At 40.7% G+C, this 72089-nt stretch overlaps 1 pseudogene; it reads left to right on the top strand.

The window, feature by feature from the left end:
* Positions 1 to 35094: 35094 nt before the first annotated feature.
* LOC128590039 (protein LLP homolog) lies at positions 35095 to 35476 on the top strand (annotated as a pseudogene).
* Positions 35477 to 72089: the final 36613 nt, after the last annotated feature.

The following is a 72089-nucleotide window of genomic DNA, read 5'->3' as shown; positions in this document are numbered from 1 at the left end:
AACAGAAATTAAACAAAGATACAAGAGATTTAAATGAGACCCTAGAACAACTATTCTTGATAGACATATATAGAACACTCCACCCCAAAGATAAAGAATATACATTCTTCTCATCACCCCATGGAACATTCTCCAAAATTGATCATATCCTGGGACACAAAACAAATATCAACAGAATCAAAAGAATTGAAATTTTACCTTGTATCTTTTCAGACCATAAGGCACTAAAGGTGGAACTCAACTCTAACAAAAATGCTCCACCCCACCCAAAGGCATGGAAATTAAACAATCTTCTGTTGAATAACAGATGGGTGCAGGAAGAAATCAAACAGGAAATCGTTAACTTCCTTGAGCATAACAACAATGAAGACACAAGCTACCAAAACCTGTGGGATACTGCAAAAGCAGTTTTGAGAGGAAAATTCATCGCTTTAGATGCCTACATTCGAAAAACAGACAGAGAGCACATCAACAATCTCACAAGAGACCTTACGGAATTGGAAAAAGAGGAACAATGTAAGCCCAAACTCAGTAGAAGAAAAGAAATCTCCAAAATCAAATCAGAGATCAATGAAATTGAAAACAAAAGAATCATTCAGAAAATTAATGAAACAAGGAGTTGGTTTTTTGAAAAAATAAATAAAATAGATAAACCATTGGCCAGACTAACTAGAAATAGAAAAGTAAAATCTCCAGTAACCTCAATCAGAAACGATAAAGGGGAAATAACAACTGATCCCACAGAGATACAAGAGATCATCTCTGAATACTACCAGAAACTGTATGCCCAGAAATTTGACAATGTGAAGGAAATGGATCAATATTTGGAATCACACCCTCTCCCTAGACTTAGCCAGGAAGAAATAGACCTCCTAAACAGACCAATTTCAAGCACTGAGATCAAAGAAACAATAAAAAAGCTTCCAACTAAAAAATGCCCTGGTCCAGATGGCTTCACTCCAGAATTCTATCAAACCTTCAAGGAAGAGCTTATTCCTGTACTGCAGAAATTATTCCAAAAAAACTGAGGAAGAAGGAATCTTCCCCAACACATTCTATGAAGCAAACATCACCCTGATACCAAAACCAGGAAAAGACCCAAACAAAAAGGAGAATTTCAGACCAATCTCACTCATGAATATAGATGGAAAAATTCTCAACAAAATCCTAGCCAATAGATTACAGCTTATCATCAAAAAAGTCATTCATCATGATCAAGTAGGCTTCATCCCAGGGATGCAAGGCTGGTTTAACATACGCAAGTCCATAAACGTTATCCACCATATTAACAGAGGCAAAAATCAAGATCACATGATCCTCTCAATAGATGCAGAAAAAGCATTTGATAAAATCCAGCATCCTTTTCTAATTAGAACACTGAAGAGTATAGGCATAGGTGGCACATTTCTAAAACTGATTGAAGCTATCTATGACAAACCCACAGCCAATATTTTACTGAATGGAGTAAAACTCAAAGCTTTTCCTCTTAGAACTGGAACCAGACAAGGTTGTCCTCTGTCACCTTTACTGTTCAACATAGTGCTGGAAGTTCTAGCCAATACAATTAGGCAAGACAAGGAAATAAAGGGAATCCAAATGGGAGCAGAGGAGGTCAAACTCTCCCTCTTTGCTGACGACATGATCTTATACTTAGAGAACCCCAAAGACTCAACCACAAGATTCCTAGAAGTCATCAAAAAATACAGTAATGTTTCAGGATATAAAATCAATGTCCACAAGTCAGTAGCCTTTGTATACACCAATAACAGTCAAGATGAGAAGCTAATTAAGGACACAACTCCCTTCACCATAGTTTCAAAGAAAATTAAATACCTAGGAATATACCTAACGAAGGAGGTGAAGGACCTCTATAAAGAAAACTATGAACTCCTCAGAAAGGAAATAGCAGAGGATATTAACAAATGGAAGAACATACCATGCTCATGGACGGGAAGAATCAACATTGTTAAAATGTCTATACTTCCCAAAGCAATCTACCTATTCAATACCATTCCTATCAAAGTACCTACATCGTACTTTCAAGATTTGGAAAAAATGATTCTGTGTTTTGTATGGAACCGGAAAAAACCCCGTATAGCTAAGGCAGTTCTTAGTAACAAAAATAAAGCTGGGGGCATCAGCATACCAGATTTTAGTCTGTACTACAAAGCCATAGTGGTCAAGACAGCATGGTACTGGCACAAAAACAGAGACATAGACACTGGAATCGAATTGAACACCAAGAAATGAAACTAACATTTTACAACCACCTAATCTTCGATAAACCAAACAAGAACTTACCTTGGGGGAAAGACTCCCTATTCAATAAATGGTGTTGGGAGAATTGGATGTCTGCGTGTAAAAGACTGAAACTGGACCCACACCTTTCCCCACTCACAAAAATTGATTCAAGATGGATAAAAGACTTAAATTTAAGGCATGAAACAATAAAAATCCTCAAAGAAAGCATAGGAAAAACACTGGAAGATATTGGCCTGGGGGAAGACTTCATGAAGAAGACTGCCTTGGCAATTGCAACAACAACAAAAATAAACAAATGGGACTTCATTAAACTGAAAAGCTTCTGTACAGCTAAGGTGACGATAACCAAAGCAAAGAGACAACCCACACAATGGGAAAGGATATTTGCATATTTTCAATCAGACAAAAGCTTGATAACCAGGATCTATAGCGAACTCAAATTAATCCACATGAAAAAAGCCAACAATCCCTTATATCAATGGGCAAGAGACATGAATAGAACTTTCTCTAAAGACGACAGACGAATGGCTAACAAACACATGAAAAAATGTTCATCATCTCTATATATTAGAGAAATGCAAATCAAAACGTCCCTGAGATATCATCTAACCCCAGAGAGAATGGCCCACATCACAAAATCTCAAAACTGCAGATGCTGGCGTGGATGTGGAGAGAAGGGAACACTTTTACACTGCTGGTGGGACTGCAAACTAGTACAACCTTTCTGGAAGGAAGTATGGAGAAACCTCAAAGCACTCAACCTAGACCTCCCATTCGATCCTGCAATCCCATTACTGGGCATCTACCCAGAAGGAAAAAAATCCTTTTATCATAAGGACACTTGTACTAGACTGTTTATTGCAGCGCAATTTACAATCGCCAAAATGTGGAAACAGCCTAAATGCTCACCAACCCAGGAATGGATTGACAAGCTTGGTATATGAATACCATGGAATACTATTCAGCCATTAAAAAAAATGGAGACTTTACATCCTTCGTATTAACCTGGATGGAAGTGGAAGACATTATTCTTAGTAAAGCATCACAAGAATGGAGAAGCATGAATCCTATGTACTCAATCTTGATATGAGGACAATTAATGACAATTAAGGTTATGGGGGGGGAAGCAGAAAGAGGGAGGGAGGGAGGGTGGTGGGGCCTTAGTGTGCGTCACACTTTATGGGGGCAAGACATGATTGCAAGAGGGACTTTACCTAACAATTGCAATCAGTGTAACTGGCTTATTGTACCCTCAATGAATCCCCAACAATAAAAAAAAAAAAAAAGACTGTGTTTTCACTTAAATTAAAGCTTATGTGGAGAGGAAAAAAAATTTTTTTAACCACCCAGAGACTCTGATCAGTTGTCAAGAATATTCAATGAGAAGAAAAGGAAAACACAGAAATGAAACAAGGATCTTTCAGCAAATTCTGCAACCATAAAAAGGATACCATTGAAGGTGTTATGAATTTCATTCTCATAAATTGAACAAATTGAGAGAAATGGATCAATTCTTAAAAAATCACTCCTATGGTCTAAATGTGTGTCCCCATAATTTACATGTTGGAGTTTAATCCCCCATAATATTAAGAAGTGAGGCCTTAGAAGGTGATTAGGTCATGAGGACAGTTTCCCTATGGCTGGGATTAATGCCCTTATACAACCTTAAGGCACCTATTTGCCCTTCCACCATGGAAAGATGCAGCAAGAAGTCACCATTTTTTGCAGCACACAGCAAGACCTCCCCAGACACTAAATCTGGTGACATCTTGATCTTGGAACTTATAGCCTCCAGAATTATAAGAAATAAATTTCTGTTGTTTACAAATTACCTAAACCATCCAGGCATGGTGATTCACACCTGTAATCCTAGCACTCTGGGAAGCTAAGGTGGGTAGATTGCCTGAGCTCATGGGTTCAAGACAAGCCTGAGCAAGAGTGAGATCCCACCTCTAAAAATAGCCAGGTGTTGTGGCATGCACCTATAGTCCCAGCTACTCAGAAGGCTGAAGCAAGAGGATCACTTGAGCCCAAGAGTTTGAGATTTCTATGAGCTTTGAAGGCACAGCACTCTACCGAGCATGAAAAAGTGAGACTCTGTCTCAAAACAAACAAAAAGAACAAATTAGCTAGGTACCTACGCTAAGGTATTTTGCTATAGCAACCAAACAGACTAAAACAACCACAAACTATTACACCAAAAATCAGCCCATAAGAAATAGATAACCAGAATAGTCCTATAATCACTAAAGAACTTGGATTCAAAATGTGAAAGCTCCTGAAAAAAAAATCTCCAGGCCAAATGGTTTCTCTTAACATTTCACCAAACATTTAAAATATTAGCACCAATGTCACAAAATCTTTTCCAGAAAATAGAAGAGGAGGGAACACTTCCCAATTCACTTTATGAGGCCAGTATTACCCTGATATCAAAACCAGACAAAAGGAGTACAAAAAAAAATAAAAGAAAATCCTTATGAACTTGGACACCAAAATCGTGGTAAAAGATTAGTAAATGAAATCCAAAAATTCATAAAAGAATAGTACACTACAATCGAGTGAAATTTATTCCTGGCTTGGAAGCTGGTTCACTATCCAAAATTCAATCAGTATAGTCCACCATATCAATAGGCCAAAGAGGAAAAAGTTAATCATATCCATTAACAGAAAAAAATTAACAAAATCCAACACTCATTTGTAATTTTTTTAAAAGGCATGTAGAGAATGCAGAAAAACTGCATTGTAATTCACACAGATTAAATCACGTGCCTTAACATCAGTACACTGTGACTATTGCTGATAAAGACAGTCTCCAAAAATCCCATAGCTAATGTCATACTTAACAGTGAAAGACTAAATGCTTGTCCTCTAAGACTGAGAACAGCACAAAGATATCTACTCTCCCAAATATCTTTAATTTATTTTTCTTTTTTTTTTTTTTTTTGCAATTTTTGGCCTGGGCTGGGTTTGAACCCATCACCTCCGGCATATGGGGCCAGCATCATACTCCTTTGAGCCACAGGCACCACCATTTAATTTAATTTTTGTTTGTTTGTTTGTTTGTTTGCTTGTTTTGTTTTATTAAATCATAGCTGAGTACATTAATGCGAACATGGGGCACCATACACTGGTTTCATAGACCGTTTGACACACTTTCATCACACTGGTTAAATACCCTTCCTGGCATTTTCCCAGTTATTGTGTTAAGACATTTATATTCTACATTTACTAAGTTTCATATGTACCCTTGTAAGATGCACCACAGGTTTAATCCCAACAATCACCCTCCCTCTATACATCCTCCCCCCTCCCTCAACTCCCTCTCCCACTTTCCCATATTCTTAGGTTATAACTGGGTTACAGCTTGCATATGAAAGCCATAAATTAGTTTCACAGTAGGGCTGAGTACATTGGATACTTTTTCTTCCATTCTTGAGATCCTTTACTAAGAAGAATATGTTCCAAACTCCATCCGTATAAACATGAAAGAGGTAAAGTCTCCATCTTTCTTTAAGACTGCATAATATTCCATGGTGTGCGTATACCACAATTTATTAATCCATTCGTGGATCAATGGGCACTTGGGTTTTTTCCATGACTTAGCAATTATGAATTGGGCTGCAATAAATATTCTGATACAAATATCTTTGTTATAATGTGATTTTTGGTCTTCAGGGTATATACCTAGTAAAGGAATTATAGGATTGAATGTCAGATCTATTTTTAGATCTCTAAGTGTTCTCCAAATATCTTTCCAAAAGGAATGTATTAATTTGCATTCCCACCAGCAGTGTAGAAGTGTTCCCTTTTCTCCACATCCATGCCACCATCTCTGGTCTTGAGATTTTGTGATATGAGCTAATCTTACTGGAGTTAGATGATATCTCAAAATAGTTTTGATTTGCATTTTTCTGATGATTAAAGATGATAAGCATTTTTTCATATGTCTGTAGGCCGTGCACCTGTGTTCTTCAGAGAAGTTTCTCTTCAAGTCCCTTGCCCAGCTTGCGGTGGGATCACTTGTTCTTTTCTTGCTTATACGTTTGAGTTCTTTATGGATTCTGGTTATTAAACCTTTGTCGGAGAGATAACCTGCAAAATCTTCTCCCATTCTGAGGGCTGTCTGCTTGCTTTACTTACTATGTTCTTGGCTGTGCAGAAGCTTTTTAGTTTGATCAGGTCCCAGTAGTGTATTTTTGAAGCTGCTTCAATTTCCATTGCCCGGGGGGCTCCTCCTCATAAAATACTCGCCCAGACAGATTTCTTCAAGGGTTTTCCCTGCACTCTCTTCTAGTATTTTTACGGTTTCATGTCTTAAATTTCAATCTTTAATCCAGTGAGAGTCTATCTTAGTTAATGGTGAAAGGTGTGGGTCCAGTTTCAGTCTTCTACAGGTTGCCAGCCAGTTCACCCAGAACCATTTGTTAAATAGGGAATCTTTTCCCCACTAAATGTTTTTAATTGGTTTGTCAAAGATCAAATAATGGTAAGTAGCTGGGTAAATCTCTTGGTTCTCTATTCTGTTCCATACATCTACCTCTCTGTTTTTGTGCCAGTACCATGCTGTTTTGATCACTATTGATTTATAGTATAGTCTGAGGTCCAGTAGCGTGATTCCTCTTGCTTTGTTTTTATTTCTGAGTAATGTCTTGGCTATTCGAGGTTTTTTTCTGATTCCATATAAAATGAAGTATTATTTTTTCAAGATCTTTAAAGTATGACAGTGGAGCTTTAAAAGGGATTACATTAAAATTGTATATCACTTTGGGTAGTATGGACACTTTAATAATGTTGATTCTTCCCAGCCATGAGCAATGTATGTCTTTCCATTTGTTAACATTTTCAGCTATTTCTTTTCTTAGAGTTTCATAAATTCTCTTTATAGAGATCTTTCACATCCTTTGTTCAATAAACTCCCAAATATTTCATCTTCTTTGGCAATACTGTGAATGGAATAGAGTCCTTACCTGTTTTTTCAGCTTGACTATTGTTGGTATATATAAAGGCTACCGATTCATTCCTTGATCACTTCTAAGAGTTTTGTAGTAGAATCCCTGGTGTTTTCCAGATATACAATCATATCATCTGCAAAGAGCAAAAGTTTGATCTCTTCTGACCCTATATGGATAGCCTTGATTGCCTTTTCTTCCCTAATTGCGATGGCTAAAACTTCCATTATAATGTTAAAGAGCAGTGGAGACAATGGGCAGCCTTGTCTGGTTCCTGATCTGAGTGGAAATGATTTCAATTTAACTCCATTCAATACGATATTGGCTGTGGGTTTGCTGTAGATGGCCTCTATCAGTTTAAGAAATGTCCCTTCTATACCAATTTTCTTAAGTGTTCTGATCATGAAGGGATGCTGGATATTATCAAAAGCTTTTTCTGCATCAATTGAGAGAATCATATGGTCTTTGTTTTTTAATTTGTTTATGTGTGGGATTATACTTATAGATTTACGTATATTGAACCAGCCTTGAGACCCTGGGATAAAACAGACTTGGTCACGATGTATAATTTGTTTGATGTGTTGCTCGATTCTGTTTGTTAGGATCTTGTTGAATATTTTAGCATCTATATTCATTAGTGATATTGGTCTATAATTTTCTTTTCTTGTTGGGTCTTTTCATGGTTTGGGGGATCAGGGTGATATTTGCTTCATAGAACATGTTGGGTAGTCTTCCTTCTTTGTCTATATTTTGGAACAGGTTGAGTAATATTCCTCTTTAGAGGTTTGGTAGAATTCTGACGTGAAGCCATCTGGTCCCGGGCTTTTCTTTTTAGGGAGACTTGCTATGATTGATGCTATTTCAGAACTTGATATTGGCCTGTTCAACATTTCCACTTGATTCTGGCTAAGTCTTGGAAGGTGATGTGCTTCCAAGTATTGGTCAATTTCCTTCAGATTTTCATATTTCTGAGAATAAAGTTTCTTGTAATATTCATTAAGGAGTTTTTGAATTTCTGGGGAGTCTGTTGTTATTTCATCTTTGTCGTTTCTGATTGATGAGATTAGAGATTTTACTCTTTTCTGGTTAGGCTAACCAAAGGTTTATCTATTTTATTGACCTTTTCAAAAAACCAACTTTTTGATTTATTGATCTGTTGTATAATTCTTTTGTTTTCAATTTCATTTAATTCTGCTCTAATTTTGGTTATTTCTTTTCTTTTACTGGGTTTGGGGTTGGAATGTTCTTCCTTTTCCAGTTGCTTGAGATGTCCCATTAAGTTGTTAACTTCCTCTCTTTCCATTCTCTTGAGGAAGGATTGCAGTGCTATAAATTTCCCTCTTAGGACTGCCTTTGCAGTATCCCAGAGGTTCTGATAATTCATGTCTTCATTGTCACTTTGTTCCAAAAATTTGTCAGTTTCCTTCTTAATCTCATCTCTGACCCAGCTATCATTCAGCATAAGGTTATTCAACTTCCATGTTTTTGTATGAGTATGCAGATTCCTGTTGTTACTGAGTTCAACTTTTATTCCATGGTGGTCTGAGAAGATGCAAGGAGTAATTTCTATTCCTTTAAATTTACTGAGGTTAGACTTGTGACCTAAGATGTGATCAATTTTGGAGTATGTTCCGTGGGCTAATGAGAAGTATGTGTATTCAGTTTTGTTGGGATGAAATGTTCTGTAGATGTCTGCTAAATCCAAATGTTGGATGGTTAGGTTTAAATCTAAAATTTCTTTGCTCAGCTTCTTATTGGAGGATCTATCCAACACTGCCAAAGGAGTGTTGAAATCTCCAACTATTATGAAGCTGGAGGAAATCAAGTTGCTCATGTCTGTTAGAGTTTCTCTTATAAATTGAGGTGCATTCTGGTTGGGTGCATAAATATTAATAATTGAAATCTAATCATATAGAGTATTACCCTTAACAAATATGAAGTGACCATTCTTATCCTTCCTTACTTTTGTTGGTTGAAAGCCTGTTGTGTCTGCAAATAGAATTGCAACACCTGCTTTTTTCTGATTACCATTTGCCTGAAATATGGACGACCATCCTTTCACCCTGAGTCTATATTTATCTTTTAAAGTAAGATGTGTTTCTTGTATGCAGCAAGTATCTGACCTGAGTTTTTGTATCCAGTCAACCAACCGATGCCTCTTTAGAGGACAGTTTAAGCCATTCGTATTAATGGAGAATATTGATAAGTCTGGTAAAATTTTGGGTATCGAGTTTTTCGAAAGCCTGTGGACATTTTTAATCCTTTCACCACTGTGGAAGTTAGAGTTTGATCAAAAGTTTCTGAGTGTGTTTACTTTTGTGGTAGAGGATTGGGCTGGTCTTTAGGGAGGATAGGTCTGAGCATATCCTGAAGAGCTGGTTTGGTAATGGCAAATTTCTTCAACATATGAATGTCCTTAAAGTATTTAATTTCTCCATCATAAATGAAACTCAATTTAGCTGGATACAGGAACTGGGGTTGAAAGTTATTTTGTTTTAGGAGATTAAAAGTCAATGACCACATTTTTCTAGCTTGAAAAGTTTCAGCAGAGAGATCTGCAGTCATTCTAATATTCTTCCCTTTGTAGGTAATGGATTTCTTATGTCTGGCTGCTTTCAGAATTTTCTCCTTCATATTAACTTTACTGAAGTTAATTATGATATGCCTGGGGGATGTCTTATTCGGATTGAATCGTGCTGGGGTTCTGAAACTGTCTGCTATCTGAATTTCAGAATCTCTTGGCATGTCTGGAAAATAATCTTTCATAATTTCATGCAGAAGGGCCTCTGTGCCTTGTGAGGCCACTTCATCACTTTCAGAGATTCCAATGAGGCAGACACTAGCCTTCTTCGAATAATCCCGGAGCTCTCTGAGAGAATAATCCATTTTTGCTCTCCATTTCTCTTTCTCTTTGAGAGTTTGGGAGCGTTCGAATGCTTTGTCTTCAATGTCAGAAATTCTTTCTTCTGCTTGCTCCACTCTGTTACTGAGGGATTCTACTGTATTTTTCAGATCTTTGAGAGCTGCAAATTCTTGCTTCAGTGCATCAAAATCTTTGGTGGTTTTGTCTTTAAATTCATTAAATTCTTGAGACAACTTCTGAATTTCTCCTCAAATTTCTAATTCTGACTTTTAATTGCTCCTCAAAATTCTAATTCCAAGTTTTCCTCCATTCTATTAATCTTGTTTGCAATCCAAATTCTGAATTCGATTTCTGGCATCATGGCCAGGTGTTTATGATTGGGTTTTCTGTTACATCTGCCATATCTTTCTTTGGGGGGGTTGATCTATTCTGGTTATTCATGTTACCAGAGTTTTTCCAATGATTCCGCCCCATGATTATTTTACACCATTTGAATTTTCCCCTGGACCTTTGTCGAGGACACATACAGTGCTATAGCCTGAGAAACTGGGGACCTGTTTGGTGTGCTGGGGCTAAGTGGCTCTGTCTTGTTTTCAGCTGGTCTCTGTTTGACCCTAGTGAAACACTTACTCCAGGATAAAGTCTCAGCTGTGGAGAAATATCAGCAATTAAGTCACCCTGCCCCCCCACATGTAACAATTGGAAAAGGAAAATCAAACCTTCCTACAACCACACACCCAGGGCACCACTTGGATAGTCCTTGGGCAATTGGCTTAGTTCAAAAAGTCCAAATCAATTGTCTCAGTCAGCACCTGTCTCATGTGAAGAGTTTAAAAGGTCTCTGGCAACTAGATCACAGAGGTCTGCTGACAACTCAAATATGACTTGCTCCAGTGCTCCTTGAAGTCAGGAGGATCCACCCAGCAAATAGATTAGTCTGGGAAAGTTGATGCCTCCTTCCCCACCTTGCACCTCTGTCACACTCAGTCACTGATAACCCTGTAGGGCTGTGACCCAGTTGCCTCCAATGAGCAGATACTCCAGGGGTTTGCACCTGCCTGAATCACAAGGAAATCTATGTCTGCTCAGCCAGGCCATTGCTCTCTGCCTCTATCCAGCAGGGAGAGGTGAGGCCTGACAACCTTGGGTGCCTGATGGAGGCTGGGGGATGTTCACTCAGTCCCAGCCCTGCCCCTGATTGATGTTACTGACAGAAAAGAACAACTTTGCTGGAATTTGTTTCTGTCCCTGCTAAATTCCCCTGCAGAAGAGAAGCTCTTTTGAGGTCCCAGAGACTGCGCTTCAGGCCCTGTCTTTGCTCCTGCAGGTTTTGTATTCGCAGCACCGTTAGCTGTCAGTTCTAGCCTCCTGCCTTCCTTTCTCTATAGGCTGACAATCCCCTGAGGGCCAGGTGTGTCTTAGGCTCAGTAAAGCGGTCCTCTGTGTCAGCCCCACTCTGGGAATCTCCCAGCTCTGCACGTGCATTTTCTAGTCCCTGCACTCCACCCAGGCCAGTACCGCCTCAGGCAAATCCTTTACTCATGGGGCCTACGTTTCCATCCCAGATCTGTTCCATGGTGGTTGCCACCTGAGAAGATGCCTGGTCTCCTCTGGTTGCCCAGAGAGACAGGGGGTGTGACTTTGGAATATCCGGGGGTGAGCCCTATTGTTGTCAAAAACAGCTGCTGCTCTGCACCTCGGGGCACTGCCACTCCAGTGGTTCCCTCTCAGCCAACCGTCCTCTCCTCACTCCCATGCTGCAGAATCAGCACTGACTAGCTGCAGTTCAGGCCCTGTCCCCATCCCTTGAGAAATCACCCTGGCTCCTGGGAGTCAGGCCTCCAGACCTCAGAGTGCAAGTGGAGGGGAGTGCCGGGAGCTCAGAATTGCAGGTAGAGAATATATACAGTTTTATAAGGTTTTATGCCTGGCAGGAGAATGCCATAGCACCCTAGTAGGGGAGGTAGGTCCAGTTTTCAGAGGGTCTCTCCCATGGAGTATAGTGGGAGGACCTTTGAACTCTGCTTGTTTATTTGTGGAGCACTCCAAGCCATTCTCATGAGGGTGGGGACTCCCGTCCACTTAGTGATGGATTTTGTACCTTTTGTTTGTATCCTTGGGATCACAGCTTGTCTCAGTGGGGTTGATATGTGTTCTTCAACCTTCTCTCTTGGTGCAGCTCTATTCCACCAGGTTACTTGCTAAATTCCTGTCCTTTAACTCTCCTTCTGGATGGGAGCCTCTATGGAAAGCTGGCTTCAGTCAGCCATCTTGTCTCCACCCCTAATTTTTTTTTTTAATACAGAGTCTCACTCTGTTGTCAGACTAGTGTGCTATGACATCAACCTAGCTCACAGCAACCTCAAACTCCTAGGTTCACGAAATCTTTCTGCCTCAGCTTTCTAAGTATCTGGGACTACAGGTGCCTGCCACACACCCAGATGATTTTTCTATTTTTAGTAGAGACAGGGTCTTTCTCTTGCTTAAGCTGGTCTCAAACTCCTGAGTTCAAGCAATCCTCCCTCCTAAGCCTCCCTGAGTTCTGGGACTATAAGCATGAGCCACTGCATTCAGCCTAATTTTAATATTTTTATTCAAAATTACAATAGATGTTCTAGTCACTACAATAAAGCAAAAAAAAAAACAAAAAAGCCTTGCAGATTGGATGAAAAGAAATAAAACTGTCTATTCATATATAAAATAATTGTCTATGTATAAAAAAAAGCCTAAGTTCTTTAAGGTCATAAGACACAAGATCAACACACAAAAATCTATTACTTTCTTGTAAAATGACAACAAATAATTGCACATTGAAATTCAAAACTTAATACCATTTATAATTGCACTAAAGAAAAATAGTTAGGTATAAATCCAACAAAACACACGTAAAAACCTGTATGGTGAAAATCCTAAAATGCAGATAAAAGAAATCAAAGGACACCTAAATACTTGGAAAGGTGTACTATGTTCATAGATCGGAAGAATCAGCATACTAAAGACGTCAGTTCTCCCTAAATCTATGGATGTAATGCAGTTCCAACAAAAATCTCTGAAAGGTTGTTTTTGTGGACATCAATAAATATATGCTAAAATTTATATGAAAGGGAAAGTTCCTAGAAGTCAGCCAAAACAATTTTTAAAAGAAGAATAAAGTAGGAAGAATTATTTTTACCAATACTAAGGCTTACTACATATCTATAATAATCAAGACAATATAGTATTGGTGAAGGAGTAGACACTGAGAGCAATGAACCCGGAAACAAATCTACATAATAGGCCCTTTGTTATTTACAAAGGAGCAAAAGCAATTCAGTGGACGAGAGATAATCTTTTCAACAAATGGTGTTGAACCATAGGCAAAAAAAAACAGTGACCAAAACCTTGAACCTAATCCTCACACTTTTTATAAAAACTTAACTGGAAATACAGAAAAAAAACTAGAAATCTAGGGGCCTAGCACCAAAGAGTTCTTTGACCTGACCAAGTTCTTTGACCAAAATCAGGATCCATGAAACAAACAGACAAACAAATGACAAATTTGACCTCATCAAAATTGAAAATATTTGCTTCATCAAAGCCAATATGAAGAAGATAAAAAGACAGGCTATAGAGTGGGGGGAAAATAGCTGCAAACCACATCTACAATTTGAAACATATAAAGAACCAAACATCTGACTGTCCAGTTTGAAAATGGGCAAAAGACAGTAGATACATTTCACTGAAGAGGATATATGGATGGCCAATAAACATGAAAAGATGTTGAACAGCATTAGCAATCAGGAAAATTCACATTAAAACCACAATAAGATAACTCTACATGTTTATTACAGTGACTAAAATTAAAAATAGTGACAACACCAAATGCTGGCAAAGTCACAGAGAAACTTGATCACTCACTGTTAATGGGGGTAATAATGGTATAGCCACTCTGGAAGATCATTTGGCAGTTAGTTAAAAAAAAAAAAGCTAAGCACACAATTACTACATGACCCAGCCATTGCAGTCTTTGGCATTTATCTCAGAGGAAGGAAAATGTACGTACACACAAAATCCTGTACACAAACGCCCTGGAAGCTTTATTCAGAATATACAAAGCTGGAAACCATCCATATGTCTTTTATACGGTTAAACACATTGAGGTCCTATGCATATATACCATGGGATATAGCACTCAGCAATCAAAAGGAACAGACTGTTACTGTAAGCAACAGCCTGGATGAATCTCCAGGGAATAACACTGAGAGATAAAAAAAAGCTAATCCTGGGCGGCACCTGTGGCTCAGTTGGTAGGGCGCCGGCCCCATATGCCGAGGGTGGCGGGTTCAAACCCGGCCCCGGCTGAACTGCAACCAGAAAATGGCTGAGCGTTGTGGCGGGCGCCTGTAGTCCCAGCTGCTTGGGAGGCTGAGGCAAGAGAATCGCTGAAGCCCAGGAGTTGGAGGTTGCTGTGAGCTGTGTGATGCCACGGCACTCTACCGAGGGCCATAAAGTGAGACTCTGTCTCTACAAAAAAAAAAAAAAAAAAAGATAAAAAAAGCTAATCCTCAACTGTGACATATGTACATTTCATTCTTATAAAATCTGTAAAACAGTATAATTGTAAAATAGAGATCAGATTAGTGGTTGCCAGGGAGTCAGGATGGGGGGGTGGGGAGGGCGCGTTGTATATAAAGAAGTAAAAGAAAAAACCCTGTGGTGATGGTGCATTTACCCGACTTGATGATGGCGCTGGTTCCACGAAGCTGCAGCTGTGGTCGCACTGCTGGGATTTCACACACACACCATGAGTGCAGACCTGTGACATCAGAAGAAGCTCTGTGCATTCTCCTAACATCAGTCTATTGGTTTGATATCATACTACAGGTACATAAGATACGAACATCAAGGATTGCTGGGCAAGCAGGGTGCATAACCTCCTGTGGATCTTTATTTCAAAATAAAAACTTTTTAAAAATAAGCTGCTCAGGGATGATGCCCAGTTGTCCAGAATGCAGTAGTACAGCAAATACTCAATATGTATCCCTTTTGGAAAAAATAGAGATTTAATATGATCCACCTTATGAGACAGCTCTACTTGCCATTTATCACTTAAATTTACTGTTTTCCTCAGAGTTTATTTAACTCTGGGATCAAATAAAAAATCTACATATGAGTCTCAAAGTATAATTTTTAATGGGACTAAGGCATTTTACACAATAAATTTGTAATCTCTGCCTTCAGCCACTGTCTGTGCTGACAGTAGGGAGACTTTAGTCATTACAAAGCAAGACTCTGGACCTAAACAACCAGAGTTTAGACCTATTAGCTATGTGACATGGACAAAATCACATCACTTCTGCCTCAATTCCTCATCGGTCAAATTGGTATAATAGTGTCTACTTCAAAATGTGATATGATTAAATGGGTTAATGCATATAAATAGCTTCGAACAGCACTTGGAACACTGCAAGGCCATGATGAAAGTTAGCTCTATTATTTATGTCCTCATAAACATTACCATAGTGAAAATTTACTTTCTCTCTCAATATCCCTCACTACAGATCAAATAACAAGTACAATATAAGGGGCTACCAGAAGCTCAAAGCCATAAATAAAACCTCTTACAATTTTCACACTAAAAATCCCTCACCTTCCATACCGTGTTTCTCTACATGAGAAACATAACATTTCTCTGGTAAACAATCACTGTCAAGACTTCGTACTCAAGCAAAAGTGGGGAACACACAAAAAAATCCTAGCAAAGAAAATCACCTGTGAAATTGGTCAGATGCCTGCTTCAAATGATTCCGGATAGGGCACTAGATTTCTGGACATTTATTGAATCTAAATCTCTTGATCTCTGGATGTTTGCCATGACTGATTTTTATAAAAGGATGATTGCAACCTAGAATGGATATCTCCCTTTTGAGAAAAAAATTAGCAGTACCTTTCTCTCCCACCTGATGTCACTTGATTCAAGTAGTCACCACTTATTTTCCCAAAGTAATCAGGTGAACATAGCAAATATAATTCCTTGTGGAAGAGAGGTAGATGAGAGTACCACGGGGTAAGACACTTGAGCATTATTAGAAGAAATCTGTGCATCTCTCTTCTCTCCTAAATTCATGTAGTAATTCCTTCATCAATCTTCGAAAAGTTCCTCTCTATGCCAGGCACTCAGCTGGGTGCTGGGAATGTACCAAAGAATGAATAATAAGAAAAGAGCCGTATGCTCCTGGAGCTCACAGCCTAGTGAGGAAGCAGACAGCACAGAATCACACTGCCACGTGATGCCTTCCACAGAGGGAAAATACAAGACGAAAAAGAAACCCACAGGAGCACGTTCCTTCCAGAAAGCACTGAGGCCTACGCCGAAACCCAACCAAGGGTAGAAGTTAGGGTGTTTGCCACAAGGAGAAGTGTCTTGTAATTAGAGAGGCTGTTACTATTTAAAAATAAGAACATGCTGAAACAGTCATAGGAAGGAGCCAGTGGAGAGAGACAGGTTAAAAATTCAGAAGAGAAAAGGGAAAACCAACAGACTAAGTTTCCCAAAGCGGAGACAAGGACGAGATACAGAGAACAGGTAGAGATTAGCCTCAAAAGAGAAGGGAAGGAGGTTTTTCAAAAACCTGGGTGAGGGTGGGAGAAAGAGCAGCCTGGAGGAACATAAAAGGATTTCTAGGCAGCACCAGGACACAGTGGGGCTTGGAGCCCATGAAGAACTGAAAAGAACAGGCCTCTCCTTCTGGGGGCCCCCTGAAAAACAAGGGGAGATGGCTACTGTTTGTATCTATAATAAGGAATTCTTCAAAAACACTTTTTGGAACTTCACCAATGCATAAATAAAGAATTCAGAAGAAAAAAAAAAACACCTAAATATAATCCTGACACGAGAAATTTTCTTTTAAAGAAAGAAACCACTAATAAATCATCTGACCTAAATATTATAAAAACGAACTATAAAATGTGATGACTACAAGACATCTCATTTCCTGGTTGCGCTCCAGAGACAGGCTCCCCTTGCCCTGGGCCACACAACTCATCAGGGGCAGAGCCTCAATCCAAACCCTGTCTCCTAACTCCCAGTCTGGGAGGCTCTCCATTATACTATACTTTTTATCTTTGTCCATTAGATACATCAAGAGATCATCTCACTCCCATTTTTCTCAAAGTTGAATCATTGTTCTGCTACACAATGCCAAAGCAACATTATAAGAGGTTCAAATCATGTCAGTTAACTGGTTGCCTTGCCTAGCCCAAGCAAAGTGCTGACCTGTTTTGGTGTCATGCAGATCCCAGCTTAAGTGCTGGCCATCAGTAGTTCAGGCATAGTCCCTAGAAATTAAAGCACAGATGCCATTTGTCTCCTTAAACTCCTGGCTGTCAGTATCACTGGATAAAGAATGAATGAGAAGGAGGGAGAAGGGAGAAGTTCTCAAGTAAGATCAAAAAAAGAAGTCTAAAGTGAAAAAACAGATCACTGCCATGTCCAAACCTGGAAAGGAAACACCTCATTGTCAAGATGCCCGTGTTCTAAGTCCAGCTCATTCCTCTTCCTCTTCCTCTTGTCTTTTGGACTTTTCAAGGCAGAACAATAGGGGAACAGAACTAAGAGGTGCTCCCCATTGTATGCCCTGAAGATAAGGCACCGTGAATAAAAGCTTCTATTTCCAAGTAGTTTCTAGGCAGACAGAATAGGACAGGGATAGCAATAACCATGTACAGATTGGTCAACATAAGGAGGTGGTCACTGTAGGAAGGTGGTCAACTATGGAGGTTCTACTGAGATGTGGGGGAGGAAGCAAATACATATATAGAACAAGATTTTGCTCTGGCCCTTCACATACATTTCCAGTTCCCTGCTATGTCAGCTACCTTACTTTGGATATCCTCCAAGTACTTCCCAATAATACTCTCATCTTCTTTTTCCTCTCTGTTCTTCATATCTATCCCCCCAAATTCATAGTAAAATCCTAACTTCCAAGTTGATGGTATAAGGAGGTGGAGCCTTTAGGAGGTGATCAGGTCATGAGGGTAGAGCCCTCTTGAATGGGATTAGTACCCTATAATAATAGCCTCTGTTCTCCACCATGTGAGGATATAAGATGACACCTACCTGCACAGCAGGAAGGGTGCCCTCACCAGACACTGGATCTGCTGGCACCTTGATCTTGAGCCTCTCAGCCTCCAGATCAGTGAGAAATAAATGTTTATTTAAGCCACTCAGTCCATGGTGTTCTGGTATAGCAGGCTAAACTGATTCAGACAACATCCAAATCAAAGTTCTCCCTCTTTCTACATATTAGTCCAACCCAAGCATTAAGCAAAAGCAGTGTGATCCAAGCTCTTCACATGCATTGTTAACTTATTTGGGGTGCTATTTTACATGTTGGTTGCATGTACAATTTTGGAGCTAGACAGGTCTGGGGCCAAGTCCATACCCTGTACTTGCTAGCTTTGTGACCATGGACTCAATCTCCTCATTGGTAAAAGAGAGAAATAAGGGTATCCACCTTATACAGGTGTTAGGAGAATTAAATGAGGTAATATGTATAAATACTTACATTTCTTTATTGAGCACATGACAAGTACTCAATAAATCATAACTAGTATTATTTCTGATTTTTACTACATACCTGTGATGCAGATGAAGTTTTAAATCCCAGAGGAGACCTGGTAGTTTATTATCTCCATCTAAACCCTCTGTTGATAGCCCTTTAATCCTCCTCCAGCTTTTAAAGCTAATAACAATGATAGTAATAACAATAACTAAGAGTATGCTGTCCGAGGAAATTCAAGCTCCGAGAGGTAAGTGATCTGGCCAAAGTCACCCAAAATCAAAACCAAACCTCATTAATCTGAGACCAGAGGCTAGCCTCTGAATTATCACTCTGTAAAAGAGATATTATTTCATCTATTTGTTCTAAACACAATTCTCAGACAACAATTGTATCCTTTTCCAGACACTGCACTAAGTTTGGAAACAATAGAATATAAAAAATAGTCCTTAAGACCCAGTAGTCCGCAATCTGGTAAAGACAAGTCACTCTACAATCTGGTGAATATTTTAGGCATTGAGAAGAAGCCTCAGTACTACAGAGCAACTAACAGTGTTTGGCCCAATCAAAGAAGGCTCTGTGTAGGAGACGTCCTCCAGGGAAGCCTTATCTCAAGGTCAAGAAGAAAGGAGAGGGGCATTTTTGGCTAAGGGAACACCATATGTAAAGGCTTAGAACTCAAACGTGCACGGATGTATTGGGGCCAGCGAGAGACATTCAGTGTGGACAGATTATAGGGTACGTAAAGGAGCAATAGGAGAAAGCGGGCAGATGAAATTACAATTGGAGAAATTACACTGGAGAGGACCTTACATGTTAAACTCAGGTCTGAATTTTATCCTGGAGGTGGGAGACAGAATAGACAGACTTTAAAGTCTGTTTTGGCCTTCCACCCAGTCTAAGTACTGCGACTTGATCATTTTTAGGGCAATAACTTAGAAAGACAATACACTAGTACAGAGACATACTGCTTTCAGAAAATACAATTAACAAACGATTATAAGAAAAACATTCCTTAATCATTAGAATAACCAAGAAAGGTGTTTTAAAAATGTATTTTCTTCAGCCCCACCTAAGACAACATGAACACAATCAACAAATCTGTGCATGTGTTTGTGTGTTTGTATATAATACGCTCAGAGCACATGTGTGTGTGTGTTTCTCTCCAGCTAACTGAGAAGATGAGCCTGGTTTTAGAACCACTGATCTTGAAAGAACCAATGGATGTCAGAATCAAAATATTTAATAGTAGCAGGGAGGATTAAGGGAGGCTAGAAAAGACACAAGCCTGCCTTAGAGCCATCAGGATTTTGCAGAATACAGTTGATGCAGTTTCCTTTTGTGAGGGTCCCAAGAGATGTAGGGGATTTCCCTCTGGTACCCAGAAAAAGACAAGAAGGGCCACAGAATCAGCATCTCCATCCCTAAATTCGAATGGTATATACTAAACTCTAGCAGCATATACTGAAGATTTACATTTATATATTACAAAAAATATTACTCTACCCTAGCTGACACGACTTTCTCCACTTTTCTTTCTGTCCCTTCTCCCCCTTTGCCACTGTAATTCCAAATCAATGCCCTTAATAAAGCCCGAATCTTGTCATTAAAATATCCCCATAGCCGTTAAAACTTTTTCTTCATGCCTCTTGATTAAAAACTTCAGATTAGAATAAATGTATTGCCGCCAGTAAACTAGCTACTTATTATTCTCTAACTTGTTTTTCCTATCACGGTATCATTCGATTATTCCAAGCAGACAAGGCTATTTTCCTCCTTTGGCAAGCAGACAAGGAAGGTGGGATGGAAGTTATATTAAGAAAAAGTAAGTGCCCTGTAGTGCATACTTGAAAGCCTTTCAACGATAAAAGGACGGAACTTAGCCCAGGAAAGTCACAGTGTCAAGTTTAAATGCCTTCTCTACCGGTGTGCTTTAGGGGAGAAAACACATAACCTGAAAAGCTGGCCAGACAATTATATTACTGACAGAGAATTTTACGAGACAATATCAGAGGGGAAGTACAATGAGTGTCAAACCACAGACTGCACAAAAAGAAAAAAAAGATGGGATCATAGAAACAGGGACAAATAAAGTTGGCAAAGAAGAGGGCATTAGTTTAATTGCTTAACCTCTCCCTTCTACTGCAAATGTAATTGGAGCAAAATGCCTCTCCGTTCTCCTCAAGGCACCTGGAGCTCAACAGAACAAGGATTCTAGAGACAGCATCAGGGAGGAGGGAGAAGCATGCTCCAAGGGAGAAGTCAGGACTAGTCAGTGACGGGTGACATCAAGTGTATAACCCCTCAAATGATGTATTTCAGCCTTCTGCCAAGTCCAAAATGGCAGGTGGCAAAGCTTTGACCCCAAAACAAAACAATTTGCACTGTTTGTGCTGGTGGGAGAATTCATGGGCTAATGGTTATCTTTTCTTCATGCTTTGTAGGCACCAGTTGAGGTCACTGGGAATGGACCTCTGGGAAAGGAAGGTCATTTTGGAGGACAGCTCAGCAAAGTGGAGCTGGGGAACCTGGAGGCTGTGAATTCTAATTCCAGCTCTGCTGCTAATTTCTTGGGGGACCATAAGAATACACATAATATCTTAGAGCTTCAATTTCCTTCTTGAGAGAGGTGACTTACTCTTATCAATAAATGGTTATGAAGCGTAGAATTCATTCACTCCCCCAGAACAGCCTATCACCCAGGCTCATTCCCAAAAGTAGTAAATTAAAATGTTTCTAAGTACAATTAAACTAGAAAAACTAAAATATTGACCTGAGGGCAGATGCATGTCTTACTGAAGCCTAACCTTAGGCTGGGCATGGTGGCTCACATTCATAATCCCAGCACTCTCTGGCCGGTGGATTGCTTGAGCTCAGTAGTTCAAGACCAGCCTGCACAAGAGCAAGACTCCATCTCTACTAAAACTAGAAAAACCAGCTGGGTGGTTTACTGAAGCCTAACCTTAGGCAGGGCATAGTGGCTCACACCCATAATCCCAGCACTCTGAGGCTGGTGGATCACTTGAGCCCAAGAGTTTGAGGTTGATGTGAGCTATGATGCCACAGCACTCTACTCAGGGTGACAGTGAGACTCTGTTTCAAAAACAACAAAAAAAAGACTAACCTTGAAATAGTGGCACTTTTTTCTTCCAAAACAATAATAAAACATCAAGTGAGATGAATTTTCAAGGCTCTTTGCAAAAAAATATTAAGTACTGTTCAAATGCAAGGCTTCTTCATCATTAAAAACAAGTTTTTAAAAATGTTTAACATGTTAAATTCCAAAGGTGGGTGCTGTTTCTATGTTCCAACTATGACTCTAGTTAATTCCACATTTATTTATCAAGTACCTTTCTTGTTCCTGGCATTAACTGGGCACTCAGAATGCAAAAGTGAACTCTAGCCAGACACAAAATACAAATAGTATATGATTCCATTTATAGTAGGTATCTAGAATTGGCAAATTCATAGAGACAGCGTTGAATAGATGATTCCAGGGGCTGCGGGGAGGGGGGATAGGAAGTTGTTGCTTAACAGTTACAGAGTTTTTGTTTCAGGTATGAGAAATTTTGGAAATAGGTAATGAAGTTATATATATTTTACCATGATAAAAAAAGAAATGAGTTGAAACCAACAAAAAAAAAATAAAAAGAAGAAAGAAAAGAAAGAAATTGACATATTTTGTCTTCCTCCTACTCAAAACAGGGCCCTCCCTTCTAGTAAGGAAACTCTGCAGAGATGGATCCTGTTGTTTTCTGCTCCCTGGGAAGTTTGTTCAAGATTCTTTATCATCTTGCATTCTGACACTAAGAACCTACTCTATTCAGGGTTATTTCCACAATATTGAGTATTATCAAACTTTCATTATCTCGGATGTTCACTGAAACTCTCTTCCCACAGCTGAGTAAATATTCTTCCAACAGGAAGCCTGACAGATGAATTGTCTTGCCTCTGAAATGTATTTTCCCGTCAGAACTCAGACAAGTGTGACAATTTCTTTCTCTAAGCTTCTCTTTTGAATAGTTTAGCATAGCTCACAGCTTTACCACCTTCTCTCACCTTTAAGATGTTATTTTCCAAACATGATTTACCACGAATAGAGACCATCTTCACCCAGGAGAGGGAGCCATCCATGGCTTGGCCTGGAAAGGAGAGGCCGTTTAATCTGAAGGATCAAGCAATGCCCTGAATTCTGATTCCTAATTTCACCATAAGATCAAAGATCAAAGCCTACCTTTCCAATTCTTCTCTATGTAAAAATGAAAGATAGTCACATCCCCTGAAAACACTCACTATAATTTAAAAAATCAACTCCTAAGAGAATACATTATAAAGAATATTCGAACAGAACAAAATTATTTTGGTACTTCAGGAATGAAACATTTTGGGATCCAAGACCATCCCAATTTAAGCTGTGTTCTACTCAAAGTTACTAGTACTATGGTCAAGCTGTTGAATTTAGGGTTCTTTTGGCATAGTGTTGGCTGATGCGTTTGCTGGGTTGATTTAAGAACATAATTTAGACTTTTTTATACACATATATGTCAGCCTTCTAACTCCCTTTAAATTTCTTCTTCACTTGCTCGAAAAGTTCACTAGTTTGCCATTCTTTAAATTTGTGCCTCACCCTAAACTAGGTTTTTCAACCTCCTCTCTAGTGACATTTTGAACTGGATAAGACAGATAATTCTTTATTGTGGGGCTTCCTATGCCTTGTAGGATTTTTAGCAGCATCCCTCACCTCTACCCATTAAACGCATCCCTCCCCAAAAGTGTGACAATCAAAAATATCTCCAGACATTGCCAAATGTCCCTAGAGAAGCAAATTGCCCATCACTCTCTATCCCAACAGTTGAGAAACACCACCCTAGCCCTCACTCCTAGCCATGCAATTTGAATAACTGCTTCTGTTAATACTGTGATTTATTCCCTTCCTAACTCCTAAATGACCACAGTTTGTCTCACCTCTGTCTTATAGAATCCCTCCTGTACTCCGAGGAGGAAGCTAAAGTCTCTTCTACTGTATAGCTCAAGCACGAAAGTCTAAAAGTATCTGAAAGAGCCTCAGTCCTTTGAAAGCTTTATTGTTACTGAAAATATCAAGCTAGAAGTGCTTAAAAGATTTTGAGACAGGGCTTATAGATGCAAATTTCGACAAAATCAAAACTGACTGGAAACCTTCACCACAACTCAAAATGAATCTTACCAAAACTCTTTTAGAAAACTCAAAAACAGGAAAGAAAAAAGTTGTGTGATCTTTTTAGAAACCATCACTCGCTCACATTGTCTCATTTCAAATGTAGTGAGAACTAAAGAGCAGAGAAACGTTGTTGGCGTGTCAGATCCTATATCATGACCCTCTTGAACTTTTTTAGCAGAAACAGATCCTTTTCATAAACCATTCCTGACTGTGTGGCCAATATGTCTATGTTGGTCTGACTGGAAAGATTTTCTATGTACTTTGTCCCCAACCCCAACACCAGCTTTGTAAATCTCAGATGGTCCTTAAGAGACTACAATGTGATTTAAAATATTGGAAAACTTGAGATTTCAGGAAACTGATGTAAACTGTTTGATGTTCACCCCTCACTTTCAGATTTCCCAGACTCTCTAATGAGCCTTTTGAGGTGTTTCTTCCAGGAGATTGTCAAAGTAAACATGGCTGTATTTGAGAGAGGGAAAGAAGGGAAAGATATTGCTGGAGGTCTGGGAGCTTTCCACCTCTGCCACCTGACTGGTCTCACAAATAGGGAAAAGCATGCATTCTGGGGCAAGTAACGTAGGTCCTTTACTTTTTGATACCATAAGCATAACCTGAGAAAGTATAATTTTTTATTATGTGTTAATAATTCCATAACCTCTCTTAATTCCATTAGCAATATCCACTGTGTTTTCTGAGGGAAGAGTAGACAGACAGAAGTCCAACTACTAAAATTTCCATTCTTCAGTCTCAACTACCTATCACAAGGCGTTAGTGAGCAGGAGCTGAGCATGTGTGCTTAAGCCCAGATATGTATTGTTAAATGTGACATGCTCAATTTATCATTAGTTCTGAAGTGAAAACGGATGAATACACATTCAATTTAGTTCAGCTGCTTTGTTCATTTATCACACTCTTTCATCATCCATCATCTTCCCCCACCCTTTTGATTTGAACAAATAACACACTTTCATAAGTTTAATCTAATTAATCATAATTGTAAGGTAATGTTCCCTTAATGAACCATACATGTGATTTTATAACGTTTGTTGCAATTTTAATAAAATGTGTTCCAGATAGAATCTACAAATGTTCTCTTTGAAGCCCAACCACCTAATCATTTCTCTTCCTAATGCACGTTTCTCCACTCTGGGTGGCTGCGCGTAGGCACGCGTGCGCACACACGCACACCACATAAGCATGCTCTCCTTTCTAAGACTGATGAAGATGTAACAATACCGAGAGTCATTGGAGCACGTTGGTCTTCTAGAGAAAAAATGTTTCAGTAAATTGCAAAGTGTTCATCATTTTATGAGGTAAGATAGGAAGTGAAGAAAATTAATTGAAGAATGGAGAAAAACAGTAACGAGGAATGGAAAGGATTCCTCTTTCATGATCATTATGAATATGAAGTCAGATCTAGTGACTACAAAGATCAAGATAGAAATATGAAGAAGAAAATTGTTGTTTGTGGATAGTAATTATACTACAAATCCCCAAATCCTCTCCTTCTAGTAAGACTCAAAGAAGTTCATAGGCGAGATGAACGCATGTTATTCTCCATATGTGAGCAGAAGGAATAAGATGAGCTTCAGTCTGAACCCCTACTCTTTAGGGGACAGAGTATGAGGGAACACTTAAAGTCAAAAAAAAATGACAGCCATGACGTTAAGATCCCTCAATTTAACAATGAGGAGAATGAAGCTCCAAGAAGCTAAGAGACTTGCCAACGTCACAGGCGACCTCTGTGAAGTAGAATCAAGATGAGTCACAAGGCTACTGGCATTCTACCACTGTTTGCCAACTGTTCTCACATTCCCTCCCTCATCACAGAAAACTCACAAGCCTGTTCCCTGTTCGATACCAGTTATTTTTCATTTTATATTTAAAAATGGCATATTTTAGAATAAAAACAGAATTTCTTTAGTGCCTGGACCATAATAGTAACATAAAGTAGCAAGCTTGTAGTACTTTGAGCATCCCACTGATACTATCAGAGAGGGAACAAACTCTTCCAGGACACCTCTCATTTTCCTCTTGCAGAAGACAGAGACTGTGTTTCATGTGTGAGTCCTGTCTCCAGTCCCAGCACTTGGATTTCCTTCCTGTCAAAAAGCATCCCTTGACTGAGTGGCCTCTCTTTGCAGTCCCTCTCGTGGGTCCCTGGTCCACTCCTCTTTTGCAGTCTCATTAGTGACATTGGTACCATTTGCCCTAGCTCTCTTTGTGTTCCTGACATTCTTAGCCCAGGATTTCTTTTAATGCCCTTTCTCCATGTGATTGCAAGGTGATAGCTAAACTGAAGAATTAATTTACTTAAATATAAAAAATAGAGCCTACTAGTCATTCCCTCCCTTGGTGGTCTAAGGGCTGAAACCATACAATAATCCCGACATCCACTTTGGCAAAATGCTTCTCTGACCTAATACCAATTAAGAACTTCATTCATTATGTACTTTGGAAAGGATCTCATTAGAGATCAATGCATAAGAAATGATTGCACATTTACAAACGAAAACACACAGACTAGGTTAATTCCTTTGTAAATAATAAAAAAAAAAATTGTTGATACCAGTCCTCTTATACACTTCTGGTAGAAAGGTGAGCTGGGGGTCTTTAGGCAGAGTGGGGAGGTAACTTAGCCATACCTATCAAAAGCTTTACATTTTGTAAGCCCTTTGATAGAAAAATTACAATTGCAGGTCATTTTTCTAAATAAGTAATCAATATATAAAAATTTTTAAGTCTGGAACATCATTAAAACAAAATATTATTGGCTAGCTAAAATGATATTGCAGAATAATGTTAAAAGATAGGACATATTCACCATACATTTAGTTGACAAGGGCAGGTTAGAAAACAGTATTGCAGTATTATCTCTTTTTAAATGTTATGAATGTATTGCTTTGATGAATAGATGGGATAAATATATAATAAAAGGTTAGCATTAACTATCTTCATAAATTATGGAAATTGTAGTCCATTAACTGTGTAGATTGCAATTATCTGTTTAATTTCTGTCTTTTGAGAAAACAGAGCTGGACCTATCTTATTTACTGGGGTATTTCCAATGATTCACATGTTCCTAGAGAACAGTAACAACTCAACAGATAGCTTTTGAATGAATAATATAATATTTTCTTTGTGTGATTTATATTTTCTCAGCATTCTACAATATATATTCCTTGCAATGAGAAAAGAAAAAATAGGCCAGGCACGGTGACTCATGCTTATAATCCTAGCACTCTGGGAGGCCGAGGAGGGTGAATTGCCTGAGCTCAGGAGTTCGAGACCAGCTTGAGCAAGAGCAAGACCCTGTCTCTAAAAATAACTGGGCATTGTGGCGGGCACCGGTAGTCCCAGCTACTTGGGAGGCTGAGACAAGAGAATTGCTTGAGCCCAAGAGTTTGAGGTTGCTGTGAGCTAAGATGCCACAGCACTCTACCAAGGTGACAAGGTCAGACTCTATCTCGAAAAAATAAGAAAAAAAAGAGAAAAGAAAAAATAAGTATATCTTTATTGATATCATTGTTCCCAGTGTCTGTTGTTATTTCATTCAAAAGTCGTAACTTTCAAATGCTTTTCCTAAGAAATAGTCACAACTAATGTTCTAAGGAAACTAGTGAAAATTCTATTCATCTGGGAAGTCAGCAGAAAGCAGAAAAGGAACTTATATACTTAAATCAGATTTCAACCCTGACAAGCCTGTTTCAAGGTGTCTTTCTTTTAATCAATAATTAATTGAACAACTACTATGTACCAAGCATTCTAAAGTTCCTTGGGATGGGGGGAGGAGATCAATACAAGTGGGAAGAGAGTGAAAAAAGAGCCTCTCCACCTCCAAGAAAACTACAAATTTTATTGGAAAACAGAGCCCACAAGCTGATAATTCCATATAAAATGGAATGAAACACAATACAACAGAGCTGTAAGTTAAATGCTATAAAAGCAGAGAAAGGGGGGATTAAATGCAATGGGGTTGGGGGGAGGTCAAGACTTCACAGAGGGGCTGACACCTTTAAAAGATCCATATTTGAATTTTGATAGATGGAGAAGAGGAAGGTCTTTTCTACATTTAACCTTGAATTAGAATAAAACTAATTCCCAATAGCCTGGCATTTAATCACTGCAGAATCAAAAGGCCAAGCAGACTCACTAAACATTCAGGGACAGATTTTTTTCTAACCCAAAGGGCATCTGGCAGTAACAACAAACTACAGACTTTGCCCCAGAGCTGGATGATTGTCCCGGCCTCACCTGCCCAGCCTGAAGAGGAGCGGTGACAGGTTCTGTACATTCAATTTATTTTTCTACAAAGCATTTATCACCACCCGAGTAGCATATCATTGTGTGTTTGTTTATTGTGTGTTTCTCCCTACTAGAATGAAAGCTCCAAAAAGGTGAGGATTTTTGTCTACCATGTTCACCACTGTATCCCCAGCACCTAGAACAGTGCCTAGGAATGGTGGGTGTTCATTAAATATTTGTTAAATGAATATCTTGTGGTGTGGCATTGGCACATGCAAGGTATAAGGCGTTCTGGAGAAACAGCACCATCACCCTCCCTACCACACCCAGCTTAAAGGCCTACTAAGACCCTGACTCCAAGATATATGACACCTGTAAGCATGTGAATGTGGACTGGAAGATTCAGGACCCTTCATAGGATAAAACCTGCAGAGGCTTCAGAGATCTTACCCTAGAAAGATCTTAGATGACCTGGCTCAAATCCCTCTGAATATCTATGAAATTAATGTCATTTTTCATTTGTCCCTCCATGCATTCATTTAACAAACATTTACTGGTTCTTGTCCTACTTAATGTATTTATATGTTATAAAGAATTTGTCTTTGTTCTAGGTTCCTAGGATAGAGCTCTTAAACTTGGAATTGTCCCAAGTGATAGGAGTAGCTTTGTTACTGCCGGTGGGTCTTTGTACTACACTGAGTTTATGCTAAAGAAAGGATAAATGGATAAATGGACTCAGGGTGGGGGCTGATCATGCCAGAAACACCAACCATGTGTCTAGAGGGTTGGGGCTTTGATTCAGGTGACATCAGCCCACTCTCTGGGAAGAGAAAGGAAGAGAAGACATTGAGTTCAACTATGTAGTTGAATCAATGAAATCAAATAAAAACTCTGGACACTGAAGCCTGTTTGAGCTTTCTGGTTGGTGAACACATCACTGTGCTAGGAGAGTGATAATTCCACATGTGAAGGACATGGAACTCTGTGTTCAGGATGCCTATGTCTATCCTTTACAATCAAACTATAGTCATAAGCACAGGGCTGCCCTGAGTTCTGTGAGTTGTTCTTGTGAATTATCAATCCTAAAAGGGTCATAGAAATTCCCAGATTTGTAGCTAGTTGATCAGAAGTACGGTTGACCTGGAGAACCCCCAACTTGCAGCTGTCATCTGAAGTGAGGGCAGCTTTGTTAGGTACCACACCCTTAACCTATGGAATCTGTACTAACTGCCCTGCAGTGTTGCAAATTTGGGGCTCAGTTTCTCATCTGTAAAATGGAGGCATAATCTACCATATAAGATTATAGGGAGAAGTAAGTTAAATTATATACTAATTTTGTACAATTAAAACAAAGCCCCAAAATTGTCACTCTTGTCCTAAACAATGATATATATGATGTTATGGATTATGAGCTAGGTAAAGAATTCTAACATCAATTTCTTAAATAACTTTAGATAGGTGCTCACACTTGAGGAGACCCAGTTTTCTTACCTGTAAAGTGGGGATCCATGCCCTACGTGCTTTAATAGATTGTTGTAAAGGAATGGAAGCTATTTGAAAAGTGGGCTCACTGTCAGACACAGGTTGTTGTTATAGTGCATCCCCAGTATGTATCAACACAAGGAACTGTCAACTTAAGTCTCTTATAAAGAACAGTTATTGCATATCTTATCAACTCATAAAGCCTTTCTTACTTCTTGATCAAAATTTAGAACATGTATTAGACATTAACAGATAAGACTACAATTCCATTTCTTTTTTTTTTTTTTTTTGAGACAGAGTCTCACTATGTCACCCTCAGTAGAGTGCCATGGTGTCATAGCTCACAGCAACCTCAAACTCTTGGGCTTAAGCGATTCTCTTGCCTCAACCTCCCAATTAGCTGGAACTACAGGTGCCTGCCACAATGCCCAGTTATTTTTTTGTTGCAGTTTTCATTGTTGTTTAGCATGCCTGGGCTGGGTTTGAACCCACCAGCCCTGGTGTAGGTGGCCAGCACCCTAACCAGTGAACTATGGGTGCCAAGCCTAGAATTCCATTTCTTTAGACTTCAGCAAAAAGAAGCTTGGATGACTTAAGATGATAAAAACAACTGAGTGAGTCTTTTAGCATTTGTCTCCTTTGCTAAAATATTTTGATAGAATTTTCAAAAAAAATTGGAAATGGAATTAACTGTGAATATATACTACATAATAATATCTTAGTCCTAATCCTCTGTACTTACATTACTGTCTAATTTCAGACTGGCTATGCTCTTTTTAGCCTATAATATTTTGTAAATATGATGCTATATATCCAGACATGCTAATAATTTGCACAAGGTCACAGAGATAGCAAGTACTGCCTGAAAATAGCTTAATCGTGGATAAAAAATAGCTCATATTTGCTTAGTGCTCACTATGGGTCCGATGCTACTCTGCGTATTTCACACGCTTGGTTCATCTAATCTTACCCCTAATTCTATAAGGCAATACTATAGCCTAATGAAGGAGCCCGAGAAAGAGAGAAGTTGGAAACCTCTTTGCAGTAACTCAGTCAAGCAATAAATGATAGAACTAGGATTCAATCCCAGAGGTGCATGCTATTTATTTACCACTAGCTTTAATGGTAAATTGGGTAAAATAATCATACCTACCTTGCAGGGATGTTCTGCAAAATTTTTAGAGGTGGTATATGCAAAGTGTCGAATTCCATGTTGGGCATGTGACAAATACTAAGAAACTGGTTGAATCTGCTGTTACCTGGTCCTCGTTCCTATCAGTATGGGCTATCTGGTCATCTCATTTATAATATCTCTTCTCAATAAAATACTCCAAAGCAAAATAATGTAGACTTCCTATGGGTTTTAGAATGAGAGAAAAATATACATATATATGATTTATTTATATATGTATCTGTATACATATATATACATATTTTTTTTTTTGAGACAGAGTCTCGCTATGTCACCCTCAGTAGAATGCCATGCTGTCACAGCTCACAGCAACCTCAAACTCTTGGGCTTAAGCAATTCTCTTGCTTCAGCCTCCCAGGTAGCTGGGACCACAGGCGCCCACCACAACGCCCAGCTATTTTTTTGTTGCAGTTGTTTAGCTGGCCTGGGCCGGGTTCAAACCCGCCGCCCTTGGTGTATGTGGCTGGCACCATAACCACTGTGCTATGGGTGCCCAGCCAAGAAAAAAAATATTTTAAAGAGTGCAAATTTATTTGCAAATATATCACTTACAACAATTTCTGGAATGTAGAAGATATTCAGTATAAGTTGAGTTGAATAAATGACCAAATGAAGATAAAGACAAAATTGTCATCCTTTATAGCTCTCTGCTGATATTCCTCCTTACACGAAAGATGCTTAGCATTTTTTTAAGAGTAAATCAATTTTTTTAACTTCTTACTTCTTCAATATTAAGAAATGACTCAAACACCTGATGACCAATACAAGCTACGATATGAGAAATTTCAATATCTAAGAACAATATGTTATCTTTATTTTTGGACCATGCACTGATTTTTCTCAGCAGGAGTTTCTATTATAAAAAATCCGAGAGTTTTATATAATATTTTGCCTAAATATCTAAAGTATCCTTGAGTCGGAAATGTCTACAATTTTTCTTCCACTTAATCTAGACATTGTTACCAAGTCAGTCAGTATCACTTGTTTTCTGAAATCCAGAATGTGGACATAACCAGCTTTACCCTTGGTTATTTCTGGATGATGGAATTTGTGACTGTCTACTGCTTTTATTTTGCCTTTTTTTGTTTTGCTAGAATTTTATGATGAGCATGCATAATTTGCGTTTAAAACAACAACTACATTCTTTGTAATATCTCCCTAACAGGGCTACCTTTTATTCAATCATTCAAAAATCATTTTGTAAGCACCTACTATGTGCAAGAATTTTGTTAGACATTCTATATCTAACAAACATCAACAAGACCCTTGTTCTTAAGGAGCTTTCAGGACAGTGGAGGGGAGACAGAACAATAAGACAGTAAGACCAGCAACATGTGACAAATACCCAAAAGAAAAATGTACAGGGCTCAGTGGGGAGCAGGGAGCAGATTACAGAGCATCCCTCTACCTGAGAGAGGAGGATGGGGAAAGCTTCCTGCAAGATGAGACTCTGCAAGCTACATCTGTGTGTCCTTGGCATGCCCCCAATTTTTATAAATTTACCCATACCTTGAAGAGACCATACTTCATCTGAAGGACTTATAGAATAAATTTGTCCTAAGGATCAGTTAACATTCCAGATTCCCATGATTCTAAATTGAAGAAAGGACTCAGGAAGCACCATTTGGCTTATATTAATTATGCCCTGGGTTCTTCAACATAACCCAAAGAATCTAGTGGGAAGTAGATGTGATGAGGCGCAGTGACCAAGAATCGCTAGGGGAAAATAAAGAAAACTTTTATTTTTCATTCTTGTAAAATAATCAGTTACCAAAAAAGAAGCCATGGTCAAAAAGTAAAGAAGGCAAAAAGATTTGTCTCCAGGTGATACAGAACTAAGGGATAAACAGAAACAGATAAGCGCTGTGGAAAGGCAAAGAGAGGCCCTCCAGCTGAGACAGCATGGCTGAGGTGTCATCCTCACTGGTTACCCTTATTCTACTTAGAATTTTTATCCTAGTGAAAAATTTTCAAATTTTTTCAATGCTGCGTAATAAATAGGAAACAAATTCAGGCCCAGCCCCATCCCCAGCCTGAATCCTTCTCTTCACATAATCAGCTCAGGACCAATTAAAGACCGATGTGTCAAGGAGGAGAGAGAAAAGGGAGATCTAACTCCACAGGCCTCTCCCCACTTCCTCTGCCCTGCACTGGAGCCCCAGGCTGCACGCCCAGCCCTGTTCCCTTCCCACACCACTCCCCAGAATCACCATCTTATGTTGCCTGGAAGGGAAAATGTTTAGAAGATTCACTGAGTCTAGGTTTTCCTCTGAGGTACAAATGAATCGTCAGGATTTGGGCATGTATCTGAACCCACGGGCAGCTGCCATCCTTCCTGCCTTTTTTTATTGGAAATGAGAAGTGAAAGGACTGACAAGGGTCACAGTCCTAGGTAAGAGGTTGTTAGGATTAATAATCCTTATCAATTGAAATCACTCTGTGGTAGGTACAATGGAGAGGCAACATTCATTCCAGCCTGAAAAGCTAAAAAAAAGCACAGTTTTGACAAAGAAATGGAGTTTTAGATGTGATCTAGCTTTGAACCATCCAATGAACTTGTGCAATATCCGAAAGAGAGGCTGAGGTGAGGGCTGTGCTCCTGCCTTCTGTGCCATCTCCACTCTTTCTGCAGAAAAACCCATCAGGGAGATTCAGCAAAATGCCCCACCAAGTGCTAAATTAGTCCAAGATTTTCTATCACCAAAAAACGGAGGCTGATGTCATCATGAGATCACCGCAGCAGTTAGAGCAAGACCACACAGCTAGCCGGCCAGAAGTTCTGAGCTCCCAGCTGCACAACTAAAATTTATTCTGTCCAAACTCAGGTTAGAGTCCACAGTGGCAATTATTATTCCGGATTTAGCCTCAAAGATACTTCCCAGACAGTGTTAATAATTGCACGAATTTCCCAAGTTATTGGTATCCATCTTTGTCAGCCCTTTCCAGAGAGATTGGGTTGGAGAGAATACTGAGTATTCAGGAAACCTCCCTTGTGCCTCCTGGCTTCTCAGATGGGTTGACCTGGCTTCCCCGACTGGCTTTGCCCCTCCCCTCAACTCCCACCTGCCCCAAGAGAAAATGAGAACTTTAGCCCACTCCCATTCTCAGCAGGGCTAAGTGGAAGATGACAGCCAATCACGTTATATCCTAATCAGGATGCAGCCCCCTTCCTGTGAACTGTATCATCATAGTTCTCTTGGATTTGATTTTTCCTTGGCTGCATTAGCAGAGGCTCTGTTACTACCTTTGTGGAACTTAAGAGGCAGGGCATGGGCATTCATTTTGCTGGTATGAATCATAGCAGGCATTGGTGGGATTACACCTACAGTGCATCTTACAAGGGTACATGTGAAACTTAGTAAATGTAGAATGTAAATGTCTTAACACAATAACTAAGAAAATGCCAGGAAGGCTATGTTAACCAGTGTGATGAAAATATGTCAAATGGTCTATAAAACCAGTGTATGGTGCCCCATGATCGCATTAATGTACACAGCTATGATTTAATAATTTAAAAAAACGAATCATAGCAGGCACAACGCAGTTCAGGTATCAGAGGTTGTGGTGACAACAAGTGAATCAGGGGGCTTCATCACCAGTTACACCTTCCCAGGATCCCTGCCTCCCTCACTGAACCACTTTCCTTACCTCTTTCCTGTCTTCCCCTGTATCCCCCACTATTTCATCTGCCTTATGAGGATTCTTGCCCTAGGCCAGCAACAAGGCAAACCCCTATTTCAACTACCCCCTAAAATGGGAACATTCAAGAAGGATTCTCTTGTTCTATTTCTAGGACTCCAATAGGAAAAAGACAGGTTTATAGACACATTTCTCCACACAATAGTATTACAACTTATGATCACCAGTTACTCTTGGTTTTAACTCTAGTAAGGTACATTTCTTTACATAAATTAGATTGAAACATATGAACTGCCATTTCTATAGGGCAGAAATGGTGAAACATTGGCAATTTTACATGGTTCAATCTAATACTTCAATAAATTCTTGTGAGGTAGGCTATGGACTATATATAATATTGTCTATGCAGTTCCAAATATAGCTGATTTACAAGTGGATTTGTGACAATTATTTCCTACTAACTTGTAAGATTCTTCAGAGCAGCGATGGTCTTTTATTCATCTTTGTATCCCTTACAATACTTACCGTAATACCTTACACAGTGATCTACTTAGTAAATGTCTATTGAATGAAAAGAGAGTGTGGTTATTTACTTATATCTATACCTTGTTCTTCAGATGAAGGTTCTTCAAAGTTTCGGCCCTGCCCAGAAGGTGAAATTGTGGGACTTCCAGTTGGCATGATCCCACAGCGAGCGCGTTTGTGAGTTCCTCAGGTAAAACATCACTAAAAACTTACAGAGTAAATGGAAAAGGAAGATGTGTGCTGAACAGGGAAAAAAGAATGACCCAAAAGAGTCAGCAGACTTTAAAGTATTCTCAGAGTAGATGGTGATGTTCTAATGAAAGACGTTCAAGAAGTAGCAACTGTGGTAGTCCCCAAACATGACCAAGAGAAAATGCAGTGTGGGTAAAAGATGAAAAAGATGACATGAAAATGGAGACTGACATTAAAAGAAACAAGAAGAGTATTCCTGACCAGCATGGACAGTACCCAGTATAGATGAACCAGAGGCAAAGAAAAAGGGTTAAGTCAAAAAGAGAGGAAAGAAAGGAGAAAAGCAAAGAGAAGGCAACAAAGGTTTGGTCTGGTAGACTCTGAACAACTTTGGAAGTGCCACCCAGGATGGATGTTTGATGGATGGTATACTTTGACTTCAGCTTCCAGCAAGAATAACCCAGACTGTTTGCTGCAGTTCATACCCAACATATCTCTTCAAGTTTGTTTTTAGAGCTTTGAACAAAGTATTTTCTTTAATGGGTGAAAGCTATACTCATTTTATTTTTTTGTTAGGTAAAGTCCCTCTTACAATTGTGTCTAGCCCCTAAGAAGGTGTGACATACACCATGCCCCCCCATGCCCTTTCTTTTCCACTCTCCCCACTCCCTCATTCCCCTACCCCCCACCTTTCATTAGATCATTTTACTGCCTTCATATTAGAATTGAGTACATTGAATTCTTTCTTCTCCATTCTTATGATGCTTTACTAAGAAGAAAGTGTTCCACCTCCATCCAGGCTAATACAAAAGATGTAAAGTCACTATCTTTTTAATGGCTGAATAGTATTCCATGGTATACATATATCACAGCTTGTTAATCCATTTCTGGGTTGGTGAGCTGTTTCCACATGTTGGTGATTATAAATTGAGCTGCAATAAACAATGTAGTGCAAATATCCTTATGATAAAGTTATTTGCTTTCTTCTGGGCAGATGCCTAGTAATGGGATTGCAGGATCAAATGGAGGTCTAATTTGAGTTCTTTGAGGATCTGCCATATTTCCTTCCAAAAATATTGTATTAGTTTGCTGTCCCACCAGCAGTGTAAAAGTTTCCTTGTCTCCACATCTATGCCAGCATCTGCAGTTTTGAGACTTTGCCATTCTCACTGGAGTTGGGTGATATCTCAGGGTGGTTTTGATTTGCAATTCTCTGATGATTAGGGACAATGAGCATTTTTTCATGTTTGTTAGCCATTCATCTGTCTTCTTTAGAGAAAGTTCTATTCATGTCTCTTGCCCAGTGATATTTGGGATTGTTGGGTCTTTTTTTGTTGATTAATTTGAGTTCACTATAGATCCTAGTTATCAAGCTTTTGTCCAATTCATAATATGCAAGTATCTTCTCCCATTCTAAAGGTTGTCTATTTGATTTGGTTGTTTTCTCCTTAGCTATAGAGAAGCTTTTCAGTTTAATCAAGTCCCATTTGTTTATTTTTGTTGCTGTTGCAATTGCCACAGAAATCTCCATAAAATCTTTCCTCAGGCCAATATCTTCAAGTATTTTTCCCACACTTGCTTCAAGGATTTTTATTTTTTCATGCCTTAGATTTAAATCTTCTATCCATCTTGAATCAATTTTTGTTATGTGGCGAAAGGTGCTCGTCCAGTTTCAGTCTTTTACATATGGTTATCCAGTTCTCCCAGCACCATTTACTGAATGGGGATTCTTTTCCCCAGTGTATGTTCTTGTTTGTTTTATCAAAGATCAGGTGGCTATAAGATGTCAGTTTCATCACATGGTTTTCTATTCAGTTTCAAATGTCTATGTCTCTATTTTTGTGCCAATACCATGCTGTTTTGATCACTATACCCCTGTAATACAGCCTAAAGTCTGATAGGGTGATGCTCCCTGGCTTTGTTTTTATTACCAATAATTGCCTTGGCTATACAGGGCACCATACTCATTTTAATTGGATGCTGCCCAGCATCTAGGTATTATCAGACATCCAAATTCTGTGGTTGTTGTAATTGTTTGTTCTTATAACCTGATGATTACAGTCAGTAAAGTTAAAGCAAATGATATTATACTGACAAATAAGAGTGAACTCAGATTTAAAGAAAGCTATTATGTAATTATATCATTTAAAACCATAACAGTAGATCTTGTAAACAGTTAACTTCTTTGGAGTTTCGATTTTGTATAATGCAGAATAAAAGATATTTTGGGCATAGAAAAACAGAAGATATAAAGCTTCAATTTAGATAGAATTCATTCTAATAGGAAATGAATATCCAAAAATTGTACACAATAATTTGAAAAAAATTGTAAAGGGAGAGATCTTTACATGGTACTAAACCATTTAGAATGATCTGAATCATAGTTCAAAATTCTAAGCTATTCTATCTATGCAGGATGGCCTTGGAACACCTCTACTTTCTTTTTTATTTTTACTTCAGATTAATATTAGGATACAAATGATTAGGTTACATTGTTTGCATTTTTTAGGTAAAGTCCAAGTGCCCTTCACCCAGGAAGTATGTCACATACCCTTACATTATGCCTATTAAGTGAAAGCATACCAATTCCCCTCTCTCCTCCCCTCTTCCACTCTCTCCTCCTTTCCTCCCACTTGAATTTAATTGTGTTTTTCTCTTACATGGGCATGTAGTTGTTCATCTACTGGTTTCATATTAGTATTGAATACATTGGATACTTGTTTTTCCATTCTAGTGATACTTTACTAAAGAGAATGTTCTTCAACTCCATTCAGGTTAATACAAAAGTATAAAGTCTCCATCTTTTAAAGGCTGGATAGTACTTATACCAAGCTTATTAATCCCTTCATGAGTTAATGGGCACTTGGGTTGATTCCACATCTTGGCAATTTTGAATTGAGCTGTGATAAACATTCTAAGGCAAATGTCCTTATGGTAAAATGATTTTTTTTTCTTCTGGGTAAATATCTAGTAATGGGATCATGGGATCAAATGGAAGGTCTACTTTTAGCTTTTTAAGGATTCTCTATACTTCTTTCAAAAGAAGCTGTATTACTTTGCAGTCCCACTAGCAGTACAAAAGTGTTCCCTTTTCTCCACAATCACACCAGCATTTGCAACTTTGGGGCTTGTGATGTTGGCTATTGAGGTTAGGTGATATATCAAGGTACATTTCTCCCTTCACATCAACTTTCAAAGTAATCAGGCCAGGCTGAAATTCCCTTGTTTATTCCTCTAGTACTGGGACCAATCTGGACCAACTCCCATATCTGAGAAGTGGAAGACAAAGGTGGAAGTTATCATTCACTGGGACAATTAACACATGAGATGTGAAACTTATTCATGTGTTTATTTGTTAAAACCCAAAGCCTCAAAGTTGCAGATGCTGTTGTGATTGTGGAGAGAAGGGAACACTAACTGAGAAAATATTAGAAGATGGATGGATGGATTCAAGGATGCAGGAGAGAGTAAAGGATGGATGAATGCATGGAGAGAGAGAGAAATAGGTGGACAATACGTTTATGTGAGGAGGAAGATGAAGAAAAAGAGATCTATAGTGCCTGTCTCTTGTTCTCTCTATACACATAAAAATTGGTTGTCTTCAATCTACATAAAGATTTCTTTGAAAAAATAAGTATTACATGTAGTATTCATTTGCCTGGCTAAAGTACCTATTTTAAGCATCCCTGCCTTGGCGAGGTCCAATTCTGCTGAGCACACTCTTCTGCTAAGAAACAGGCTGAACCCTGATGATTACTAAATAAGAACATAATTAATTATTTCTTCAAGTGAATAGTCCTGAATTCTACCACAAATCAATCAGTTCTTCAAGCCTAAGAAGCTCTGACTCTATTTTAGCTCAATGAAAACAAAATCAATGAAGGCCAATTATAGCCCATCTTGTTAGACTATGCAAATAGTGTGCCATACAAATGCAAGCAATTGGCCCCAGAGCCGCAGAGAAGATGGGGCAGCAGAGCGGGCTGCTGCTGGCCCCTAGCTGCTCAGGCCACACAGCACAGCCACACTGGAGCCTTCGAATTAAAAAATATGTCTCTGGAGGCTTCTTGGCAAAAGGCATCCTGTTGGGTCTTCAAGGTCTAGGGCAAGTCTAAGAAAAAATATCTGATATTCAGGGGTATTGGTCTATAACCTACTGTAACAGTGACCTGCAGCTGAAAGCTGGTTTCCTTGCAGTTCATAAACCTTCGTGCAGCCTGATACATGATGCTTGAAAATTTCTGAGTGAGGATAACACTTATGTCACAAAGGGCCAGGCAAGCCTCAGGGACAGACATAAGGTTGATAAGCAAGGAACACTGAGGGGATGCAAAATAAATTTCACTTGCCCCCAGGATATCGCAACACCCCCACAACCTGGCCACAGGACTGAAACTCCTACCACCCACCACTCTTTGGCATCATAACATTGCAGCTCTAAGAGCCCCTATTAGAATCCAAAGGCATCAGAGGGAAAGAGTAGGTCACTAAGCTACTGTTTCTCAAACTTCAGGTATTTGCACATCCCACCCTCATTTTTTTCCCGTGTAAGAGTATAACCTGTAGTAGTATTTACTTATCATATTTTATTGAAACTAAAATACTCAGATGTTCACCTTTCTTGATTTAACCACAAGCATCAGCTGAAAATTTCACGCCAATCTAAGCACACTGCATGACCTAGTTTATGGGCATCTTGAGATGACATCAGTTGTGGGATATATCAAAATTCCAGAGAGGTTTAAATATGGGGGGGATGTGATCTGTAGAATCTGTGAAATGAAGTTTTCTCTTTTTCTCTTTAAGTCACTTATTTTTTTACTTAATAAATTTCGTTTTAAAAGAAAACTTTTTTTAACATTGCCCTAGAAACCAGTATCACTGGCATAAATAAAGGGACCTATGTAAATAAGAGCAATGAGAATAAAGAAATAAATGTAAATTCTAGGCAATATAATTAATCAAAATGGATGTTCTAAATTTAAACCTCCTTCTAGTGTATATATTATACTTCAATGCAAAAAAAAAAAAAAAAAAAAAACAAGAAGTTTAAGAAATAATTCTAGCCCCCAAGGTTTGAGCCTGAAGCCTACACTCACTTTATTAAAAATGGAGATTAGCACTTTTAGGAGATTAAAAATACACTAGTTGGCAGGCACAGTGGCTCATGCCTATAATCCTAGCACTCTGGGAGGCCAGGACAGAAGGACTGCTTGAGGCCAGGAGTTTGAGACCAGCTTGAGCCAGAGTGAGACCCCATCTAGGTAATGGGACAGGAGGGGCAAGTTTTGACAGGTACGTGAGGAAGGAGAAGCCCGCGGCCTAAGGCTGTCACAGAGAAAGCAGCTCAGGGAGAGATAAAGTGAACTGGGAGAAAGGACCCAAACCTCCAGCAAGAGGCAGAGATGAGATGAGAAAGAGGTGTTCTGCAGTGTGCCCATGAAAAAAGGAGACAATGGGTAATTGGGAAGCAAAGGGAACAAAGCTTGCCGATTTAGCAATTTTGGCATCATACCAGAATTGTCACTGAAATGGGCACCTGTTCATCACTGACTCTTGTGAGCACATTGCTTTTTCAACAAGTCAAGATAAGAGGGGTCTACAACAACACAGGAAAACTGTGTACACGAGGGGCCTGGATGACTGTGCTAAGGATTTACGAGAAAGTCAGCCCTCGGCTCTTGTTAATTACTATTAGTTTAGTTCTTTTTTGGTCTTTCTTAATACCAATAATATCAATTCCCTCCTGCTCCTCTCTGGAAAATACAAAGAACAATTAACCAGCATGGATTTCACAAGAATCCTAACACCTTGGCCGTCTCTTCTCTAAAGTGCACAGGCCCACTTCATCAACCTGAAGGTATAGACAGACATCATTCAACATGCAAAGCCTGGGTGTTTTGAGTCAGTGCGATCTGGAAGTTGGCATTCTTACCCAAGACGGTGTAGAAATGGACAATTTAACTTTTCATCTCAGCCACTGAACTTCCTCCCTTATTTTTTGTTCCATTCATCATTTTGTGGTTCTTCCCTTGAACCTACTCACCTCTTTTAGTACACAGTGACCAGAATTGGTAATTATATTCTAGGCATTGGTTGATCAATGCCAACCTGAAGATTTGCATTCAAACCATTATTTAATACATCTCTCAATCATGTTTCCTTTTTTAAATAATAGCATTACAAACTGCTGACTCATATTCAATTTATGGTCCACAATACTCTAGCCAATTCTTTTAGTACCCTTGAATGCAAATCTTCAGGGCCTGCACATTTAGATACCAAGCTGACTTATTTGAATTATCTCCCTCTGAGTCTTTTTCTCTTTTCCTTCTCCTAAAGCATGCATTGCCTATTTCCAGATTCCCATTCACTTGTCATGCAGAAAGGTTTTATAAAAAGACATTGAATGCCCTATGGCCTTTTGATGTCATCAGAAACTCTCTTTCTTTCCTATCTAATTAAAGGACAACACTCTGCTCTGGTCTTTTCTTGCTCCTAATAGAGTAAAAAAAAAAAGAACGTTCTATTTTGCCTTTGGAAGTTGCATCTCATTTCCTGCTTTAGTAATTCTGACCTTATTTCTGTGAACCTTTCCATAGGTATTTGTCCTTGAAACCTCCACTTTCTCTAGAATTTTTTCTATTTTTGAAGCTAGGTAGTTCTTCGATAAATTATTTGGATGTTTTCTATCTTTCTGACTTTCCTAGATGCATGTGTGAACCCGTTCTTCACTTTCGTCCTTCACAAAGTTCTGATAATGTACGTTAAGAAACCTAATCTCATGTTTAAGGCCTTAACTGAAAAGGATGCTAAAGGAAGGAGCCCAGGTGAGCAGAAAATTTCATGACATAGGATCTCAACGCCAAGTTGTAAACTCTGGACTTTGGATAATAATGATGTGTCAGTGTAGGTCCATCAGCCACAACAAATGTGCCACTGGTTGGAGACGTGGATAACGGGGGGCTGTGTGTGTGCAGGAGGGTCTACGGGAACTATCTGTACCTTCCTCTCCATTTTACTGTGAACCTAAAACTGCTCTAAAAAATAGTCTGTTACAAAAAGAAACATGTCATGTGATTGCTACTATTTTTTTCAACACTAAAGAATATAAGATTACTTTTATTTAGAACATTTTTCTTCCTTCACGAGTGTTTAACCTTTTTTTCTTTCCTCTGCTACACATGGGAAGAAGAAGAGTTGTCTTGAGCGGCAATAAGTATACGGACACTAATGAAAGGTGATTAGCAAAAGAAAAGAAAAGGAACAAAGGTCTGTGCATACTTTTGATGATATCCGACAACACAGATAACCAAATAAAGTAAGTCCTCACAAAATCAGCATGTGGCCCACAGACCACAGGTTGGACACCCCTCAATTCTTCCTTTCTTCCTAAAATACCTCAGAGATATTTTACTTTGTCTACCCAATCCAGATTCCATTCTTACTACCCCCTTCTTTCTACTAGTAAACGGAATTGCTCTACTTGCCACCTGAGCCCTTTTCCACAGCCCAGCAGGAATAAAAATCAGATTGTCACTGTTCTTAATATAAACCCAAATTGTATTTAGTGCAGTTCTGTGACCACTTCTTGACACCCTCAGGTTCTCTTCCAGGCCACCCACACAACTGCCCCGGGCCCAGATGTGACTCGCTTCTACCTTACCCCACCTGATTCTATTTTTCAGCAGAGAAATCCTTTCAAAATATAAATTGACCCTGTTGATCCTTTGCATTTAGTGCTCTATTGGCTTCCCATAACACCTCCCAAAATCCAAACTCTTTCTCATAGCCTAACAAGGCCTTTCACAGCCCGACCCCCAACCACATGCTCTGGTTTTAAGAGGCTCGTGTGGGTACCACGGCCTTCCAGTCACTCCTCCCGCCTGTAATGCTCTCCCCTTCACATCATTTTCTGCTTACTGTCATCCTTATCTTGTTTTATTTTCTTCATTCCAGTGACTAAAACCTGACATCATAATTATTAGGCACGGATGTATTGTTTCATACCTCTTCCTACCAGAGGGCCAGTCCTGTGAGGGCAGAAATTTTATCTTTTTCATTCTCTGCTGTACTTCTGGCAACTGAAACAGCTCTTGGGATACAGCAAGTGCTCAAAAATAATTTCGGAATGTGTAAGTGATAAAATAAGCCCTGATCCTTTTACCTAGTAGGTTACCACGTTCCTTATCCATCATGATGAGAGAGGATTGCTTGGAACTCATATCTTTGCTCCTCAGAAGTCTCATACAAAGGAAAAATATTTGACTTTATAATTATAATGCTGTCTGGAAATTCCTATCATGAAATAGTGTTCTGGGTCATTCATTGCAAGCTCACTGGGAAAAATAATTTGCAGTTTATAACTTGCAGAGGAAAATTTTGCTTTGCCCACTGCTCTTTGCAAAGGTCAAAAAGGACAGCATTGATCAGGGTTCAGGAGGGGTGAGAAATGCTGAGGAAATAGCCATTCTGGGCTGAATGAGCAACTCTGGGAAAGCAGGAGAAATGTGCTGAGCACTTCAAGAGAAGCCTCAGATAAGGACACTACTGGAAGAATGTGCCCTCCTGCTCTAGCCACAGCAACCTCTTCCAGAGAATGAGAAGCACAAGTTATAATCCCAATGTGATGGCGCCTGTAATCCTAGCACGCTGGGAAGCTGACACAGGTAGATCACTTGAGCTCAGGAGTTCGAAACCAGCCTGAGCAAGAACAAGATCCTGTTTCTACTACTAATAAAAAAACTAGCCAGGCACTAGGGCAGGTGCCTGTAGTTCAGGCTACTCGGGAAGCTGAGGCAGGAGGATCACTGGAGCCCAAGAGTTTGCAGTTACTGTGAGCTATGACACCACAGCACTCAATCCAGGGTGACAGAGTGAAACTGTCTCAAAAGAAAAAGAAAAATCACAATGCAAATCTCACTTAAGATCAGAATCCGGTCTGGGATGAAACCCTGAGGGGGAAAATAATTGCCCGTGATATCTAGAAACTGTTTTCATAGATATTCCTTTATTAAAAATTCTAAAATGCTTTTCTACAAACAAGAAAAACCCTATTATATTTTCCATGGTTTTGCCACCATTAAAAATAAAGATGTGATTAATTTGGCAATGATTCATTCATGCATTCCATCATTTATTTAAAAACAGCCAACAGGGCAGCGCCTGTGCCTCAGTCGGTAAGGCACCGGCCCCATATACCGAGGGTGGCGGGTTCAAACCCGACCCCGGCCAAACTGCAACCAAAAAATAGCCGGGCGTTGTGGCGGGCGCCTGTAGTCCCAGCTACTCGGGAGGCTGAGGCAAGAGAATTCCCTAAGCCCAGGAGTTGGAGGTTGCTGTGAGCTGTGTGAGGCCACAGCACTCTACAGAGGGCCATAAAGTGAGACTCTATCTCTACAAAAAAAAAAAAAAAAAACAGCCAACAAATACTTGTTGCAAGTTCACTGTGTCTGGCACTGGAGAAACAGCATCCATGGTGGTGAATGGGAGGGGTGGGGGTGGCTGAAAGATGTGGTCTCTGACCTCACAGAGGTTGCAGGCCAATGCAACCAGTGTTAGTCAATTAGACTTCAAAAAGGCCCACTCTCTAGTGCTCTTCTTATGATTCAAGCATTCACCAGCTACCAAAGAGTCTAAACAGAAACAATTTGGGCACTTACTTGACCATGGCCACAGGAAAAGTAATGGTTTTCCAACTGTATTACAAAATAAACAGCCCCATTAAATTCATCATTATTAAATATGCTTGTCTGTGCATGATAATGTGAGTTATTTATTTCTTAATGAGGTTTTAATGGGTATGGGTTTTGTAAATAGTTTTAAAAGACAGAGACTGCATTTTCCAATGATATTTCAACATTTGAGTTAAATTGTCTTTTCTCCCTAAGGGTACATTCTATTACCAAAGTGCTGGGCTTTCCTAAAGTCCAAATAATTTGGGTTCTGTCTTATGGGTAACTGAAATTAATCAGAGGATCAAGACAGAGTGAATATTGTGTGGTTTATGCTTACAAACACTGACCTTCTTCTGTTCTCTCCACATGTATACACAAAGAAGTTGAAACAAAAAGAAAGAACTGAGGCCTTCCCAATAGCTCAATCTCCCAATTCCCCATCATGTAGAAATCACGGATGACTTCTGCAGCAGCAAAAGCTGGAAAGACACGAACCACGTTTCCCTAACCCATCTGAGGATGCATTTGTGCAAGACTCGAATTCAAGCCTATGTTAAATGGGAAGGAAGACGCTCATTTTGCAGGGACAGATTTAGAAGGCGGATTATGGCTCCAGAGTCAACAATGTTGACTCCTGAATCCTGGGTTTTGGCCTTGGTGCTGTGTTTCCGAGCCAGCAGTGAAGGCAGCGATTTCCTGATTCCAGACTCCCAGCTGAAGTAACACCACTCTGTAACCAACAGGGGGGCCCTGGAAGCTCCTGATTCTCCAACCTCCTGTCTGCACCCAGTCCAAGTTCTTTTGCCAGGCCTGTTCAGGTTGTCCTGCAGGGGCAGCTGCTGGATATCCAGCCTGGGCCTGCTCCTCCAGTCCTTCTGCATGCATTCCCTGTGTTAAACCTCCTTCAGCATAAAATAGCAGAGGTGGTTTCTCCTCACATGCAACTGAACTCTCAGATAGGCCTCGTGACCATAACTCTGCTCGGGAATTCATTGTCAAACCAGGTAGCCTCCGCTTTTTCCATCTGTCTGTGGGGAGCCTTCCCTGAGTCTTATCTAAACAAGACCTTAGGGTTTTTATTTTATGCTACTTTAATGACTCCCTTAAGAGAACATAAAATTCCTTTTATGTCTGCTTGTCCCCTCTCCTCCTCTGTCTTTAGTCAGCTTCCATTTCCTGGGTCATGGTAAGCTCCTTGAAGTAGATCTGTTAATGCAAGGGTAATAAAAACAAGACGTGCCTTGAAAATATTGGAAGGGGACAAGGTGGGGCAGGATGGAAGCTACAAATTCTATTTTATACTTTGGTACATATTGTTTTGTTACAAAGCTCTTCTCCTGAAAAAAAAAAGGTCAAAATCTAGGATTCCATACTTTTAGGACAGAACATTAGAGATATAGTCATCAAATCTTCCAAAGTTGATTGAAGCAGTGAGGTATTTATGTAGTTTTTGCAATTTTTAAACCAACTACTACCCTGCAGCATGTAAACCAAAACTTGTCATAATCGTAGCAACACTAACAGCTCCTATTCGTTGAGAGCCAATGCTATCAAAACCATGTGAGAGATGGGTGATTATTTCCAAAACTTACATCACCCCTGAGACATCACTTCCTTCTGTACATGGAAAAACTGAAGGAAAGCGAGAATAAGCAAATTGTCCAGGGCTTCAACTCTGTTTAACTCTTAACATAATCCTTACAGCACATTCATTTAATCTTTCATTGAATGCATCCTTTTTATTTATTTATTTATTTTTTTGAGACAGAGTCTCACTCTGCCACCCTGGGTAGAGTGCTGTGGCATCATCATAGCTCACAGCAACCTCAAACTCCTGGGCTCAAGTAATCCTCCTGAGTAGCAGGGACTACAGGTGCCCACCACAACATCCGGCTATTTTTAGAGATGAGGGACTTGTTTTTGCTCAGGCTGGTCTCTGACCTCCTAAGCTCAAGCAATCCACCAGCTTCAGCCCCCCAGAGTGCTAGGATTATAGGTGTGAGCCACCGTGCCCAGCCTGAACGCATCTTTTTTGAACACCTGGAAGGGACTCTGACTCCCAGGGACCACACCTTCTATGGTGGGGGGAAGCACAGGAGATGTAGCCGCAAATAGATCAGACACGGCTCTATAGCACACTCACTTGTTGAAAGAGATGGACAGTCATGCCCACTGCCATGGCTCAGAAAACCTCATCTGACCAGCTCTGAAGACGGCAGGGACCACCTCTTGTAAATAACACCTTGCTTTGGTTCTAATCTTTCCCATGCCTGAGTTTGCAACACAGCACTGCTACTTAACGAGCAATGTAACCTGTGACAAACTGTATTATTTTTGCAGTTTTTTGGGTTTGTTGTTTTTTTTGGTTGGTTTGTTTTTTTGGCCAGGGCTAGGTTTGAACCCACCACCTCTGGTATATGGGGCTGGTGCCCTACCCCTTTGAGCCATAGGCGCCGCCCTCTATGACAAGCTTTTGTAACTCCTCATACATCTTTAAAGTGAGCATAAGAAAACAACCTACCTGCTAGGGGTTATGGCAAGGGAGCACTCAGAAGAGTGCTGGCACATGGGCCCACTGCAGGAGCGCGGCTGCGGCTGCTGGGTCGCTGCTGCTGTCAGCATGTAGCCCGGTGCAGCAGCAGCAGCGGTACACAGGGTGTCCCTCATTTACTAGAACATGAAAATTCTGAAGGTGAGCTCTTCTCAGACGGGAAGCCCACTAAAACAGAAGGTGGCTGATTCATTTTAGTCAATGCCTTATTCCCAAATGCATGGGTTACTACAGTTTGCTGTGATACTCCGCACTGATCTGTCTCCTCAAATCAGAAATACCCCAGCACCAGTACATTCTACCTCAAAAACTAAGAGCCATTGTCACAGACAGTGCTGGGCACCCCGAACAGCCTCAGCTCTCAGCCCTTTGGGAGCTGCCTTCAGCTGGCTAAAAACAGTCTCTTCAGCAAGGTCTCCCCTGCTTCCCAGCGTCAATCTTCATTTCTCACTGGTGCAGGAGTCTAAACTCCAGCCTCTAAACCCCAACAGTGAACAAAGCTCCCCTGGGGGTCAAGCTCACCCAGCCCGGCTTCTCCTGCTCTGTCCCTGCCCGGTAGGTAGCAATCCCAACAGCAGGCCCTAATAAATTCCTTGCATGCTAATCTCAAATCCAGACCACAGCATCTATGGATATAAACTCGTAAGGTTACCAGATGTCAGAACTGCTGCCCTGCACAGCTCAGCTCACCAGCTCCTGTGTGTCCTGTTCAGCAGAATGGTCTGTATCAAGCTCTGCTGGTGTAGTGACCACCTGATGCTTCTTCCTACCATTTTGTTTTGTTTTCCCATCCATGGGTTTAAAGCAAAACGTGTTCGAGTATCCTTGCTCTAACAACTTCCTCGAGCCTCACTTTGGGATTGGCCTCATGAAGCCTGGGCCCTACGTACTTAACACCAGTCCTGTCCCCAGAGGCTCCCAGCACCTTATACAAACAGACCTCCAGCTCATGTTCATATGGCGTGCCCTGTACACATGATATACTGCTTAATATCATCTTCTGGTAGGAGGTGAAAATAAATGTTTGCCTTCTAAGCAGAGAACAGTCACGCTCAGCCCAGTTCAAAGCTGTAATTTTAAAAAGACTGAACAGGCCAGGAGTGGTGGCTCATGCCTGTAACCCTAGCACTCTGGGAGGCCGAGGTGGGTGGATTGCTTGAGCCCAGAAGTTTGAGACCAACTTGAGCAAGAGAAAGACACTGTCTCAACCCAGTCTCGATTAAAAAATAGAAAAACTAGCCGGGTGGTATAGTGGGTGCCTATAGTCCCAGTTACTCAGGAGACTGAGGCAAGAGGATCACTTGAGCCCAGGAGTTTGAGGGTGCTGTGAATTACGATACCACAGCACTCAACCCAGGGTGACAGAGTGAGACCCTGTCTCAAAAAAAAACAAATAAATGACTGAACAATTGCTAGTTCCCTTTGGAATTGAAAGAATTGTCCTAGCAGCAGAGATCAGCCACAGGAGAGTGAATTTAGCACATTGACTATCTAGCTTGTGTACGATGTCCAGCTCCCTAACAAAGAGAACATGGGGTAAATTTGCTTTGCAACCTTTAAATGTGCCTTGAGCAACCTTTAAATGTGCCTTAGCCTTAGTTGTGTCTGCTTCATGCTCGTCACTACCAGAGCACTTGAGGAGGATTAATCTGCGACAGGAGGATGACTTTACCTGGCTCAGGAAAGTCAGTGAAACCACTGCAGAAGAGGAGGGAGCAAAACAAATTGGGGGTACAGGTTTATGTGGACGGAGGTGGTTTTATGTTTCAGCAGTCCCCACAGTCAGTCACACTTTCTTGCTGTGCTGACAGCTATCCCGAGTGAAGGGAACAACCTCCTACCTTCCAGCCTGGCTCTCGGTTTTAGAGAGCAGATGGCACAGTGTACTTGTCTGCCATCGAGGCAAGGACAAACTATGTCCCAGAGAAAACCCAGGCCCTCTCAGAGAGAAATCTCACTGGTCCTGAAGATATCCCGGATCAGCCTTTTTTAACACAGGTCAAATTTTAATCCTAAGAGATTTATCAAATGGATACTTTATGCTTTAAATTTGTGCATCAGCTAGAAAATGGTTCTTGTAATTACAGTACATATCAATAAAAAGATGATTTTAGTTCAGGGGGAAAAGAGATCACACACGCTAATGAGAGAAAGAACTCACATGTGTTAATCCATCATAGCGATTGAATGAAAGGGTTACTCTATCATTGATAACGATAATACGCTAGCTGCTATTTATTGGGTACTATGTACCAGATATTGTACTAAATTACTTACATTACCTTATTTAATCCTGTTGACTAAATTATAGTGAAGGAATTGTGCCCTAGATAACAAATAAGAAAATGAGGTTTTCGAGGGATTAAGCGGTCCCAGGGTATACCACTAGAGAGCAGTGGGGAAAGGATTCCCACCTAGAACTGTCTGACTCTGCCCTTGACCTCTGCTCCTTGGCATTGGCCACTTTTCACACATTTAGGACAAAAAACAAGACAGAGGTCCTCTTCTCGGCCATACTTCCTCCTTCTCTTAACAAATGTAACTGCACTGGGGACTCCCTGTCCCAGAGTAAACCACAGAACTCCACAGTTTGGCTCCCAAGGCCTCCCGTCTAAGACCCTCACTCCACCTGGCTTTTCTGCAAATAGGACGTCCCACTGTCCAAGCTCACAGCTTCCTTCCCTCACGTTCCAATCTACCTGAACCTGGACCTGTTCTCATGTTATAGGCAGGTTTCCTTTGGATACTGAAGACAAAAATGTCAGACGTTCCAAGTGATCTCCATCTTCAAAGTTTTCAACAAAGCACAATAAAGTTTCAATAAACCCCAAGAAGACTCATCTTGAATGCAATGGACAAACTTTTTGACTCAGGGCTTACTTACATGTTTTCGTCTCTCAGATACACAAGAAATACAGCTATTTGCATGGCCTTCCTGAACGTTGGGTATTTTACCTTTAATTAGAAACAGAATGTCCTCCCACAGCATGCCTGCGTGTGGAGGGATGGTTCCTTCCAGGTGTCCTCATGGCCGGGCAAATGCTCCAGAGCTCTTGGCCCATCCTGCCTGCACCTGCAGCTGTCTGGGCGTCAATTCACCAGCTGTTCATGGTAGAACACTCACTGAGACCAAGAGATTTGCTTGGCTGATCTTCTGTCCTTGGAGGCCCTTTGCTCATAATTAACTGCTCAAAAAACAGTTGTTGGGCTGAATCTTACCTTTAACTCATACAGAAACAAAGTTCAAATAAAACCCATCCTCTAGAGCAGTGATTTTCAACCAGTGTGCCAGGAGAAGATCTTAGGTGTGCCACGAAAATTTTTAAAGATCATTAATTAAATGATTTTCAAAAGAAGTTCAAAGCACAGTAAGTATATTCTTTTTTTTCTACTTTTTTTTTTTTATCAAGATAATTTAAGTATACTGCAGAAGTTAAACTGTAGGTTCAAGTTTGCCATGAGATAAAAAATGTTGAAAAACACTGCTCTACAGTAATGAACTCATCCTGCTTTGCCAGGGACTTTTTCCCCCCTGTTTTGGGACAGAAAGTTTTGGGGGTATTTTTGAGACAGAGGCTCACTATATTTCCCTCAGTAGAGTGCTGTGGCGTCACAGCTCACAGCAACCTCAAACTCTTGGGCTCAAGTGATTCTTTTGCCTCAACTTCCCAAGTAGCTGGGACTACAGGCGCCCACCACAATGCCAGGCTATTTTTTTGTAGCATTTGTCATTGTTGTTTAACAGGCCCAGGCTGGGTTTTAACCCACCTGCCTTAGTGTACATGGCTGGCACCCTAACCATTGAGCTATGGGTGCCAAGCCAGAGACAAAGTTTTATGTCCAGGGAACTCCCTCAGTTTTGAATGAACCAGGGGGTCAGTCCCCTCTGGTATATGTACACCAATTAGAAGGTCAGTTCCCATCCAGGAAAAAAAAACTTTAGCCCTAGGAATTTTTTTTTTTTTTTTTTTTTGAGAAAGAATTTCACTGTTACCTGGGCTAGAATACAGTGGCATCATCATATCTCACAGCAACCTCAAATTCCGGAGCTCAAACAATCCTCCTGCCTCAGCCTCCCGAGTAGCTGGGACTACAGGTACCTGCCACCACACTCAGCTAATTTTTCTGTTTTTAGTAGAGATGGGGTCTCGCTCTTTCTCATGCTGGTTTCAAATGCCTGAGTTCAAGCAATCCTCCCACCTCAGCCTCCCAGAGAGCTAAGATGACAGACGTGAACCACCATGCCCAGCCAGTTTCCTTTTAAAAACCTTCCTCATGGGCGGCGCCTGTGGCTCAAGGAGTAGGGGCTCTGGTCCCATATGCCAGAGGTGGCAGGTTCAAACCCAGCCCCGGCCAAAAAAAAAAAAAAACCTTCCTCATTACATAGCAATTACCAAAAGGAACAAAAGGAGGTGCCCATCATAGCAGACAGAAGCCAGGTCCTGAGTGGGTGCGTCATCTCTTAGAGCACCAAAGTAATGAGACTAAACTGCACCTGTATCATTTTAGCAGCATATTGTTGCACGTGTTTTTAAAAAAATCAATCTTTCTTAAGAGCCAAAGGGTTAAAGAGAGGTTGCAGGCACAATTGGAGAGCCTAAAAGCCAGATATTATTTTTGAAAGACTATAATAGCCTGGTGATCGGTTCAAGAAAATCACAGTCATTCAAGATGATGTCTTACATGTACTGGCTTCTCTGTAAAATGAATTTACCTTTTCATTATTATTTACTGAGTGAGCCAGTATTTCATTTGTATGGATTTTATCCAGCAACTGGGGGGCAGGGAAATACAGAAAATCTAATAAAAAATGAAGCTGCTGTACAATATTTGGAGTCTGTATCCAACCTTTGGAGGTCACGTTTCTGTCTTTTTTATGATGTTCATTTTAGAAAATGAAAAAAATGTATACATAGGGAGATATGCATTTTATGTATTACAATTGACAGCAAATTTGACCTGACAGGTGTGGAGACATACTTATCTGGAATGACAGCAACAAAATAGTGGCAAAAATAAAATCACAACCTCACAAGCAAGTTGACCTCGTTGGTTTATCATCTGAGTAATCATGTAGAATCTTACCTACCTGGCCGAGGCATTTGACATCTGTCATCTCAGAATGGGTGGTGGGAATATTATATACAGTGAGAACTGGCACTTGGTGCCATTCCCCATACAGAAAGCTGAACTTCTAGAAAGCACATGCATGGTCAAGTCCCCTCCTCTTGAAGGGGGCCATTGCTAAACCTCCAGCTTTTCCATTTCTCATCATCTGCTGTTAACTCCTGAGGAGTAGGGAGCTTCACAAGTAAGTTTATAATATCCCTGCATTGTGCTACTATCCAGATCAGAATTCACTATAAAGTCTTGAAAAATAAAAATATCTTGTGAAATAATTGTCCAACCCAATGGGTTACAGGGTCCCTGCAAAGGGTCTGTGACTTTCTTTTGGATTTTCCCAACCAATAGATACTAAGTATACAGCTTCTATCACATAAGGGTTATTAAACATTTTAACACAAAAACAGAGCTCTCATACCTCAGACTATCAGTCTAGGGGGAAAATGAGTGGAAAACATAGAACATGGGTTTTAATCTCTCCTCAGACACTGGCTGGCTTTTGGATTTTAAGTCATTTGCCTTCTTTATGCCTCAGTGTCAACATCAGGTAAAGGACGAGAGGTGAGGGAAGCTCGGTGAGAAATTTACAAATGGCCTTCAAAGGAAATAGTTATGACTTACTTAGCGCATTGCTAATAACCAGGACCCCACTATCAAATTAGTATTTTCATTTCTTTCTTTTTTTTTTTTTAGAGACAGAGTCTCACTTTGTTTCCCTCGGTAGAGTGCTGTGGCGTCACAGCTCACAGAAACCTTTCAGCTCTTGGGCTTAGGCGATCTCTTGCCTCAGCCTCCTGAGTATCTGGGACTACAGACACCCTTCACAACGCCCAGCTATTTTATTTGTTGCAGTTTGGCCAGGGCCAGGTTCGAACCCGCCACCCTTAGTATATGGGGCCGGCGCCCTACTCACTGAGCCACAGGCTCCACCCAGTACTTTCATTTCTTGAATAAGTACCAAACCCCCTGAAATCATAATTCGCAGCCCCAGACTCACTGATTGAAAATATCCATTCCCATTCTATTTCAGAGCATCAATATTTGAACACACACGTTTGGTTTCCCTAACTCTTTTGCTGCTTTGTGAGTGGTAGGAAACTTATCTGGCAAATATTGTTTGCAGCATCCATATACATGAAGCGATATTCCCTTCTCATCCATAAAGCATCTGGGTGTCTACACCACCCTGATCCAGAGCCAGAGGCAGCTCCAAACCTGGCCCATTAGAAGAGTGTCCAGGGTCAATGGAAGGGCACTCAGAGCCCGCCAGCGCACAAGTACAGCAGGGTCAGATGTCCCCAGGGTCAGGGTTGTGACAGGCAGTAGCTTATTTTGCACATCAGCTCTTACAACATCTCCAGACCCAGAATACCTGTTGCAGATTTCCCCTAATCTGAGAACTCAAGCGAAATCCCAAATCTTCATGTCAGCTGAAACTCAGAACTCAACACTAAACTTGCAGTAATTCTGACCAACGGTGGTCTCTGAAACAATACACTACCTGTCCACTCATATGTAAAGATAAATGTCATAAATGCAAGACTAAAAATCTACTTGAAATAACAGCAGATCTATGGCTCATTTTGATGGATATAAAATAACATTTTATTGTTTGTATGAAATACCATTAAAGAGGAAAACTGGAATACAAAAATGGTATCGTTAAGACAAAGCAATTGATTATAACTATGCAGAATGTTTACGTGTACACGTGTAGGTTAGTAAAAAACAGACTATTTTGAATAAAAATGGTTTAATATTTATTTTTTTAATAAATTTATTTCCATTTGGAAGCATATTAGAATGAGAGAGAGAGATATGTGCAGAAAGTCTCAATGTAACTGTAAGCGGAACCAGCTGTTCATCACTTCCCAGCCTTTTGGCTAAGATCAAGTGTAAGTGGAACCAGTTTTAAACAAGTGACTGTGTAATACTATTCCACAAAATGTTCCTACTGACATCCTCAGGGCAAATGTCCATATTCTGTGGCTATTTTATTCTCTTCAGTCTGTGAGTGCCACCCTAGTCATACTTTCCACCATCCTTTATCTCTGTGGTTCTTTGCTCTGCTCAGTCCCAAGGAAGTTGTTAGAGAACCATAAGTGTGACCCCACTGGAAATGGGTAACTGCCCCACAAATGTCTGGTCCCGCGATGTCATCTGTCAGAGTGGAGACACCTGCAGCCATCTGCAGAGGCCGGGGCTGAGTATTAATTCCGGCCTTCTCCAGAGCAGCCCGCGCTCTGTAGCTTCCACACGTATCTAATCGCTAGGACTTGTCTCGCTACACGAATTTTTCACATTTGTCAGCTAAATCAGTGCTCCAAATGCACAATGCAGCACTTAGAAACATAATGTGAATTTATTAAATTCTCTGGAGGACTTTGGGTCCACAAAGCAGTAAATTGATTACAGAGAACTGAGACCATAATATTTTCATCAGCAACAAAAGCAGCCGGGCTCCCATATCGCACGTGGCAGGTGGAGAGAAACTTGTCCTCGCTTCACGTGAGCTGCAGCAGGCTGAGTCCCGGGCAGACAAGGGGGCGGCCACGTGACACGGCCCGCAGGCTGAGTCCCCCGGCACACAAGGGGGCGGCCGCGAGACCCGGCAGGCTGAGTCTCCCTGCAAACACGGAGGTGGCCACGTGACCCAGCAGGCTGGGTCCCCGGCAAACAGGGGCGACTCTGGGACGCTACAACCCCAGGTGTCCTGGAATCAATTTCTTTTAGAACACCAGCTTCCGGGGGCCACCACATGTAAGAAAACATGGGAGAAATATAAAAAGCCTCTTCCGACTCTGGATTTGCCCATGAATACTCTCAGAATTAACTCTCCTGACCACAGCTCTTCATTGCCCATGTCGTGAAGTCACATGTTGATGTCGCTTTCAAAATGTTGGGCCCGATGGAGGCGCCCGTGGCTCAATGGGTAGGACACGGCCACACCCACCGAAGCCGAGAATATGTAATTAGCTGGGACTACAGGCACCCGCCACAATGCCTGGCTACGTGTTGGTGGTGGTGGTGTTTTGTTGTCGTTATTTTTAGCAGACCGGGACCACGTTTGAACCTGACAGTCCCGGTGTACGGGCGCCGAGCCAATTCTGGCCACTTTTCTGTGCCTTCTGCAGGCTTCCTAGAAAAGGGTATGATTATAAAATTCAGGTGTGATAAAAGATGGTATTTTTAAAAAACTATGTCTATATTTTGATGAACATTTATGAGCTAGTGCTCCCCTCTGTGTTGAAGGGGGTGGTGCCAGGGGCCTGAGCAGAGTGTTGGCGATTCTTACTCCTCAGTTGCTCCCAGATGAAGCAAGTGTCTTAGGAAACAGAGACCTTGCTACAGAGAAGACCAGGGATTAGGGTGGTCTCCGAGATCAACTCCTCTCCTCACACCACAGCCCTTGAACCAAGTTCCTCAGCTGTGATATTGAAAAAGTGGGGCCTCCGTAAGGCCTAAAAACTCTGTGCCAAAGGCTAACGCACAAGGAAGGGCTCTGTCTTACTAATTTGTGGATTCCCGGGGCTTGGCAGACTGCCTGGGACATAGTAGACCCCCCAGTAAGTGTTTATTAGATTCAATTGAAATATTAAGACAGCTCAGCCGTTTGTCATGTTATAAATACCAGCGTATTGAGAATTACTTTGTGAGCTGTTTTTAAATATAGTAGTTTGCAAGCATAATTGTATTTCATATGTGGTAATTCACAAAGCTAAACCCAGCACTTCCCAGTTCATTTTAAAGCTATATATTCAAGCAACTCTTGACTCTATAGCACAAACTACCCACTAGCCACTATATCCAATTTTTCCCAGCATAGGTGCCCATCCAGAATAGTCTTTCAAAACTAGAATCATCCACGCCACACCAGGGCCTTTAATCAACTTGAACTTAGCCATCTTTTTTGTATATTTTTTCTTCACCGTACTATTGACTGTAGTTGTATAAATTGCAAAGATCATCTTTTGCTTATGGAAGGAAGTGGCTGATTTTTGTGTTTTCTCTCTTATTGTTTGTCTGATGCTATAAAACCCTACCCATCCTTCGGAAACTAATCTAATTCATTTTGAGAATAATGTTGAGAACTCTGTTTTTAGAGTCCAAACCCCAGAAACCTCTAATGCTACGTGAAACAGTACCACCTACTGGCACTATTGTTACATTACACTATCATATCCTTGTCCTTAAAATTTGTCTGCTGAATTTTCTTCTACTGAGAAATTTTGACAAGTAGTATCACAGTCAAGACAGATTAGAAATACTTTAGATATAACGAATCTCTTACTTTATTTTACCTTCTTGGAAACTATTCCTTGTTCATAATTTGTGATAACAAAGAAAAATGTCTTATCTCCACCTTTCTTCTTGGACTCTAAAGTTATAAGGGGCAAGAGTTTCCTTTAAGCCTAATAGCAGGTGGGTTCCAACTAAGCACTTCATGTCTTTGTGTTAAATGAATTTAGCATTACTATTCTATGCGTACCAAATGTATTTCCTTACAATATACCAATAATTGTATATTAATTTTTTAATAATTTAATTTTTAATAATTGTATATTGATTTTTTTCCCACTCGTGATCATTTATTTATTCCTGATCAGAACATTCATTCAACAAATATTTACTGAGCACCTAGGCTTGGGAATACAAGTGAGCAACATGGACCCTGTTTCTCCCCACACACAGCTTGTTGCCTAGGGAAAAAAATAAACCCATATGTCATAAGTTTAATAGCGCAGGAAACAGTGGCTATGGAATCAACAGAGTTACAGGAGATTCAAGGACAATCTCATTGCAGGCACTGTTGGCACCCCGTCCATGTCCCCTCAACACACTGAAAGTCACTTATAGTTTCAACAGATTGTTCTGGTCAGAAGGATGGTTTCCTAACATCAAATATCTGCGTTTCCCTAACTGAGAGCTTCTTCTAGTCACAAAACGGACAAGCGAAAAGTGCCCCTCAATTAAGCATCCCTCAATTAGTGAGGAATGGGAGGGTGCATAAACACCCCAGCTCTCTCCGCCTTCAGGAGAGAATTCTGAAGTGCGTTCTCCTAGGGCTCTTAGAAAGTCCCCAGTGTAATGTACCCAGTTAGTATGTTGACAGTTGGGACTGTTGGGATTTCAACAAACTTGCTAAATGACATCCATCTTTCCCACAAATGTAGTGAGGCAATAAGTGAGAAATAAGATCCAAGAATAAGGCAGATAGGAGATGGGACATCGTGTTGATAATACAACGTAGCTTATGTCTTTAGGCAAGTGGATCGCATTATTCTTAATTAAGAATCGGGCGGCACCTGTGGCTCAGTGAGCAGGGCGCTGGCCCCATATACCGAGGGTGGAGGGTTCAAACCCAGCCCTGGCCAAACTGCAACAACAAAAAAATAGCCGGGCGTTGTGGCGGGTGCCTGTAGTCCCAGCTACTCGGGAGGCTGAGGCAGGAGAATCGCCTAAGCCCAGGAGTTGGAGGTTGCTGTGAGCTGTGTGACACCTCGGCACCCTACCGAGGGCAATAAAGTGAAACTCTGTCTCTACAAAAAAAAAAAAAGAATGAAACTGCTTGTCTTTTGAGTCACAAGTACCACTGGATTGAGTCAAGCCTCTGAAAAAACAGGGACTGTCTGAGGCATTGACAGCAAGGACGATCAGAGTAGAATGCCAGCCTCCTGCAGGCAGGTTCCCTCCTGAGAGGGGAAGATGCCAGGCTGATGTGTGTCTTTGCAGTCACTCCTTCCTCAGGCTCCAGTCAGGCAAGTGCCCCCTCCTCCAGAAGGGAGCAAGAAGGGGCATAAAAAGGCCAAAGTGTTAGGCTGGTGGTGCTCCCTCCACACAGAATAAGACCTTAACAACGGGAAGAAGTTTTGCTAGTCCAGTGACTCCCCTGTACCATCATTCAGTAAAATAAATAAAAACATCTTTTAATTTCCACACTCCCAACACTTTCCAAGTGACCTTGGTCCTCCCTCAGGACCACAGTAACACATTATATTAATAGACAATGATCATTAAAATTAAACCAATAGTCTCTGTGACATTAATACGTGGATTTTAGCCACATAGTACCTGCCTTAAAAAGACACTTATAAAGACGTTGTTTTTTACTGATTTTTCTTTTAATATTTATTAAATCCTTACTATGTGCTAATACGGTGATATGTTTATTTAACCCTCCCAATAACCTTTTGAGGTGAGTATTAGTATTATCTCCACTACAGAAGAGGAAATTGAGAATTAGAAAAGATTCAGAAATTTACCGAAAGTCATACAGCTAATAAGAGTGAAGCCAAGACTCCAAGAAGGGTCAATCTTATGCTAAAACTCGTCACTTAAGCAGTACCTAACCCTTCTCCTCTATTATAACACTAGATGTACATCTTCAGATGTCATTCTATTTGCTTTACATTAGAAATGCCACAGGACACTGAGCTCTGAGACTAATCAAAGAATAATGCAAAATGATCCAAATATTCTGCTTCATGATTCATTTTCCCTCAAGTCCAAACTACACTCTGATTCTGCTTAGAAAAAAAGTTCAGAAAAACTAGAAAGAGGAAGACAAATGTTTCTACCTTTTCATATAAACCATTATCAAATGTCTTCCAATCTAAATTGATCCTATTAGTGCTTCTAACTCTTTGAAGTTCTATTTATGTCTATTCAGTGTATCAATTCTCTGATTCTCTTAATTTTCAGTTTTTTGTAAATATTACTTTTGAAAGATACACAATTCTGTAAAAATGGCACAAATAGGACACACACAATTCATACTACAACTACAGCCCCTTACTGGTTAGCATTGTACTTCCTTGCTCATCTCTGTAAGTTCAGAGAAGTGAGACATAACTCCTAGCACCTAATGACACCTGACAAGTATCATGTCAATATTTATTCAAAACAATGAATTGAATGAGCGAATGTCTTTGAAGTGTTTGACCTCATAAAACAAGACACTTAACAGGATTTGCCTCTTTTAGAAATTTTCAAATCCTTGAATCGAAAGTCGATGAATTCAAACAAATTGACTTTGTGGTCAAGGTTTTTTCTTAATAAAAATAGATTCTTAGACAAGAGCACACACCATATCTGAACCCAAGGGGAATACACATCATCCAGAAATCCCAGACAGACGATGTGCCTGCATCAACTCAATGTATCTTTGAGTTAACTCCTTGTTAGAAGAAGATGAATTTGTACAGGTCTGTCCTCAGGAAAGTTAGAGTATTTAGACACACTTGGAATGACACACCATGGGAAGAAGGGTATGGATGTGTTCCAGTGTCCATGCAGTAGAAGGTAGCGGGTTTGGACTGCTATTTTTAGCTTGCTCATTTGCCCAGCAAGTTTTCCCACTGCCCCTCCCTAAGGTAGCATATCCCATCCCTTCTCCACCCCCATGACAGATGCTCCCCCTCCTCCCCCTGTGGGAGCATGGTGCCCCATTTTCCTACTCATGTGACTAGTACAAAGCTTGGCATGAGATCCAATCAGGCCAGCGTCCTTCCTTGAGATTTTTCCATGTGTAGTTGAACAATAATATGGAAAATTATTAGAAATCTGGATTTCTGGCAACAATCTTCCCTAAAGCAAGAGGGGATAAAACCACACGGACATGTGAAACAGAAGAGGCAGGTCCTGGTGACACTGAGCCTTCGGTCTAGCCTTGGTCCCTGCTAAAGCTAGTCTAAAATAGTTTTCTGTCACCTGAAGCTGACAGAGACCTGATTAATACACCAGGTCTTTGCCATAGTAGGATAACGTAACTTCTTTTAGGACATTGGTTCTATGGGGAGACAGTTTCAAGTCCCAACATCCCAAAAGCCTTCGTAAACTTTTTTTTTAATTTTCAGATTAATATGAGGGTACAAACGATTGGTTGCATTGTTTGAATTTGTTAAAGTCCAAGTTGTAGTTGAGCCCTTCCCTCTGGAGGTGTGACGTATACCCGTACATTGTGCCTGTTAGGTGAGAGCACACCAAGCTCCCTCCTCCCTTCTCTGCCTCCTCCCCCCGCCCCCCCCTTGAATTTAATTGTGCTTTTCTCTAGTGTGGGCATGTAGTTGTTCATCTATTGGTTTCATATTAGTTCTGAGTACATTGGATACTTGCTTTTCCATTCTTGTTATACTTTACTTAGGAGGATGTTCTCCAAATCCTTCCAGGTAAATACAAAAGATGTAAAGTCTCCATCTTTCTTTAAGGCTTAAACAGTCACTGGCAAATTGAGACTGAGTTGGAGTCAGTGCATTCATGATATTGACCACGAGATGGCGCCCAAGGCATTCTTTCAAAGGCATCTCAACCATCTGCTCCGTGATTGTCAAATGTGCTGCTTGCGCTCACATAGATTCTACCAGATTGCAGAATCTTTCCATTCCGCCTGATTCCTATGCACTCTGGCAGTTAACATGTACCTCACGGAGCATGTTACATCAAATGTAACAGTCTCCAGTGAATGCCCAAATCACCAAGTTTGAACAAAGTTTTCAATTTGGTGAGGTTGGTCATTTCTGCGGAAATCTAGTCAAGTCAAAATGCTCCATGACAGCTGAAATACCCAAACTCCTATTATGCATCCATCACATTAACCTGATTAACTCATCTTTCTTCGCGGAGAAACAAACTTTGTTATTTTTTCCCCTGCTGACAATTTAAGACCGTAAGTTCGCGTCCCTGTCTCAACCAGATTTATGTGTCTCCAGCTGACCTACAGCTTGTCTCCCTAAAGCTTCCTCCTACATTCTCCATACTTTTATCGAACGTTCGGCTTGGCTCCAGCTTGTCTTCTGTCTAAACATATTCTTCTTAGCAAAGTATCTCAAGAATGGAAGAAAAAGTATCCAATGTACTCAGCCCTACTGTGAAACTAATTTATAGCTTTCATATGAAAGCTATAACGCAATTACAGCCCAAGAATATGGGGAATGAGGAAAGGGAGGGGAAGGGAGGGGGAGGATGGGTGGAGGGAGAGTAATTGGTGGGACCACGCCCACAGTGCATCTTACAAGGGTACATGTGAAACTTAGTAAATGTAGACTATAAATGTCTTAACACAATAACTAAGAAAATGCCATGAAGGCTATGTTAACCAGTTTGATGAAAATATTTCAAATTGTATATAAACCCAGCACATTGTACCCCATGACTGCATTAATATACACAGCTATGATTTAATTTAAAAAATTGTTAACAGAAAAAAAAAATAATAAAAAGTCCTTTTTCTTCACAAATTAGCTAGCACCCATGCAGGAGCGCGTCTGCACAGACTATGGTGCTGTCCAAGGTTAGGGGCTAAGAACACACTGTGTTGCCTGTGGACCTGCTAGAGTTGTGTCACTTTAGGGAGCAAACATGAACTCTGGCTGACTTAAACTAGAAAGTCAAGGATTGGAAGGATATGTGGTAATTCCAGAATCAAGAAACAGCACAAAATCAGGCTCAGAAGCAGGAAATAAGGAGCAGATTCTCAAGTGCACCAGGTCAGGTGACATTCAGTCCTATAGATACTTCATTCCATAGCCCAATCCCTTTGACTCACCCCTGAGTGGAAGGGAGGCACTTAGATCCCCAGCGCCCTCACCTCCACCCCCAGCCCATTCATGGAAAAAAAGGAAGATGATGCTCAGGCCGCTGAGCCCCGCCTGCACTCTGTAGAGTGTCCCAGGAAATCTCTACAGTGATGGGCTGGAGCTCTGCCTCTGTCCTGTCCTCCCAGGACGTTTTAACCAACAACAGGTGATAAAGTCAGAAGGAAAGTAAAAGGTTGAGGGGAGTGGTGTTTCCAACTAATTAAGCACAACCAGTTACAGATTCCTTTGTCTCCACTCCCACTGCTTCACCTGACTAGCCTAAAAAAAGAAAGAATGAAAAGAAAAAGAAAACAGGAATTAAAAAGGCCATAATATAAGTCAAAGCCAAATCCAGGCAAACTCTGAAGCAAGTCCCTCCTTTGCTTCATTGATCATGTCTTTAGTGAGAGACAATGCTGATTTAATTGCTGTTTCCCTAGAAAGTTCTCCCTTGCTCCCCTCCCAACACAAACACACACACACATACTCCTCTTCAGATACTGTCTTTTCCTGCTTCAAGTACTGTGGAAAGAACTTCACCCTAGAAATCTTGGCCTTCTTCATCTGTAACAGCCCAACTCATACAGATCAAGAAGGTATACGGGTTCGGCTCCCGTAGCCCAGTGAGTAGGGCGCCAGCCACGTACACTTGGCTGGTGGGTTGGAACTGGCCTGCCAACCAATAACTGCAACAAAAAAACAGCCGGGCGTAGTGGCAGGCACCTGTAGACCCAGCTACTTGGGAAGCTGAGGCAAAAGAATTGCTTAAGCCCCAGAGTTAGATGATACTGTGAGCTGTGACGCCACAGCACTGCACCCAGGGTGACAGAAAGAGACTGTCCCCCCAAAAAAAGTATACGTAAAAGTGCTTAGGAAGTTGTTAGGTATATACAAAAATAAGATATTTTCATTGCTAATAAAATATTCTTCTTAACCCATTTTCTCCCTTTGGGTGCTTTTTCTCCCCTCTCTCTATTCCACCTCCCTCAGTCTGTTAGCCTGATGACTAAGAAGCCTGCTTTTTTTTGATAATAGAACAGAGCTCTTGATAACCTTCCTGAGAGGAAGCTGCAGACTGATAATAGTTTAATATTAATGGTAACCTTTGCAAGGTATTGGGAGCCTCCCAACTCATCTCCTTGCTACGGTTGAATCTCTGAGGGGACTCCAATGCATGACACCCCTCATCTTTGACTTCTGAACCAAGAGAGATATAAGATAAATGAGTCAGCAGAGAACCAACTCTATTCATAAAGACTAGGATGGGAGAACAAGGCCTATGTGAGAGGGTAACAGGCACCCTAAGGCCCCAGTCTAGATCTCAGAGCACCTGAGCAGAGGAAAAGTTGAGTCTGTGAGCTGGCTCACTCACAGTATCACTGCCTATGCAGGAAAGGCGAAAGTGACCAGTCCCCCAACTCAGGACCTTCAGTGGGTTAGGTGCTAACAATCTAGATGTGTGTCTGTTGCACACTTGGCAGAAACTGCTGGCTGTCCTTCAATATATTTGCTCTCTATTTTTTCCATAATAGAATTTTTAGTCAAGTCCATGGCTCCATAAAATAAAAATTATATTTCCCAGGTTCCCTTGCAATTGGGTGTGGCCATGAACTAAGCGCTGGCCAATAAGATGGAAGCAAAATGGTCGAGTGATAATTTTCAGCAGCCATTTTTCAAAGAATGTGATACACCTCTGCCCCTTCCTCTTATCAGCTGGCTGAAATATAGACAAAATTGCTGGAGCTGGAGAGGCCATCCTGATGATGAGTTGTGCTGTGCAGATAGAAGGATGCCAGGGAGCAGAGCTGCCATCATTATCCACCTGCACATTAGGTGAGAGGGGCATAAACTCTATCTTGTTTAATACCACCATTATTTTGGGACTCTGTCCCTTGCAGACTAATCCTAAAAGGTACACTCACCTCAACCTTACTCCACCTCCATGGTTAAGAACACAAGCAAGGCTAGAGGCCAGCTTTGTTGGGGGTGGGGGGGGGAGGGTAAGTATGGAAACCAGGAGAGAGAAAGAGGCATTCTTCCCTAATAGTGGAGAGTTTCTGCTTCATACAGCATAGGTATTAAATAATACATCATTCTCTAAGGCCTAAGGACCATAGAATTCAAAGGGTTCATGAACTTAGGTGGGAGGAAAAAATAACATCTTTATTTTCACCAACCTCTAACTGAAATGTGATATTTCCTTCAATTAAGAACTCAGGCAATAGGCAAGGCACAGTGGCTAATGCCTGTAATCCTGGCACTCTAGGAGGCCAAGGCAGGTAGATTGCTTGAGCTCATGAGTTCAAGACAAGCCTGAGCAAAAGCAAGACCTTGTCTCTATTAAAAATAGAAAAACTAGCCAGGCGTTGTGGTGGGCGCCTGTGGTCCCAGCTACTCGGGAGGCTGAGGCAAGAGAATCGCTTAAGCCCAGGAGTTGGAGGTTGCTGTGAGCTGTGTGATGCCACGGCACTCTACCGAGGGCCATAAAGTGAGACTCTGTCTCTACAAAAAAAAAAATAGAAAAAGTGAGGCAAGAGGATTGCTTGAGCTCAAGAGTTGGAGGTTGCTGTGATGGCACTCTACCCAGGGCAACAGTTGGAGACTCTGTCTCAAAAAAAAAAGTGGGGGGGTAGGGAGAGAGAGAAACAAAATTAAAATAAACAAATAAAAATATAAAGAATTCAGGCAATAAGCCACATAGTATTATCAGTATCTGTAACTTAGTTAACCAAGCAATATCAGATATTTTCACAATACTTTACAGTTGCTACAGATGTCATGAAGTATTACTTGTACTCATGATTATTTTCAAATGACAGTATTAAACCTACTTACAAAGGTTGTTAACATACTACTAAAGAAGCGCCTGGGTTACAAGTTTTCTGAGTATTTTAATACTACAGACCTATATTTCAATGTAAGTGGTTTCCTTGGTTATCTTATCTATTAATGAAAAATATTTTTCAGAGCTTTACCAGGCTAGCATATGTCTATGTGGCACAATAAAGTTAAGGATTCCTGTTCTAAGGGAGTTTTAGCCAAATGACATGATCAGAGCTGCCTTTTATAAAGAAAGTTCTGAAAGCCATAGGTAGATCTAGGGTTGGGGGAAATTAATATGTCATACAAGATTCTTTACAATCTGGCCTCCACATCCTTGACCTGACTCTTGCCCTGGATCTGCCTTACGTGTCTCTGACCTTCTGGACATCTGGGCTTCTCACTATTTTCCATACATTTTATGCGCTTGACTTCTCTGGAACTTAGAACATGATTGTTCTCCTCCGAATTGCCTTCCTCTCATCCAATTCATAAGCTCCCACACTCCTTAAAACACAGTGCACATTATTAGCCTCTGTCTGGACCTGGTTACTGCCCATCACGTTCCCATAGCCATAGCTCTAGGGACATAGTCAAGACCACACATCGCCCATGGCATCCCCAGTTTGTTTTTGTTTTGCTTTCATTTGTTTGTTTTGAGACAGAGTCTCAATTTGTTGCCCTGGTAGAGTGCAGTGGCACCACAGCTCATAGCAACCTCAAACTCTTGGCCTCAAATGATTCTCTTATCTCAGCCTCCCACGTAGCTGGAACTACAGGTGCCCGAGATAATGCCCAGCGATTTTTAGAGACCAGGTCTCACTCTGGCTTAGGCTGGTCTTGAACCTGTGAATTCAGACAGTCCTCCCACCTCGGCCTCCCAGAGTGCAAGGATTACAGGCGTCAGCCACCGCGCCCAGCTCAGCATCCCTGATTTTTGTTATCTATCTCCCCAACTAAGCTGTAGCTTCTGTTGTCCTGGTGCTGTGGGAACAGCCTGCCAGCCCTTCCTGACCTTCTATCACACTGGCTGTATTGCAGAAACAATTTGTCCATTCTTTCTTTGACAAGCTTCAGTCCCCACTGCGTGCAGAAGTGTCTTGTCCCCCTCCTCATTCATTTTGGTCATCATGCCCTGTAAGTCAGCCTGGGTCCTCCTCATCTTCATTCCAAAGTCCCTCCAAGTTCTCTAGTTAGCTCCCAGTCACTTCCAGGACCCTGTGGGGAACTCCTCTGTGCAGCTTTGGGGTGAGGGGCTAAGGTGCAGGAAGACATTCTGTGCACCTGCCACACCACTACTCCTGCTGTTCTTCAGCTGCCCCTTATTGGGTTAGCTAGAAGGGCTTCTTGTCAAGGCTAGCTGCCTCCAGGCTTCTCGAGGAAATAAGGGGCAGGTCCTCTGGCCTGACAGCCTCCAAAACCTATCACCAGGGCCTCTCTTTTCTCATCCACCACCTCCCCACATGGCTCAGTGTAGGGGTCCCTCTCAGATACTCACATCAAAGCCCAGTCATGTTGCTGTCACCCACAGTGTCAGATTTATCCTTTGAAATCTACTGGATAGCTACTCATTCACTGGCAGTGTCATTTAGCATGTCATTTAGACCGTAGGTCTTAGGTTCTGAGGACTCTGGTTCTAGGCCCAACTCTGTAACCTTTTAGTACATGGGTCCAGTGTGGGCCTCCATTTCCTATCTGAAGAAGGATAAAACATGTGCGCTGGTAAGCTCAGAGGGCTATCATGAGTTTTACAGACTTGAAAATCATAAACTTTCTCGATGGAAGCTTAAGGATTATTTTTAATATCAATCTGAAGTCATGTTCTATCATCTCCCATTAAGGTTTTCATAAATAATTATCACTATAATAAGTATAATTGTTTTAATAAAGAATGCATAAATAAATTTTATAAATAAAAATAATGTATTAATAATAAATAAATCATTATGATCAGTTCATGAAAATAAGGCACAATAGTGGCTCTTGTTGGGAGAGGGGAATGGTAAAAATATGAGGAACCACAGATTAATATAATAGCATTTGTATTGCTGAGCTCTTGAGTTGACTGGTGGTTCCCTGGGCATTCAATTTATTAACAGGCTTCTCAACTTACATATATGTTGTGAGTATTCTTTATCATATATTAAATATTGAATAATAAATGTTTGAAATTTTAATTTAAAAAGTAAGATATTATTTGGAACAAAGCTATAAAGCAAGAGGTTAGAAATATGTGGACTGTCTTCAGTGGAACTTTTGTGATTGAGATTCTTTTATTGAGGGAACTTAAAAACACAGATTTTATGGGTAGAGGGGGGATAAAAGCAACATGTCCAACCTATTAATTTCTGTAAACTGATATCCCACCAAATTTTGGTCTTAGAACAGAGTTTAGTACCTACTTTCCAATGAAAAATTGATCCCCTTTTGGATAGTAGGAGACCATTTCTTTTTCCAGGAAAGAACTCTCCCCTAGGCTAGAGAGATAGTACATTAGTCATAACCGTAAATTTATTTGGAAGAACAACTGGGCTTTAGACACACCATCTGGAGAAGACAAATGTTTCATGGAAGCATGTGGGAAATTTCACTGACAACATATGTAGCTTAATGAACTGCCTTCAGCATTGCTAAAAGGAGAAAATTCCATTACACATGAGAAAGGTATTTCCACAATCACCTCAAAATAAAATACACATCAATCTTTTAATTTAACTAAAACATATGTAAGGTGTAGTTATGTTTCTCGTCCACATACTGACAACCAAACATATGACCTCTGCAGAAAGTGGTATTTGGTTCAACTCCACAGGGACACCCTTGAAATCACTGCGTTCATGTCTTCCAGCAACTCCCCTGCCTTTGCTTCCTTCCACTCCCCTGAATCCTTGCACGATATCATGGAAGATGTCACGGAACGGCACTGGGCAGAAGATGAAGAGTTCTAGCCCTGTACCTGTCACTAAGTCATGAAGGAACCTCAAACAAGCCACATAGCCACTCTGTTCAGTTGTATCACCTGTGAAATAAAGAAATAATTCCTTCTCTACTTATCACATGTTTTTTGTGAAGATACTATCAATACATCATATTAGGATAATAGTTTGCACCTTGGCAAATGTTTCAAATAGATTGTTTCATTCATTCACAACAACTTTATCCCAATGTTATAGATAAAATTGATATTCTATTAGGAAACCAGTAGTTGCTACAATAAACAACCCCCAAGAAAACAGCTGCTTAACACAAGAAGGTTTATTCCCCACTCAGTAACATTATAACGCGGGTGTTCCTGGTCAGAGTAGCTCTCCTCCCCGAGGCAACTGAAGAGCCCAGGCTCCTTCTGTCTTGTGTCCCAGTGTTAATAAATCCCTTTGAGGGTCTGTTAGAGTTAGTTATCCCTTTTATGTTCAGCTGTGAGAGCAATATGTTCTATGCCAAGACAAACCACTCTGGCATTTGACAAATTCGTGTTTATTATTGAATATGGGGATTTCCCACAGGCTACTGGGGGAGAATCAGGTGTAAAGTTACAGTGAGCGATATTCATAAATTGGAGAGGGAGATTTCTGGGAAGTCTTCCTCTGTTCCTAGGAGTTTATAGTAACCCTTCCTGGCTGTGGTCCCTGGCATTGACCAGAGAATTTGTGCTGTACAATTGCTAAAGAATCCATGTGCCTCTGTGGCCTCTAACGTCTGGCACAACACCCCTCACACACTTTTTTGCTTCAGGCATGAGTTCAGCACCAGGTAGGAAACTTCCACAAGCTTCTGGGGACAAGTGCCTATCTCAGCTATACTCCAGTTTAATTAAGATAATATTTAATTGAGCTTAATAGTTGACACCCTCCAGGAGGCGGAGCAAGATGGCGGCCAAGTAACAGCTTCCTTACATCTGGGCACCGTGAGTCCTGGGGAGATAGGACTCCAGGCATCTCTGGCTGGTGGGATCTGCCTATCATCACCCCTGTGAGGATACAGGGAGCCAGCGAGAGACTTCTGGACCCCAAGAGGAGGACTAAAACAGTGGAAAAACGGCAAGTGGTCGCGTGTGTTCAATCTGTCTAAACCCGCCCGCAACTGTAAGTTCAGTAGCAGCGAGACTGCAAACCAGAAAGGCCTTACCCGTGAACTGTTTTGGTGTCTTTGGACTTGGCACTCAGTTGAACTGCCTTGGGGAGAGCCTGAGCGGGAGTGTGGAGAACTTTGGCCATTGTCTAGGGCCCCAGTCTGAGCCGCTGAGCCAGACAGAGCTACTAGTGTTTGGCTGTGGGTCACAGGCAGCCATTGTGAGCGATCTGCCCCAGCAAGCTCCGCCCTCAGGGTCGCAGAGCTAGAATCAGGCGGGAGCTGGTAACCCAGCGACCGAGGAGCCTAAGGGTGGGGTCTGAGCCGCCCTGCAGCCCTAACCTTCAGGGACAGAGTGAGACCAGTTTTGGCACACTGGGTAAGTGGATAGCCACTTCAGCAGTGATTCCAGTGACAAGCACTTTCCTGGGAAAGCTTCTGCTCAGCAAGTTTACAAGTTCAAACTGCCTCTTAAGTGGGCTGAGAGAGATTTAGGGTGTCTACCTGCTGGGGTTTGAGAAATCAGCAGCCTCCAGTTGCATCAGAACTGTGATTAACATCTCATACCCCACAAGACCACGTGTTGCCCAGACAATCTTCAATAACGTATACATACTGCTTTGTTTTTGGTTGTGTTTTTTTTTTTTTTTTGGTTTGGTTGTTTTTTTTTTCTTTATTTTGATGTTGTTGATGTTGTTTTGTTTTTTAATTTCAACCTTTTCCATATAGATCCTTTTTCTTTCTCAATTTTTCTAGTTTAATTATAATTTCCCATTGCTGCCGTTTTCAATAACTAGAACTTCATTTTTGCTAGTGTTTCTACTGCTATTCTTTGGTTTTTCACCCAATTTTATCCTGTAAAATTTTCTGTTTGCTTGTTTTGGTTTGATTTGTAGCATTTTTGTCTTTCCTCTCTACTTGGTGGAGGTGGGGTACTGTGTCTGATCAGGTTAGCAAAGAGCAGCTGACCTCAAGGGAACCACCCAACTGGGCACCCCCAGAAGGTGGGGTTTTTTTAAGGTTCTGTCAAAGTACCCTACTGTACACCTATATTGCTCTGTGTCCCTCTTTCTGTGCCCCTCTTCTTTTTGTCAATATTCCTTTTACACATCCCCTCTCCTTTCTCTATTTCTTTTTTTTTTTTTTTCTTATCACTTGGTCCTCCTTTCTTTCATCCCTTTTTTGCTCTTCAACCTTCTCACCCTTCTGGTCCTGTAACCCTTAGTCCACAGGCACAAGAACTTAAAGAGCAAGAGGAAGTGAAAGAAAAATTAGGGCAAGGAAACAGATAAAAGAAATCACTCATGAGGAAGAATCAGCAGAAAACTCCAGGCAACATGAAAAACCAGTCCAGAACAACCCCGCCAAGGGAAGCTACTGCAGAGGATTCCACCTATAAAGAAATGTTAGGAATGACAGAAAGGGAATTTAGAATACACATGTTGAAAACAATGAAGGAAATGATGGAAACAATGAAGGAAACTGCTAATAAAGTGGAAAATAACCAAAAGGAAATCCAAAAACAGAATCAAATCAGAGATGAATGATATGAAGAATATAAAAAGGATATAGCAGAGCTGAAGGAACTGAAATAGTCAATTAGGGAACTTAAAGATGCAATGGAAAGTATCAGCAACAGGTTAGACCATGCAGAAAAAAGAATTTCAGAGGTAGAAGACAAAGTTCTTGAGATAACTCAGATAGTAAAAGAGGCAGAAAAGAAGAGAGAGAAAGCAGAACGTTCACTGTCAGAATTATGGGACTTTATGAAGCGTTCCAACATACGAGTTATAGGAATCCCAGAAGGGGAAGAAGAATGCCCCAGAGGAATGGAAGCCATACTAGAGAATATTATAAAAGAAAATTTCCCAAATATCACCAAAGATTCTGTCACACTGCTTTCAGAGGGATATCGGACCCCAGGTCGCCTCAACTCTAACCGAGCTTCTCCAAGACACATTATGATGAACCTGTCCAAAGTCAAGACAAAAGAAAAGATTCTGCAAGCTACCAGGAGTAAGCGCCAGTTGACCTACAGGGGCAAATCCATCAGAGTGACCGCAGACTTCTCTAATGAAACTTTCCAAGCAAGTAGACAATGGTCATCCACCATTAATCTACTTAAATGGAACAATTTCCAGCCCAGAATTCTGTACCCTTCTAAGCTAAGCTTAAAAATTGATGGAGAAATCAAATCACTTATGGATATACAAACATTGAGGAAATTCGCCACAACAACACCAGCTCTACAGGAAATACTTCAACTTGTTCTGCACACTGACCACCACAATGGATCAGCAGCAAAGGAAGAACTCAGAAATTAAAGGACAGAACCTAACCTCCACACTGATGCAAAAGATAAAACTAAGCAATGGACTCTCACCAAATAAGACGAATAGAATACTACCACACTTATCAATTATCTCAATAAATGTTAATGGCTTGAATTCCCCACTGAAGAGACATAGATTGGCTGACTGGATTAAAAAACACAAGCCGGCTGGTGCCTGTGGCTGAGTCGGTAAGGCGCCGGCCCCATATACTGAGGGTGGTGGGTTCAAACCCGGCCCTGACCAAACTGCAACCGAAAAATAGCCGGGCGTTGTGGTGGGCGCATGTAGTCCCAGCTACTTGGGAGGCTGAGGCAATGGAATTGCTTAAGCCCAGGAGTTGGAGGTTGCTGTGAGCTGTGTGAGGCCACGGCATTCTACCAAGGGCCATAGAGTGAGACTCTGTCTCTACAAAAAAAAACAAGCCATCCATTTGCTGTCTGCAAGAAACACACCTGGCTTCAAAAGACAAATTGAAGCTCCGAGTCAAGGGTTGGAAGACAATTTTTCAGGCAAATGGAATTCAGAAGAAAAGAGGAGTTGCAATCTTATTTTCAGATACATGTGGATTTAAAGCAACTAAAGTCAAAAAAGACAAAGATGGTCACTTTATATTGGTCAAGGGAAAAATACAACAAGAAGACGTTTCAATTCTAAATATCTATGCACCCAATTTAAATGCTCCCAGATTCTTGAAGCAGACCTTACTCAGTCTGAGCAATATGATATCTGATAATACCATCATAACAGGGGACTTTAACACTCCTCTTACACAGCTGGACAGATCGTCTAAACAGAAATTAAACAAAGATATAAGAGATTTAAATGAGACCCTAGAACAACTGTGCTTCA

Source organism: Nycticebus coucang, chromosome 1 (genome assembly GCF_027406575.1).
Source record: "Nycticebus coucang isolate mNycCou1 chromosome 1, mNycCou1.pri, whole genome shotgun sequence".
Lineage (NCBI taxonomy): Eukaryota > Metazoa > Chordata > Mammalia > Primates > Lorisidae > Nycticebus > Nycticebus coucang.
The sequence above is the reverse complement of the archived record's forward strand: the minus strand, read 5'-3'. Positions and strand labels throughout refer to the sequence as shown.